Source organism: Lolium perenne, chromosome 4 (assembly GCF_019359855.2).
Source record: "Lolium perenne isolate Kyuss_39 chromosome 4, Kyuss_2.0, whole genome shotgun sequence".
Classification (NCBI taxonomy): Eukaryota; Viridiplantae; Streptophyta; class Magnoliopsida; order Poales; family Poaceae; genus Lolium; species Lolium perenne.
Genome location: NC_067247.2, coordinates 293,198,726 through 293,270,814, shown reverse-complemented (window position 1 = coordinate 293,270,814; position 72,089 = coordinate 293,198,726). Strand labels below are relative to the sequence as shown.

General features: G+C 43.2%; 1 protein-coding gene across 1 annotated transcript; it reads right to left on the bottom strand.

Annotated features, from left to right (window-relative positions):
* Positions 1 to 39,749: 39,749 nt before the first annotated feature.
* LOC127347724 (uncharacterized) lies at positions 39,750 to 44,532 on the bottom strand. Its single transcript, XM_071818192.1, has 8 exons — positions 44,419 to 44,532; positions 42,519 to 44,340; positions 42,331 to 42,438; positions 41,700 to 41,774; positions 41,276 to 41,614; positions 40,806 to 41,055; positions 40,614 to 40,726; positions 39,750 to 39,833 (listed from the first exon to the last, which is right to left on the bottom strand). The coding sequence occupies exons 1-8, from the start codon at positions 44,514 to 44,516 to the stop codon at positions 39,750 to 39,752; spliced, it is 2,889 nt and encodes a 962-aa protein (XP_071674293.1). The 5' UTR covers positions 44,517 to 44,532.
* Between the last annotated feature and the right edge of the window lie 27,557 nt (positions 44,533 to 72,089).

Genomic DNA, 72,089 nt, shown 5'->3' with positions numbered 1-72,089 from the left:
GCTACCTCCAGCGGTCCGATGCATTTTGGATATGCAACTGTGTTTTTTTTGTGCTACTTCTTTACAGTTTATCGTTGAATGATCAAGTTTTAAACGCGAAAAAGATGTACTCTGATGTCATGTTGGTCCAATCGAATAGATTATAGCCTAAACAATTAACCGGATACGTCAATCGACTAGATTCAAACATATTTAACATACAAATAAGAAGGAATTTAAAAACATATAAAGTAAAACTATTTTTTGGCCTTCTTGTTCCAAGGTTCTGCGTCGTCGTCGTCGTGGAAACTCCTCCGCCTCTTTCTTGTCACCTCGTCGTCGGAACTGGAGGACGACGCGCCCGTCGAGGACTTGAAACTGGAAGAAATGGCGTCTTCGTCATCGTCGTCGGTGAACGGACGACGACGCGCCGCCCGCGCCAGCGCCCTGGACTTCTTCCTTGCTGCCGCCTTGTCGTCCGCCTTGCTGTCGGAGTCCTCCTCCTCCTCCTGGCCCTCCTCCTCATCGTCCGCGTCGCTGGCAGCGCCGCCTCCGTCCTCCTCCTGGCCTTCGCTGCCATTGCCGCCTCCCTCCTCCTCGTCCTCACTCGGTGTGGAGGTAGGGTAGCTGGGCGTGGAGCCCGGATCGCTTGGCGTCGCCGGCGATTCCCACCAATGCAGGAATCCGGGCAACTTGCCCTCGCTCTCTGAGTCGGACGGCAGCGTGTAGTCGCTCATGACATGCCGGTGTTGAAGAAGACGAGAGGATGAAGAAGGAGACGGTTGAACTTGAATTACCGTAGACGCGGGGGTTATAATGTGCGCGGATTAACGGTGGCGCGTAAAACGAAGAGGCCGGCGGTTGCTCTTCCGCGGCGGTTCGGCGCTCCATTGCGGCGGTTGGTCGCCGGCGGTTGTGAATTGGAGGCCGATCGAACCTAGGTCGCTGCCATGAGGGCCCGCGGGGACGCGAGCGAACACTCGGAGCGACCGCCGAGCGTCCACGGAGACGCAAACCTGGCTCATATTTGGGCCAGGTTTGCGTCTCCGCGGACGGCCCGATCACTTTGCGTCGCCCCGCTGGAACAGGCTCCAGACGCATTTCCGGTCACGACGAACGAAAATGGTCGCTCAACGTCCGTTTACGTCGCGCCGCTGGAGATGCCCTAATATGAGAGCTTCTCCTTAATTACTCCATTTCAGGTCAGGCTACTTTCCGCTCGACACATGCAAGACAGGTTGGAATCACGCCGTGGGCGGGTTCGATCGATTGGCATCCACCACGAGTCGCCGCAACAACAATCGTGACAGGACTTGGAGGTCGCGACTGTCAACAAGCAGATGCAGGAAAGCACATTGCATGATAGTTTGTAAGTACCGACAAACGAATGAAAGAAGATTTGGTGCACATGGCACATGAGCCTCTCGGTTTTTAAAAAATCATCAAAATTATTCCCTGAATGCATACATATATCATGAATACTCGTGCGAAGTTTCGGTAAAATTTATGTTGTATTTTTAGCTACAGAAAAAAAACAAATTTATGGCTGTGTATAGAGACATTTTTTGTCAGAAATTTATCTTTTTTATATAGTTCATAATACAACATATTTTCTTCCGAAATTTTTACAGTACATTCAGAAGATTTCTATGTATGTGCAGGTTTAACCTCAAAAATTTTGGTATCTCGATAATATGTTTTTAAAAAACCGGAAGCACTAACGTTCATGTGCCAAATTCACTTTTCCCAAAAGAAGATGAACACACTGAAATATGTGAACTCGAGAACCCATATCTCTGTATATTTTTGTCGAAAGCGGGAGAATACCCGAGCCTCTGCATCATGCTGATGCGCACCGCCTGACAAGGTATCAACTTATCAATGCCTACGGGTTGTAGACTAGGGTTCAGTTAGAAGTAGAGGGCAAGTAGATCTCGAAGGTTTCAGCCGAAAAGTACTCGACGATATGAAAACTAGGGTTTGTGAGACAATGATTCGATGCTTTCTTTGTCCCTCGACTCCCCCTTATATAGGAGGTGGAGCCGAGGGATTCGTGATGTACAAGTTACAGAGTCCGGGAGGGTTTCCAACTCATCCCGCAAGATTACAAATATCATCTTCTAATACAACTCTAGCTTTCCTTAATAATAATTTGGGCTTCTGATTCTTCTTATTCTTCGAGACGTGGGCCTTCAGTAAACCCCGGGTACTATCTTCGGCAGGCCCATTGGGGATGCCTATGTCAGTAGCCCCCGAGATTTTGCTTGAATCGTAGAATCAGGGAAAATCTCCACTGTTATATTCACTCGATAGCTTTGAACTTCTCCATATTTATTTGCATATGAATTTCTATATTGTACAGGGATAATGGTAGTTGGGGCTAGTTCATCTGACGGATCAGGTACTAGTTAACTGCTCTAGTGGCAATCCGCAAAAACCTACTTCAAGATCATGTCCCTGGACATGATCTCGGGATACTGGTGTAAACTTCGACAGGTGTCGCTTAAGGTCTTACCATTCTGTCGAGTCCCAGTCATATTTATCGGGTACCTAACGCGTCCGTTAGGATTTTTCTTCGTATCTGTTGATACGGATAAAAGTAGCAAACCGACGTCAGAGACGGCGCCACGCCACATAGAACGGATCTGGGGTCTTACCTTCGCAAAGTTTTGCGGCATTCAGAAATTGTTCGCAACTTTGGCGTTCTGAGAATATATGGTCGAGTGCTTATTCGGCTGTTGGAATAGCACATTTTATTGAGTCAACAGATGACTTATACTGCTCTCCCAATGGGAGTATATGTAGAGTTACTTATAACTCGACATATACTCTCTTGTTCTTCTATCCTTCTTTTTTTCTTCTATCCTTCCTTTTTTATAATTTCATCGGGTACGCGAACAGCTTTCCCGATGGGAGTAGCCCCCGAGGCTACAGCCAAGGACTTGTGCTTGGGTGTAGGCTCCACGCCTTATATCGCTATTTTTTCTTTCTCGAAAAATTTCTCGGGTGCGCGAATAGCGCTCCCGATGGGAGTAGCCCCCGAGGCTATGAGCAAATATTTGTATTTGATCATAGGCTCACGCCGTTTCTATTTTGTCTTTTCTCGAATTTTTTCATTTTTCCAAAGTAGCCCCCGAGCATTTGATCAAAAACTTGTATTTGATCAAAGGCTCTCGAAATAATCAATATTCTTCTACTGTCGTCCTTATCACGAAGTTGCATAGTCGAGTTTTTCCTTTATTTAGATGACATCATTGCTGATGATAGCCACGACCAATTTTCTCTCTCTCTATCTTGCGGGCTCAGAAACTTCATCAGTTTGACACGTCGTGCAAGTGGGGGACACACGTTCTCCGCTTTTCCCGGCGCACGCACTGTAACGCTTGTATGCCGAAATTACTTTTTTACCCCTGCTCCACGTGTACACCATCTGCCTCACACTTTTTCCATCCAACGGTGCGCCGATTCGCCGCACCTCTATTTAAGGTCTTCATCTTCTTCCTTCCGCACTTTCACTCGCGCCGCTCCTCTGCTCTCCTTTGTGAAAATCTCCTCTTGTGCCCCATAGCTCCTTGAGCTCAACCACTCTCAAGCTGTACTCCTGCGCCATTGTTGATGCCACCGCGTAGATTGACCAGGCACAACACTCCTGAATCGAAGATGACTTCCGCAGATCTGGGGAGCGCTGAGTGGGAGAGATCCAAAATCTCTGCCAAAGACATTAACCTGCTGAAGAAACTGGGGATCAGCAAGAAACCAGACGCGCTACGCTTCCCCAGCGAAGAGAGCTACCCAACCCCTCCAATGGAGTATCGGGTTAGTTTTGTTGATCATCTCATCCGTGGCCTCTATGCCCCCATTCACAATTTTCTTCGGGGGTTGCTTTACGTTTACGGATTGCAAATGCATCATCTCACTCCCAACTCTTTCCTCCATATTTCCATCTTCATCACTCTTTGCGAATCCTTCCTCGGCGTCCAGCCTAACTGGGCGTTATGGAAACGCATCTTTTTGTGTCGCCGTAATGGCTCTGCCAATGTCGCCTATAACATAGGCGGCGTTGTTATCTGCGTTCGCCCTGATGTCGAATACTTCGATGTCAAATTCCCTGACTCAGTTCAAGGGTGGCGCAAAAAGTGGCTGTATATCCACGAAGAGAATCATGGGTCTGTCGAAGACAACATTCCTCCTTTTGATGGTGCCGAGAAAATCTATCGCCGTCGGTCCTGGGATGCAGAGGCTACCGACGAAGAAAAAACGGTGACGGAGGCACTGATGACTCGCATCCACGAGCTTCAAAGTACCCGCGGTAAAGAACTGTCGGGTATCCAAATCACGGCATATTTCCTTAGAATCAGAGTGCAGCCCCTGCAAGCTCGCAAAAATCCCCTCTGGAAGTATGCTGGCGACAATGATGTGGATCGCCTGTCGGTGGATTTGTCGGTCAAGGACTTAGAAAAACTTGTCCGGAAAATCTCTTCCCTCAGCAAGAAAGATGATGTCCCCTCTTCTTGTTGCGTAAAACCATATAGCGCCACCAATGCGCTCCCCAAGGTAACCTTTATCGACTTGCTCATTTTTGTTTGACATCCTTTGCATAACTCTTTTATTGACATCCCCCATTATTTTTTTATAGAACCATCCAGATCTTGTTTCTCTTCCTCCCCTTCCTGAAGGTGGAGAAGTCGAAGAACGAGCCGTTGTCACTGATGACAACTGATACGTCTCCGACGTATCGATAATTTCTTATGTTCCATGCCACATTATTGATGATATCTACATGTTTTATGCACACTTTATATCATATTTATGCATTTTCTGGAACTAACCTATTAACGAGATGCCGAAGAGCCAGTTGTTGTTTTCTGCTGTTTTTGGTTTCAGAAATCCTAGTAAGGAAATATTCTCGGAATTGGACGAAATCAACGCCCAGGGGCCTATTTTGCCACGAAGCTTCCAGAAGACCGAAGAGTCAACGAAGTGGGGCCACGAGGTGGCCAGGAGGTAGGGCGGCGCGGCCCCACCCTAGGCCGCGCCGACCTGTCTCCTGGGCCCCTCGCGACGCCCCCTGACCTACCCTTCCGCCTACAAATAGCCTTCGTCGCGAAACCCCCGATGCGAGAGCCACGATACGGAAAACCTTCCAGAGACGCCGCCGCCGCCAATCCCATCTCAGGGGATTCAGGAGATCGCCTCCGGCACCCTTCCGGAGAGGGGATTCATCTCCCGGAGGACTCTACGCCGCCATGGTCGCCTCCGGAGTGATGTGTGAGTAGTCTACCCCTGGACTATGGGTCCATAGCAGTAGCTAGATGGTTGTCTTCTCCCCATTGTGCTTAATTGTCGGGTCTTGTGAGCTGCCGAACATGATCAAGATCATCTATCTGTAATTCTATATGTTGTGTTTGTTGGGATCCGATGAATAGAGAATACCATGTTATGTTGATTATCAATTTATATCTATGTGTTGTTTATGATCTTGCATGCTCTCCGTTATTAGTAGATGCTCTGGCCAAGTTGATGCTAGTAACTCCAAGAGGGAGTATCTATGCTCGATAGTGGGTTCATGTCTCCGTGAATCTGGAGGAGTGACAAGAACCTCTAAGGTTATGGATGTGTTGTTGCCACTAGGGATAAAACATTGATGCTATGTCCGAGGATGTAGTTATTGATTACATTACGCGCAATACTTAATGCAATTGTCTGTTGTTAGCAACTTAATACTGGAAGGGGTTCGGATGATAACCTGAAGGTGGACTTTTTAGGCATAGATGCATGCTGGATAGCGGTCTATATACTTTGTCGTAATGCCCAATTAAATCTCACTATACTCATCATAATATGTATGTGCATGGTCATGCCCTCTCTATTTGTCAATTGCCCAACTGTAATTTGTTCACCCAACATGCTGTTTATCTTATGGGAGAGACACCTCTAGTGAACTGTGGACCCCGGTCCAATTCTCTATACTGAAATACAATCTACTGCAATACTGTTCTACTGTTTTCTGCAAACAATCATTATCCACACTATACATCTAATCCTTTGTTACAACAAGCCGGTGAGATTGACAACCTCACTGTTTCGTTGGGGCAAAGTATTTGGTTTGTGTTGTGCAGGTTCCACGTTGGCGCCGGAATCCCTGGTGTTGCGCCGCACTACATCTCGCCGCCATCAACCTTCAACGTGCTTCTTGGCTCCTACTGGTTCGATAAACCTTGGTTTCATACTGAGGGAAAACTTGCCGCTGTACGCATCACACCTTCCTCTTGGGGTTCCCAACGGACACGTGCTGTACACGTATCAAGCTCTTTTTCTGGCGCCGTTGCCGGGGAGATCAAGACACGCTGCAAGGGGAGTCTCCACATCCCAATCTCTTTACTTTGTTTTTGTCTTGCTTAGTTTTATTTACTACTTTGTTTGTTGCACTAAAACAAAACACAAAAAAATTAGTTGCTAGTTTTACTTTACTTGCTATCTTGTTTGCACTCTATATTAAAAACACAAAAAAATTAGTTACTTGCATTTACCTTATCTAGTTTGCTTTATTTACTATTGCTAAAATGGGTACTCCTGAAAATACTAAGTTGTGTGACTTCACAACCACAAATAATAATGATTTCTTATGCACACCTATTGCTCCACCTGCTACTACAGCAGAATTCTTTGAAATTAAACACCTTTCTTTGAATCTTGTTATGCGAGAGCAATTTTCTGGTGTTAGTTCTGATGATGCTGCTGCCCATCTTAATAATTTTGTTGAACTTTGTGAAATGCAAAAGTATAAAGATGTAGATGGTGACATAATAAAATTAAAATTGTTCCCTTTCTCATTAAGAGGAAGAGCTAAAGATTGGTTGCTATCTCTGCCTAAGAATAGTATTGATTCAATGACTAAATGCAAGGATGCTTTTATTGGTAGATATTATCCCCCTGCTAAAATTATATCTTTGAGGAGTAGCATAATAAATTTTAAACAATTGGATACTGAGCATGTTGCACAAGCATGGGAAAGAATGAAATCTTTGGTTAAAAATTGCCCAACCCATAGACTGACTACTTGGATGATCATCCAAACCTTTTATGCAGGACTGAATTTATCTTCACGGAACCTATTGGATTCAGCTGCTGGAGGTACCTTTATGTCCATCACTCTTGGTGAAGCAACAAAGATTCTTGATAATATGATGATTAATTACTCTGAATGGCACACGGAAAGAGCTCCACAAGGTAAGAAGGTAAATTCTGTCGAAGAAACCTCTTCCTTGAGTGATAAGATTGATGCTATTATGTCTATGCTTGTGAATGGTAGGCCTAATATTGATCCTAATAATGTTCCGTTAGCTTCATTGGTTGCTCAAGAAGAACATGTTGATGTAAACTTCATTAAAAATAATAATTTCAACAACAATGCTTACCGGAATAATTCTAGTAACAACTATAGGCCATATCCTTATAATAATGGCAACGGCTATGGTAATTCTTATGGGAATTCTTACAACAATAATAGGAACACACCCCCTGGACTTGAAGCCATGCTTAAAGAATTTATTAGTACACAAACTGCTTTTAACAAAGCTGTTGAAGAAAAGCTTGGGAAAATTGATATACTTGCTTCTAAAGTCGATAGTCTTGCTGCTGATGTTGATCTTTTGAAATCGAAAGTTATGCCTAATGAAAATCATAATAATAAAATTGTTACTACAGCAAATGCCATCCAAGTTAGAATTAATGAGAATATAAGATTGATGGCCGAATTGCGTGCTAGGTGGGAAAGAGAAGAAAATGAAAAAGAAGATAATATAGCTAAAGTTTGGACTATTACCACCACTAGTAATGCTAATGCTCCACATGTTTCTGCACCTCCTACTATTAATAATAAAAGAATTGGTGTTAGCAATGTTTCCACTTCTAATGCAAAGCGCGAAAAACTGCCTGAAACTGCTAAAACTGCTGAAACTGCCTGTGATAAAACTGCTGAAATTTTTTCCAACATTGGGGATGATGATCCCATTGCTTTAGATTATAATGGTTTGAATTTTGATGATTGCCACATCTCTGAAGTTATAAAGTTCTTACAAAAACTTGCTAAAAGTCCTAATGCTAGTGCTATAAATTTGGCTTTCACGAAACATATTACAAATGCTCTCATAAAAGCTAGAGAAGAGAAATTAGAATGCGAAGCTTCTATTCCTAGGAAGCTAGAGGATGGTTGGGAGCCCATCATTAAGATGAAGGTTAATGACTTTGATTGTAATGCTTTATGTGATCTTGGTGCAAGTATTTCTGTTATGCCTAAGAAAATCTATAATATGCTTGACTTGCCACCACTGAAAAATTGTTATTTGGATGTTAATCTTGCTGATCATTCTACAAAGAAACCTTTGGGGAAAGTTGATAATGTTCGCATTACCGTTAACAATAACCTTGTCCCCGTTGATTTTGTTGTCTTGGGTATGAATGCAATGCATCTTGTCCCATCATATTGGGAAGACCTTTTCTTCGAACTGTTGGTGCTATCATTGATATGAAGGAAGGTAATATTAAATATCAATTTCCTCTCAAGAAAGGTATGGAACACTTCCCTAGAAATAGAATGAAGTTACCTTTTGATTCTATTATTAGAACGAATTATGATGTTGACACTTTGTCTCTTGATAATACTTGATGCACACTTTCTGCGCCTAGCTGAAAGGCGTTAAAGAAAAGCGCTTATGGGAGACAACCCATGTTTTTACTACAGTACTTTGTCTTTATTTTGAGTCTTGGAAGTTGTTTACTACTGTAGCAACCTCTCCTTATCTTAGTTTAGTGTTTTGTTGTGCCAAGTAAAGTCGTTGATAGTAAGGTTCATACTAGATTTGGATTACTGCGCAAAAACAGATTTCTTTGCTGTCACGAATCTGGGCCAAATTCTCTGTAGGTAACTCAGAAAATTATACCAATTTACGTGAGTGATCCTCAGATATGGACGCAACTTTCATTCAATTTGAGAATTTTCATTTGAGCAAGTCTGGTGCCTCAATAAAATTCGTCTTTACGAACTGTTCTGTTTTGATAGATTCTGCCTTTTATTTCGCATTGCCTGTTTTGTCATGTTCGATGGATATTTCGATTCCATTGACTTTCAGTAGCTTTGTGCAATGTCCAGAAGTGTTAAGAATGATTATGTCACCTCTGAACATGTATATTTTGATTGTGCACTAACTCTCTAATGAGTTGTTTTGAGTTTGGTGTGGAGGAAGTTTTCAAGGATCAAGAGAGGGAGATGATACAACATGATCAAGGAGAGTGAAAGCTCTAAGCTTGGGGATGCCCCGGTGGTTCACCCCTGCATATATCAAGAAGACTCAAGCGTCTAAACTTGGGGATGCCCAAGGCATCCCCTTCTTCATCGACAACATTATCAGGTTCCTCCCCTGAAACTATATTTTTATTCCATCACATCTTATGTGCTTTGCTTGGAGCGTCGGTTTGTTTTTGTTTTTGTTTTGTTTGAATAAAATGGATCCTAGCATTCATTGTGTGGGAGAGAGACACGCTCCGCTGTTGCATATGGACAAGTATGTCCTTAGGCTTTACTCATAATGTTCATGGCTAAGTTTCTTCTTCGTTAAATTGTTATATGGTTGGAATTGGAAAATGATACATGTAGTAATTTGCTATAATGTCTTGGATAATGTGATACTTGGCAATTGTTGTGCTCATGTTTAAGCTCTTGCATCATATACTTTGCACCTATTAATGAAGAAATACATAGAGCATGCTAAAATTTGGTTTGCATATTTGGTCTCTCTAAGGTCTAGATAATTTCTAGTATTGAGTTTGAACAACAAGGAAGACGGTGTAGAGTCTTATAATGTTTACAATATGTCTTTTATGTGAGTTTTGCTGCACCGCTTCATCCTTGTGTTTGTTTCAAATAGCCTTGCTAGCCTAAACCCTGTATCGAGAGGGAATACTTCTCATGCATCCAAATACTTGAGCCAACCACTATGCCATTTGTGTCCACCATACCTACCTACTACATGGTATTTCTCCGCCATTCCAAAGTAAATTGCTTGAGTGCTACCTTTAAAATTTCTGACCTCTACCTTTACAATATATAGCTCATGGGACAAATAGCTTAAAAACTATTGTGGTATTGAATATGTACTTATGCATTTATCTCTTATTAAGTTGCTTGTTGTGCGATAACCATGTTCCTGGGGACGCCATCAACTACTTTTTGTTGAATATCATGTGAGTTGCTATGCATGTTCGTCTTGTCTGAAGTAAGGGCGATTTACCACCTAATGGTTAGAGCATGCATGTTGTTAGAGAAGAACATTGGGCCGCTAACTAAAGCCATGATCCATGGTGGAAGTTTCAGTTTTGGACATATATCCTCAATCTCATATGAGAAAATTAATTGTTGCTACATGCTTATGCATTAAAGAGGAGTCCATTATCTGTTGTCTATGTTGTCCCGGTATGGATGTCTAAGTTGAGAATAATCAATAGCGAGAAATCCAATGCGAGCTTTCTCCTTAGACCTTTGTACAGGCGGCATAGAGGTACCCCTTTGTGACACTTGGTTAAAACATGTGCATTGCGATAATCCCAGTAATCCAAGCTAATTAGGACAAGGTGCGGGCACTATTAGTATACTATGCATGAGGCTTGCAACTTGTAAGATATAATTTACATAACACATATGCTTTATTACTACCGTTGACAAAATTGTTTCTTGTTTTCAAAACCAAAGCTCTAGCACAAATATAGCAATCGATGCTTTCCTCTTTGAAGGACCTTTCTTTTACTTTTATTGTTGAGTCAGTTCACCTATCTCTCTCCACCTCAAGAAGCAAATACTTGTGTGAACTGTGCATTGATTCCTACATACTTGCATATTGCACTTATTATATTACTTTACATTGACAATATCCATGAGATCTACATGTTACAAGTTGAAAGCAACCGCTGAAACTTCATCTTCCTTTGTGTTGCTTCAATACCTCTACTTTGAATTATTGCTTTATGAGTTAACTCTTATGCAAGACTTATTGATGCTTGTCTTGAAAGTACTATTCATGAAAAGTCTTTGCTATATGATTCATTTGTTTACTCATGTCATTTACATTGTTTGGATCGCTGCATTCATTACATATGCTTACAATAGTATGATCAAGGTTATGATGGCATGTCACTCCAGAAATTATCTTTGTTTATCGTTTACCTGCTCGGGACGAGCAGAAACTAAGCTTGGGGATGCTGATACGTCTCCGACGTATCGATAATTTCTTATGTTCCATGCCACATTATTGATGATATCTACATGTTTTATGCACACTTTATATCATATTAATGCATTTTCTGGAACTAACCTATTAACGAGATGCCGAAGAGCCAGTTGCTGTTTTCTGCTGTTTTTTGGTTTCAGAAATCCTAGTAAGGAAATATTCTCGGAATTGGACGAAATCAACGCCCAGGGGCCTATTTTGCCACGAAGCTTCCAGAAGACCGAAGAGTCAACGAAGTGGGGCCATGAGGTGGCCAGGAGGTAGGGCGGCGCGGCCCCACCCTTGGCCGCGCTGACCTGTCTCCTGGGCCCCTCGCGACGCCCCCTGACCTACCCTTCCGCCTGCAAATAGCTTTCGTCGCGAAACCCCCAGTACCGAGAGCCACGATACGGAAAACCTTCCAGAGACGCCGTCGCCGCCAATCCCATCTCAGGGGATTCAGGAGATCGCCTCCGGCACCCTGCCAGAGAGGGGATTCATCTCCCGGAGGACTCTACGCCGCCATGGTCGCCTCCGGAGTGATGTGTGAGTAGTCTACCCCTGGACTATGGGTCCATAGCAGTAGCTAGATGGTTGTCTTCTCACCATTGTGCTTAATTGTCGGGTCTTGTGAGCTGCCGAACATGATCAAGATCATCTATCTGTAATTCTATATGTTGTGTTTGTTGGGATCCGATGAATAGAGAATACTATGTTATGTTGATTATCAATTTATATCTATGTGTTGTTTATGATCTTGCATGCTCTCCGTTATTAGTAGATGCTCTGGCCAAGTTGATGCTAGTAACTCCAAGAGGGAGTATTGATGCTCGATAGTGGGTTCATGTCTCCGTGAATCTAGAGGAGTGACAAGAACCTCTAAGGTTATGGATGTGCTGTTGCCACTAGGGATAAAACATTGATGCTATGTCCGAGGATGTAGTTATTGATTACATTACGCGCAATACTTAATGCAATTGTCTGTTGTTAGCAACTTAATACTGGAAGGGGTTCGGATGATAACCTGAAGGTGGACTTTTTAGGCATAGATGCATGCTGGATAGCGGTCTATGTACTTTGTCGTAATTCCCAATTAAATCTCACTATACTCATCATAATATGTATGTGCATGGTCATGCCCTCTCTATTTGTCAATTGCCCAACTGTAATTTGTTCACCCAACATGCTGTTTATCTTATGGGAGAGACACCTCTAGTGAACTGTGGACCCCGGTCCAATTCTCTATACTGAAATACAATCTCTTGCCAATCTTTTGTTCTCTTGTTTTCTGCAAACAATCATCATCCACACTATACATCTAATCCTTTGTTACAGCAAGCCGGTGAGATTGACAACCTCACTGTTTCGTTGGGGAAAAGTACTTGGTTTGTGTTGTGCAGGTTCCACGTTGGCGCCGGAATCCCTGGTGTTGCGCCGCACTACATCTCGCCGCCATCAACCTTGAATGTGCTTCTTGGCTCCTACTGGTTCGATAAACCTTGGTTTCATACTGAGGGAAAACTTGCCGCTGTACGCATCACACCTTCCTCTTGGGGTTCCCAACGGACGCGTGCTGTACGCGTATCAACAACCAGGGTGCTCCTTGCCTTGAGAGTGAACCCGCAGGTTCTCGAAAATCTGCGGTATCCTCTGAAAAGGAGGTTGGATCCGAGGCTACCGGATCGGCACACTCTCCTCCTCCCGCTGTTTCCCCAACGAACAAGAGGAAAATGGATGAGGTTGTCGACTCTGGCCCCTCCAAGACCAACACTCCTGCTGCAGAAGAAGTTGTTCCTACTGAAAAGAGGACAACTTTCGACCCTTACGCCGATGCTCTCATCAGCTCGTAAGTTCCTATCGCTGTTTTATTGCTCACCATTGATTACTTTGACTATATTTATTAATGTCCTGCCGCCTTTTTTGTAGTGATGACGAGGATGAAATTCAACCTGTTGACGCGACTGCTCGAACGAGTATGTCTCGTACTTTAGTTATTTCTGAAGCTCACCCTGATGGGGATGAATCTTCGCCTCCTCCTCAAGATGCAAAGCATCCAACACCAGTCGCAAGCCCCCATGCCTCTTCTCCGAAGAGGGCTAGGACAGAACCATCCACGGACCCTGTCCTGGTGGGCAATACATCCGCGACTCCTTCACTGGATGATGTAAGTATTTCTCTTCTTCCTTTTCGTCTCGACGTTTGTCAGCATTTGCCTCTGCCCTCTGTTCTATTTTAATTGCTGCCGAATTTTTTTCTTCTATATTGATTTCTTTTTTCCTTTGGTTTGCTCTCCAGCCCGTGATGTAGTCATTTATTCGCCTCGGTACCCAATTTATCGGGTACCGTGATCATGCGAATAAACTGGAAGGTATTGTTTTTTCCCTTGCCCTCTTTGCTGCATACTCCTTTAGTATGTTTGTCATGACGTTTTGCCGTTGTTTGTTTTCTCCATAAAATCTTGCCGAAGCCAACAAACGTGCTGACGCTCTTGCAATTAAATTAGAGCAAAGCGAATCAGCTCGTAAGAAGGCTGAAGCAGATGCTGCCTCTGTCGAAGACCTCTGAAAAAGGCTTCATGAGGCGGAAACTTCTTTGAGCGAGCATATAACCGAACAATCTGCTCCTGAAGAAGCAATTACTAAGCGCTTGGAATCGCAAAGCCGTCGCTTTGTCAGTAAGTGCCTGAGCTTTTTTGCATTCCTTGGACTTGCTTTTCTTTACTCATTTGTTGATCAATAAATTTTTGCCTCACCAGGGAAAACATCTCAAGAATATGAACTTGAAGATCCCGACAATGATCCCCTTCTTGACGCACTTTCTTTCCTTGAGTTTCACGGAGATGAAGCACGCGAAGGCATTGATGAGGCCAGGGAAGGATTGTCGCGGCTCTACCCTTACTTCTTCCCGAAGAAAAAGGAACCCGCAAATTTTCTTGCTCTTGCCAAGTGCTTCAATCCCCCAGAAGATCTTGGACTGAAGCTTCGCCAAGAAAATATGAAGGTTGCCGTTGAAAGCACTATTGCCCTGGTTGCTGACAGCCAGCAAAACGTCGACTGGACCAAAGTCGGCGACACACAGGAGATGGAGACCACGAAGTGGCAATCGCTGATCAGGGCTGCAAAGCCCAACTCAAAGAAGATCCTCGCCTATCTTGGATGCAAGTCGACTCCTGCTCCTAGCTCGTCGAAGCCGGAGGTCTAGTAGAATGCCCTATCTTCTTTTTTTTACTGTTTCTTTTGATGTTGTCGTCACAATAGCTTTGGCGACAACTGTCGTAGTAGTTCTTTTGAAGACTCCTTCTGTAATAGCCGTGTAAACTTTCCGAAGATCAATGGAATTCTATTTTGCGTGATCATTGATACTGAAGTTTTCTTTTCCAGTTGATATTTGATAACTACTCCGCAAATCTTCATCCTGCCGATACTTTTCCTGCTTCCTCCTTCTCGAAGAAAACACTTGTCGAGGATAACCTTATCGAAGGTTCTTCGAGTAAACACTCCTCGCGAGATTTGCAAGAACTTCACCAACAACTTCAATCCATGAAAAAGCAAACTCTTGCGATGATGGAGCAATCCCGCAAAGCATCCGAGAGAGAGAAAATTGCCCTTCAACAAGCTCAAGAAGCCATAACTGCCAAGGAAGTTGCTGTTTCTGAAGCTAAAAAAGCAGCCACTCGAGAAAATAGTATGCTCGAGCTAATGAATGAAGCTAGTGTGGATATGTCAGGTACGCTTTTTCAACCCAGAACTTCTTCTATCTTTTTGCTGTATCCCCTTTTTTTTATTTCTCGTTCTGTCCCTCAATAGGTTCTTTTCTCGACGCTGCTGCTGAAGATGAAAGGGTGAATATAAGGACAAAACTCCTCGTTAACCTTTCTCTTAACTACGGCTCTTTGTTATGGGCCACTCCAGAGCGGACCCGACAGATTGTCAGGTTTCAAGACCGTGCCTGTCAGGTTCGCGAATTCCTTGATTTCTGCACTAGAACCTTGACCCTTGTTTACAAGACTATGTTCCATCGAGATGAAGCTCCCGATACTCTTCTTGGCTTGATGGAAAAGTTTCGAGATGCCCCTCGTATTCATAACTTTGTGAGAGCTCAGTTAACTGCTGGAGCAAGATTCTGTTGGGATACGTAGCATAGAAAACAAAAAAAATTCCTACCGCGAGAACGCAATCCAAGCCAAGATGCAATCTAGAAGATGGGAGCAACGAGGGGATGAACGAGACTAACCCTTGATGATTTCCAAAGCCTATAAGAGTAGGCTCTTATTGCTGCGGTAGACGATCACTTGCCGCTTGCAAAAGCGCGTAGAAGATCTTGATCACGGTGCCACGATCGGGCAGCACCTCCGTACTCGGTCACACGTTCGATGTTGATGAAGACGACGTCCTTCTCCCCGTTCCAGCGGGCAGCGGAAGTAGTAGATCCTCCTTGGAATCCCGACAGCACGACGGCGTGGTGGCGGTGTCGATGGAGATCTCCGGCGGAGCTTCGCTAAGCATATACAGGAGAGGTGGTGGAGGAGAGGTAGCTAGGGTTTGGGGAGAGGGGGCTTGGGCGCCGGCCCTCAAAGGGGTGCGGCCAAGGCTATGGCTCTATGGTGGCCGGCCCCCTCCCCTATGCCCCTCATTATATAGGTGGAAGCCCCAAGAGTTGTATTCCAAGTCTTCGAATAAGACCCCAACACCAAAACTTCCCAAAGGTGGGAAACCTACTCAAGGGGGGAGTCCTACCCAAGGTGGGACACCCACCTTTTCCTTAGGTGGGGTGGCCGGCCACCATGGGTGGAATCCACCTGGGATTCCTTCCCCTTAGGGCTGGCCGGCCATGCTAGTGGAGTCCCTCCGGGACTCCACCTTCCATAGTGCCATTCTTGTGGACTTTTCTAGAACTTTCTAGAACCTGCCATAAATGCACCGGATCATTTCCAAACTTGGAATATGACTTCCTATATATGAATCTTATTCTCCGGACCATTCCGGAACTCCTCGTGATGTCCGGGATCCCATCCGGGACTTCGAACAAAACTTCGAACTCCATTCCATATTCAAGTTCTGCCATTTCAACATCAAACCTTAAGTGTGTCACCCTACGGTTCGCGAACTATGTGGACATGGTTGAGTACTCTCTCCAACCAATAACCAATAGCGGGATCTGGAGATCCATAATGGCTCCCACATATTCAACGATGACTTCAGTGATCGAATGAACCATTCACATACGATACCAATTCCCTTTGTCACGCGATATTTTACTTGTCCGAGGTTTGATCATCGGTATCACTCTATACCTTGTTCAACCTCGTCTCTTGACAAGTACTCTTTACTCGTACCGTGGTATGTGGTCTCTTATGAACTTATTCATATGCTTGCAAGACATTAGACGACATTCCACCGAGAGGGCCCAGAGTATATCTATCCGTCATTTGGATGGACAAATCCCACTGTTGATCCATATGCCTCAACTCATACTTTCCGGATACTTAATCCCACCTTTATGACCACCCGTTTACGCAGTGGCGTTTGATGTAATCAAAGTACCTTTCCGGTATAAGTGATTTACATGATCTCATGGTCATAAGGACTAGGTAACTATGTATCGAAAGCTAATAGCAAATAACTTAATGACGTGATCTTATGCTACGCTTAATTGGGTGTGTCCATTACATCATTCATATAATGATATAACCTTGTTATTAATAACATCCAATGTTCATGATTATGAAACTAATCATCCATTAATCAACAAGCTAGTTAAGAGGCATACTAGGGACTCTTTGTTGTTTACATATCACACATGTATCAATGTTTCGGTTAATACAATTATAGCATGATATATAAACATTTATCATAAACATAAAGATATATAATAACCATTTTTATTATTGCCTCTTGGGCATATCTCCTTCAGTCTCCCACTTGCAGTAGAGTCAATAGTCTAGTTTACATTTGTAAAGATATAACACCTTGGCCTTCTGGTGCTTTATCATGTTTTGCTCACGGGAGAGGTTTTAGTCAACGGATCTGACATGCTCAGAAACGTATGTATTTTGTAATTCATTTGTGTCTCAATGCATCACTCATTTCCAAATGAGTCAGCATTAAATATGTTTGGTCTTTCTGGTGGAACCTTAATTCCGCGGTCTGAAATATGTCACTAATATTGTCACACACAATATAGCTTCAAAGTTCTGACTCTGTCGGAACTACACCAAGTTCTCAAAAACCTCTTGACTTTAACATCCTTTGTCATTGTCAAAACAATGACATACTCTACCTTATTTTGTAGAAGCCGTCATAATATTTAGAACTCTTCTAAATCTAGCATAGACAACTTCTAGCTTATTTGTGCTATCTTTTAAACAATACTTAGTCTAATTTGAGATTGAAAATTTTATTTTCATATGTGACAAAACAAATATCGGTGCAACACTTTACAGTGATTTGTTTGTCATTTCTTCATACAAAAACTATATATATATATCCTTGGTTCTTCTTAAGTACTCAAGAATATTCTTACTGTTTTTCAAAGATCATCACATGAATCATTCTAGTACATGCTCATAACATTTTTAAGAGCACATGACATCTGATTGTGTACATATTATTTGTGATCTATAATCACTCATGTGTTTTTACTCATTGAGTGTCAGATACACTCAAGTCTTGTTAAACCTTCACATGACAAGAACATTTTCTTAATATTTCTATATTGAACTACTTCAATATCCATTCGATGTACTTTGACTAAACTTATTATGTGTTTCAATCTATCTTCATAGATATTGACACTAAATATGTTTCAGTCCATATCCTTTCATTGAAGTTAATTTTCAATGAAACCTTTTAATCAAGTATTACATCATTTATAACTAACTATATGTCATCTACATAAAGTATTATAAATATGTCTTAGCGCTCCCACTTAATTTCTTGCAAATGCAAGCCTCTTCATCGTTTCTGATGAAATCAAAAACTCGTTGACTATTTCATCTGGTGAAGATTCCAACTCCGTGATACTCACTTCATCCAATTGAAGTTCTTATACCTATTTAGTATTCTACGGACTAGCAAAACAATTGGTTGTATCTTGTATACACCTTTAATACATACTTCTGTTAAGTAGTGTATTTTGCCATCCTACTAGCATATCTCATAAAAGAAATATGTAGTGATTACTAGAATAATCCACATAGACTATAAGCATTGCTACGGAAGATCTAATCTTATCGTAGTCAACTCTTTAAACTTTGTCGTAAAGAACTTTTCAACAAGTTGCGCTTCTTCAAGGATATTTCATCCAAGTCCATCAATTTCATAGATCCATTTACTTTCAAAAATTATTCATCTACCTTGGATTTCATGGCGTATAGCCATTTTAACGGAGTTAGGGCCCATCATAACTTCTTTGTTTGTAGTTGGTTTATCATTGTTCAAAAACAATCCTTTGTCCACAAATCATTTATTTGATCACAAAGTAAACCATACCTACAAGGTTCAATATGTACTTTGATCTCCATGGCTAAAACACTTTGTAGTCATGGGAGCCATGATCGTCGTGGCCGCTTCCGAAACAAATTTCCGATGCTGCGCTACTCTGATCATTATGCTCAGGTTCATAAACCTTATCAAATTATATTGTCCTCCCACTCAAAAATTTCACTAGAAACAATTTCTCGGAAATAAGAAACATTGACAAACACTTTTGTCTTTGTCTCGTGGGAAGAATTCCCAATTAAATCTCTGGGATAACCAACAAAGACATTCATCCGATTTTGGTTATAAACTCTTAGACCAAAATTTAAAGAAAAGACTATTAGGGTTTATACCCATACCATAACTTGTATGGTGTCATTTCAACGGATCATGATGATGCTCTATTCAGTGTAAAAGCGGTAGTCACTAAAGCATAATCCACAAAAATATAATGGCGTCATAATATTTTATCTCATCATTAATCCAACAAGGTTTGGATACATCTCTCGGATACTATATTATCATTATGATACTCCAAGAAATGTGAGTTGCAGAACAATTTCATGACTCTCTTAGATGTTCGCCAAAACACGTAATTCAAATATTTTCACCATGATCCAATCATAGATATTTGATTTTTCTATTACGGTGATTTCCACTTCATGCTGAAATTTATTTGAATCCATTCAAATGTTTCAAACTTCTTCCTTATTGAATATATCCACATATATACTCAATTCATTGTTGAAAGTTTTCATGAAGTAGAAGAATCTCCCGCACACACCTATGCCCAGTGAACCACATATATAATTATGTATGTTTTCACTAAGTTAGTTGCCCGTTCAACTCTCGGCCTATGAATGGTATTTCAGTCATTACCTTTTAGAAAAGATTTTGCAAGCGCCAAACGATTCAACAAATCAAATGACTCCAAAAATCCATTTGCATGGATTTCCTTCATGCGTTCCTTTCTAACATGACCTAAATGGCGGTTCCAAAAATAAGTGGAATTCAAATCATTTGCCTTATGGCATTTTAGCGTCAGTGTTATGTATGTGTGTTTCACCATTAAGATTTATAATAACTTATCCATCGTACATGGAGTAATGTCATAATTTGAACAACTCATTGTTTTCATTTGACCAGATCAAAATAACAATTATTAAGTTCTTTATTATAAATTCTAAGGGCTAGATAGAATGCTTAACGACGAACATAATAACACTTTATTTTGTTCCAGTCGTGCATTCCTATCATATTCCTTGTCAGTCACTTAGGCCATTGTATTCTTGTATTGCGTTGTTTTGTATTACACTTCATACCAACCAATATGGTACAAATACCCAAGAATTTCATTGTGTGACCTAACTAAGAATATAACCATAACATGTATATCATTTATATACACCTGAGCTAGACATTCTAGTCTTTTCTTTCTTTCTGCCAATAATCTTTTGTAGTTTCTCTTTTAGCTTTCCTCATTATTCAGAAAAACACATCAACTTCTATAACTTCTTGGTTTGTTGGTCAAATACCAATAACCTTGAGGTTCTTACTTTGAAGTTGATCATCATATGTCAAGTGTTCCGGATTTCACTATTAGTAACCTTGTAATATGATGAACAATTTCACTCATAATTTTATCCATTGTATCATGATGACTTTCTGAGACCATGACTGTACATGCTAGGCTCATAAAGTTTTAACCTTGGTATTCGCATGTGCAAATCTGGCTTGCACCCGTTGTATGCACACATAGAATCTATAACACCCGATCATCACGTGATGCTTCGAAACGACGAGTCTTAGCAACGGTGCATACTAAGGACGATTACTTCATGGATATGCGAATATTGTTAGTGCCCCAATAGTTGGAGGATTGGGACGCCTTGCGTCTTCAACCTTCGTACATTCCCATAAAACTTATGAGTTTATGTAGTCTCACCAAATTATATTCTATCATCTTGTAATAAGGTCTTAGATATCACATATATCTCATACCTTGATTATTTCTGAAAACTAAATTTTCAGCTCCTTACTTTTCAAATAGATTTGAACTTCAAGTTTCACGGAGACAAGATGACTTTAGTTACTAATTGAAACCATAGTTCATTGAATCAACAATATGAGGTTTACTAAAAAATTGCAATAGGACTTAATCAATTCTTGATTCTTTAACAATACGGTACCAATCCGTAAAGTTTCTTATTAGATTTTAACAGTATTTCTATCTCAATTACAAGACTAGCACATAGAAGTAAACGGATGCCAATACTACAAAATTAATTCAAAATACTACTCAGACTATGTTTATGATAATCAGTTCATGTTTTAATCCAATTACTAATGAACTCCCACTTAATACAACATCCCTCATAGTTGTTAAGTGGTACACGATCCAAATCCACTACACCAAAACCGATCATCACGTGAGATGATGTAGCTTCAATGGTGAACATCAACATGTTGATCATATCATCCATATGACTCGTGTTCAACCTTTCGGTTTCCGTTGTCCCGAGGCCATGTCTGTACATGCTAGGCTCGTCAAGCAAACCCAAGTATTCCGCGTGTGCAACATGGCTTACAACCGTTGTATATGAACGTTGAATCTATCACATCCGATCATCACGAGATGCTTCGAAACGACGAACTGTACAACGGTGCATACGAGGGGAGAACACTTTATTATCTTGATATTAATGTGAGGGATCATCTTATAATGCTACCGTCGCGATCTAAGCAAAATAAGATGCATAAAGGATTAACATCACATGCAGTTCATATGTGATATGATATGGCCCTTTTGTCTTTGCGCCTATGATCTTCATCCTCAAAGGACGGACATGATCTCCATCATCTTCGGGCATGATCTCCATCATCGTCGGCGTAGCGTCAAGGTTCATGGCGCCGTCTTCATGGTTGTTCACCTCATGTAGCAACTATTACAACTACTTTGAAATACTACTCAACATGAAATTTAAAGACAACCATAAGGCTCCTGCCGGTTGCCACAATACAATAATGATCATCTCATACATATTCATCATCACATTATGGCCATATCACATCACAAAACCCTGCAAAAACAAGTTAGACGTCTCTAATTTGGTTTGCATATTTTACGTGGTTTAGGGTTTTCGAGTAAGATCTAATCTACCTACGAACATGAACCACAACGGTGATACTAGTGTTATCAATAGAAGAGTAAATTGAATCTTCACTATAGTAGGAGAGACAGACACCCGCAAAGCCTCTTATGCAATACAAGTTGCATGTCGAACGAGGAACAAGTCTCATGAACGCGGTCATGTAAAGTTAGTCCGGGCCGCTTCATCCCACTATGCCACAAAGATGCAAAGTACTCAAACTAAAGACAACAAGAGCATCAACGCCCACAAAACCATTGTGTTCTACTCGTGCAACCATCTATGCATAGACACGGCTCTGATACCACTGTTGGGATACGTTGCATAGAAAACAAAAAAAATTCCTACCGCGAGAACGCAATCCAAGCCAAGATGCAATCTAGAAGATGGGAGCAACGAGGGGATGAACGAGACTAACCCTTGAAGATTACCAAAGCCTATAAGAGTAGGCTCTTATTGCTGCGGTAGACGATCACTTGCCGCTTGCAAAAGCGCGTAGAAGATCTTGATCACGGTGCCACGATCGGGCAGCACCTCCGTACTCGGTCACACGTTCGGTGTTGATGAAGACGACGTCCTTCTCCCCGTTCCAGCGGGCAGCGGAAGTAGTAGATCCTCCTTGGAATCCCGACAGCACGACGACGTGGTGGCGGTGTCGATGGAGATCTCCGGCGGAGCTTCGCTAAGCATATGCGGGAGAGGTGGTGGAGGAGAGGTAGCTAGAGTTTGGGGAGAGGGGGCTTCGGCGCCGGCCCTCAAAGGGGTGCGGCCAAGGCTATGGCTCTATGGTGGCCGGCCCCCTCCCCTATGCCCCTCATTATATAGGTGGAAGCCCCAAGAGTTGTAGTCCAAGTCTTCGAATAAGACCCCAACACCAAAACTTCCCAAAGGTGGGAAACCTACTCAAGGGGGGAGTCCTACCCAAGGTGGGACTCCCACCTTTTCCTTAGGTGGGGTGGCCGGCCACCATGGGTGGAATCCACCTTGGATTCCTTCCCCTTAGGGCTGGCCGTCCATGCTAGTGGAGTCCCTCCGGGACTCCACCTTCCATAGTGCCATTCTTCTGGACTTTTCTAGAACTTTCTAGAACCTGCCATAAATGCACCGGATCATTTCCAAACTTGGAATATGACTTCCTATATATGAATCTTATTCTCCGGACCATTCCGGAACTCCTCGTGATGTCCGGGATCCCATCCGGGACTTCGAACAAAACTTCGAACTCCATTCCATATTCAAGTTCTACCATTTCAACATCAAACCTTAAGTGTGTCACCCTACGGTTCGCGAACTATGTGGACATGGTTGAGTACTCTCTCCAACCAATAACCAATAGCGGGATCTGGAGATCCATAATGGCTCCCACATATTCAACGCTGACTTCAGTGATCGAATGAACCATTCACATACGATACCAATTCCCTTTGTCACGCGATATTTTACTTGTCTGAGGTTTGATCATCGGTATCACTCTATACCTTGTTCAACCTCGTCTCTTGACAAGTACTCTTTACTCGTACCGTGGTATGTGGTCTCTTATGAACTTATTCATATGCTTGCAAGACATTAGACGACATTCCACCGAGAGGGCCCAGAGTATATCTATCCGTCATTTGGATGGACAAATCCCACTGTTGATCCATATGCCTCAACTCATACTTTCCGGATACTTAATGCCACCTTCATGACCACCCATTTACGCAGTGGCGTTTGATGTAATCAAAGTACCTTTCCGGTATAAGTGATTTACATGATCTCATGGTCATAAGGACTAGGTAACTATGTATCGAAAGCTTATAGCAAATAACTTAATGACGTGATCTTATGCTACGCTTAATTGGGTGTGTACATTACATCATTCATATAATGATATAACCTTGTTATTAATAACATCCAATGTTCATGATTATGAAACTAATCATCCATTAATCAACAAGCTAGTTAAGAGGCATACTAGGGACTCTTTGTTGTTTACATATCACACATGTATCAATGTTTCGGTTAATAAAATTATAGCATGATATATAAACATTTATCATAAACATAAAGATATATAATAACCATTTTTATTATTGCCTCTTGGGCATATCTCCTTCAGATTCGCCATGATCATGATACATATCTGCCATCCAAAATTAGATCTGATGAAGATTGTCTCCGAGTGCCTGGCCAAGAAATCGAAATGAAAGAATAACATCGACGAAATCAATGACATGGTGACTCATGTAGCCGAAGAAATGATGGATGAACTTCTTCAGATGGATTCTGAATTCTTTGTCAAGGGGAGCTATGCTGATCATAAGACGACTGCTGCAAGTAACAAAGGTTTATCCATAGATAGTATATTAGGCATTGACTGAGTTGTACTATATTGCGAAAATTTATGTCTATATTTTTCGTTGAATTCTTTGTATTTGATGAAGTTGTCTATATTGTGAAGTGTAATCTATATTGCGAAACCCCCGAGCCTTTGGCTGGAGCTTATTCTATTTTTTCGTCTCGAAGAATTTACTGTTTTGCGAGAATATGTTTATTTTGCTGTCGTGGGTTATGAGCCCCCGAGCTTGTTCGAAGAAAAAGATGTATATCATCACTATCTTTTACTATATTGCAGCACCGCGAGCCCGCCTCATTAAAAACCTTTTCAGCCCCACTCGCCCTGAAAAGGAAAAGAGTGCGTCTGAAAACTCGCGGGCATTTCAGTACATTGTATATTTACAAAGGAGGACTATATTTCGACTCTAAGCGTAGAACCGCCTGAGTTGCGCCACGTTCCAGGGATTTTTCTCTGGAACCCCTGTCTTCTTATCCTTGATCCTGTATGCTCCTCCTTCGATTACTTCTGTAACGATATAAGGGCCCAGCCATGGCGACTCGAGTTTTTCAGTACTTTGCTGATTGAGCCGTAGGACTAAATCTCCGACTTGAAAAGATCTTGGCCGCAATCGTCGACTGTGGTAGTTTTTCAGGTCTTGCTGGTACTTTGTGACCCGTGAAATTACTTCATCTCGAGCTTCGTCGAGTGCATCTACATCATCCTCCAAAGCTCTTCTTGAAGTTTCTTCATCATACTCTGCGACTCTTGGGGAGTCACGCTCTATTTCAATTGGTAGTACTGCCTCAGCTCCATGGATTAAGAAGAACGGAGTTTCTTGTGTCGCCGTGTTTGGTGTTGTTCGAATACTCCACAAGAAACTTGGCAATTCTTCTGGCCAGGTATGTCGAGCCTTTTCAAGCGGTCCTAGCAGGCGCTTTTTAATACTATTGCAGATGATACCATTTGCTTTCTCCACTTGACCATTGGTTTGCGGGTGCCCAACTGACGCGAAGTGCAATTTGATGCCTACTTCTGCACAGTACGCCTTGAATTCCTTGGATGTGAAGTTGCTACCATTGTCTGTGACGATGCTGTGAGGTACTCCAAATCGAAAAATGATGCTCTTCACGAATTTTATTGCTGATGCTGCATCTGGTGAATTTATCGGCTTTGCTTCTATCCACTTGGTGAATTTATCGACATCAACCAGCATGTACTTGTATCCTCCTGGCGAGGCCTTGTGTAATTTTCCCACCATATCGAGACCCCATTGGGCAAAGGGCCAAGACAATGGTATTGGCATCAGTTCTGCTGCTGGAGAGTGGGGTTTGGCAGCGAATCTCTGGCACGCGTCGCAGGTTCGTACTATCTCTTTTGCATCCTCGATTGCTGTCAGCCAGTAAAATCCAGCCCGAAAAACCTTGGCCGCAATAGCTCGACTACTCGCGTGGTGACCACATACTCCCTCGTGTACATCCTTTAAGATTATCCTTCCTTCTTCGGGTGTAACGCACCTTTGTAGCACGCCCGAGATACTGCACTTGTATAACTCCCCTTTGACCACTGTAAAGGCTTTGGATCGTCGAATAACTCGTCTTGCTTCAACTGGATCGTCGGGTATTTCTTTCCTTAAGATATACGATATGTACGCTTGCATCCATGGGACTTCCACCATCATCACCAGTTTCTGGCCCTCTTCTTCTTCTGGTGCTTCTTTAAGAGCCGTCGAAGTTTTTTCCTCCTTCTCCTTCTTCTGCGCCTTCTTCGGTTTGCTGGACCTCTCAGTTATCTCTTCCCAAAACACACCTGGCGGAATTGCAAGGCACTGCGACCCGATGTTTGCGAGAACATCGGCTTCATCGTTGCTTAACCTGCTAATATGATTTACTTCGCATCCATCAAATAGCTTCTCAAGCTCATTGTACACTTCCTTGTATGACACCATGCTGTCATTGACTGCATCACATTGGTTCATAACCTGCTGAGCTACCAATTGTGAGTCGCCAAAGATTTTTAATCGGGTTGCACCACAAGCTTTCGCCATCTTCATCCCGTGTATGAGAGTTTCGTATTCTGCTTCATTGTTAGATGCGTTTGGGAATGTCATCCGTAGGACATACTTCAGTTTGTTGCCTTCAGGTGATATAAGTATCACGCCTGCACCAGCTCCTTCTACCCTTTTGGACCCGTCAAAATTCATGGTCCAAGTTCTCGATAAATCTGGAGGTCCTGTATTTTGCAGCTCCATCCACTCTGCGATGAAGTCTGGCAGAATTTGCGACTTGATTGCTTTTCTTTTTTCATACGTGATGTCCCGAGGAGAAAGTTCTATTCCCCAAAGGGAGACACGCCCTGTAGCTTCTGGATTGTTCAGTATATTTGATATAGGTGCTTCATTGACCACTATTATCGGGTGTGCCGAAAAATAGTGGCGCAATTTTCTTGCTGTTGTGAATACTCCATATGCTAACTTCTGGTACTGCGGGTACCGCTGTTTAGAAGGCGATAAAACTTCACTAATGAAATATACCGGCCTTTGTACTCCATGGAGTTTTCCTTCTTCTTCTCTTTCGACTACTAGCGCCGTGCTGACCACCTGGGGCGTAGCTGCAATGTATAACAGGAGAGTTTCCTTTTCTTTTGGCGCCACCAAGATTGGTGGTGTCGAAATTGTGCGCTTTAGATCCTCGAAGGCTCTATCTGCCTCTTCGTTCCACTGGAATTTCTCTCCTTGCTTGATTAAAGCGTAGAACGGTAAATCTTTTTCTCCCAGCCTGGCGACAAATCTGCTTAAAGCTGCGACTCGCCCAGTTAGCTGCTGTATTTCCTTTAACTTTGTTGGCTTCCTCATTGTGACGATAGCTTGGATTTTTTCGGGATTTGCTTCAATCCCTCTTGCTGATACTAGAAACCCAAGATGAAGTTCTCCTGCAGGGACACCAAAGGAACACTTCGTCGGGTTCAACTTGAGGCAAAACTTGTCGAGATTATCGAAAGTTTCCTTCAGATCCTCGATTAGTGTTGTCCCTTTTTTGATATTATGACGACATTGTCAATGTACACTTGTACGTTTTTCCCAATCTGTGTTGCTAAGCACTTCTGCATCATCCTCTGGTATGTTGCTCCCGTGTTTTTCAGACCAAAAGGCATTGTTCTATAACAAAACACGCCATATGGTGTGATGAACGCTGTTTTGACCTCGTCTTCTTCTTTCAATCTGATCTGGTTATAACCAGAATATGCGTCCAGGAAGGAAAGACGTTCACATCCTGCCGTGGAGTCGATAATTTGGTCGATCCTCGGGAGGGGAAAGTGATCCTTTGGACAATGTTTATTGAGACACGTGAAGTCGACGCACATGCGAAGGACTTTAGTATTTTTCTTCGGCACCAATACTGGGTTCGCTACCCATGTGGCCTCTGTATGTAGCTCCTTGATAAAACCAGCTTCTCTCAGTCGATCGATTTCTGACAGCATAGCTTTGCGGTTTGGCTCCGAAAAACGCCGCAAAGGTTATTTTATTGGTCTCGCTAATGGATCCAAATTTAGGTGGTGCTCGGCAAGTTCCCTGGGTACTCCTGGCATGTCAGCTGGACACCATGCGAAGATTTTCCAGTGCTCACAGAGGAACTCGATGAGCGCGCTTTCCTATGCGAGGTCCATGTCTGTCGCAATGGACGTCGTCTTTTTCGGGTCTGTCGGGTGAATCTGCACCTCCTTAGAATTTTTCTCAGTGTTAAAGGTTGATTCTTTGTTGGGCCTTCCTACATCTGGCAGCACATCATAATCAGTCGTGAGCCTTGACGCCATGTACTCTGCTTGCATCCCGAAGGTTTCTGATAGTCAATGAAAATCCTTATCACACTTATCGGCTAGCGCAAAGCTTCCTTTGACTGTGATTGGTCCCTTAGGTCCAGGCATCCTCCACAACAGGTATGTGTAATGTGGCACCGCCATAAACCTGGCATATGCTGGTCGTCCCAACAAAGCGTGGTATTGTGATGGGAAATCCACAACTTCAAATTCCAGCCTCTCTATTCTATAGTTTTCTCGGGTCCCAAACTGAAAATCGAGATTAATCTTCCCCAGCGGATAACTTGGCTTCTCTGGTGTGATGCCATGGAATCGCGTGTCGGTTGGTTTCAGGTTTGCTAGGGATATGTTCATCTTCCTTAGTGTATCTGCATACATAAGGTTTAAACTGCTGCCGCCATCTATGAACACTCGAGATACATCGAATCCTGCGATTACTGCTGGTAAGATAAGTGCTGACTGCCCTGGTCGAGGAACTTGCTGTGGATGATCCGCTATTGTGAAGCCAATGTCTTGCCCTGACCAGTCAAGGTATTCAACCGTTGGTGGGGGCATCTTCTCTGCCATGAACACCTGTCGCGAGATTACTTTCTGAGCTCTGTTGGATGGCCTGCCTTTCTGAATCATCGAGACCGCTCCGTTGGAGTTGGGATCAACATAAGGTGGAGGTGCAGGTGCTGCCGCTATTCTGAGCTGATGTCGATGTTCATCCGTAATTGCGGGAGGAGGTGGCAAGTGGATCTCACTCCTGGGTCCTTGCGGATTTCTGTGTGCTGCCTGGGCATTGGCGTGCCCTGCCCATCTTAACATTGCTTGGAAATTTCGGCAATCCTTTTGCAAGTGTCCTGACTGTCTCTTTCCGTTGTTGTCGAGATAAAAATGCATCTGACACGGCCCGTTCATCATCTCCTCGGGGGACACGAAAGGTCTTTGGAACCTTGGCTCAGTATTCTGCCTGTTGTTTCGAGGGTCATCTCTATTGTCGCCTCGCTGCTCGTTGCTCCTCTGATAATCATCTCTATTGTTTCCTCCGGTGCTTGCTCGAAAACCAGCCGAAATTTGTCCAGGAGCATCATAGCTCAAGTACTGCCGAGGAAATCGTCGCCTGTTTTGATAATTTCGACAGCGGTCCTCCTCTGGTGACCTATCCATTTGTTGTGAACGGCATCTTCTCCATCTGCCCATCTGTTTGCTATCTCCATTAATGCGGATACTGTCTTTTGGTTGGTTCTCCCCAAGTCCTCGACAAAATCTCCCCGCCTGATTCCTGCGACAAACGCATCTATCGCTCTCTCGTCAGATATATTCTCTGCCGAGTTTTTAATGATATTCCACCTTTGGATGTACTTCCTCATTGATTCGTCTGGCTTTTGTCGACACGCCCTCAATTCCTCTAGCGACGCAGGTTTTTTGCAAGTGGACCGGAAATTCTTGACGAACACGTCCTCGAAGCTATCCCAGTTGTCGATGGATCCTGGAGGAAGCTTTTTTATGCAAGATCGCGCGGCTCCACTTAAATGCACCTGGATGCTTTGCATAGCTGTTGCTCTGGTTCCTCCTGTGAGTTTCACCGTCTCGAGGTAATCAACTAGCCAATCCTCTGGGTCTTGCAGACCGTCGAATTTTTTGAAGTTATCAGGCAGCTTAAACCCCGAAGGGACTCGAGTTTTTCGGACCCTCCTTGTGAAGCATGGCAACCCACACATATCCTCGTCGTTTAGTTCTGGGGAATGCCGATGTTCTCTTCTATTTTGTCGTGCTTTGTCCACCCTTGCTTGCGCTGCTGTGTCTCTTGCACCACTTGTTCCTTCGGGAACTGTTGCTGCTGCCGCAGGTCGTGGACTATTTTGCCTTGATGTTCCTTCGGGAGGCGTTGACACAAACGCCGTTCCCATGGTTCCGACTCCTTCCATCGCCATATTATACAATGCTTCCCTTGGATCTCCTGGGGGTGGCCTAGACGCAAGGATAAAGGCCTGTGTCGCCATATACCTGTAGGATAACGTTGCATAGAAAACAAAAATTTTCCTACGGCGAACACGCAATCCAAGCCAAGATGCAATCTAGAAGACGGTAGCAACGAGGGGGTATCGAGTCTCACCCTTGAAGAGATTCCAAAGCCTACAAGATGAGGCTCTTGTTGCTGCGGTAGACGATCACTTGCCGCTTGCAAAAGCGCGTAGAAGATCTTGATCACGATCGGTTCCGGCGCCACGAACGGGCAGCACCTGCGTACTCGGTCACACGTTCGGTTGTTGATGAAGACGACGTCCACCTCCCCGTTCCAGCGGGCAGCGGAAGTAGTAGCTCCTCTTGAATCCGACAGCACGACGGCGTGGTGTCGGTGGCGGTGTAGAAGTCCGGCGGAGCTTCGCTAAGCAATGCGGGCAATATGGAGTGGAGGAGCTTGGCTAGGGTTTGGGAGGGGGTGGCCGGCCACTCTATGGGGGGCGGCCAGCTTATGGTCTTGGGGTTGGCCGGCCCCCTCCCTTGGCCCCTCATTATATAGGTGGATCCCAAGTGTTGGTGTCCAAGTCTTCGAATAAGACCCGAAACCAAAACCTTCCATAGGAGGGGGAAACCTAGCCCAACTAGGACTCCCACCCAACGGCGGGATTCCCACCTCCCATGTGGGGGTGGCCGGCCCCCTATGGTGGAGTCCACTTGGGACTCCACCCCATCTAGGGCTGGCCGGCCATGGAGGTGGAGTCCCTTGTGGACTCCACCTTCCTTGGTGGTTTCTTCCGGACTTTTCTAGAACCTTCTAGAACCTTCCATAGAACCTTCCGCGACATTTTATTTCACATAAAATGACATCCTATATATGAATCTTATTCTCCGGACCATTCTGGAACTCCTCGTGATGTCCGGGATCTCATCCGGGACTCCGAACAAATATTCGAACTCCATTCCATAATTCAAGTGCTACCATTTCAACATCCAACTTTAAGTGTGTCACCCTACGGTTCGAGAACTATGCGGACATGGTTGAGTACTCACTCCGACCAATAACCAATAGCGTGATCTGGAGATCCATAATGGCTCCCACATATTCAACGATGACTTTAGTGATCGATTGAACCATACACATATATTACCAATTCCCTTTGTCTCGCGATATTTTACTTGTCCGAGGTTTGATCTTCGGTATCACTCTATACCTTGTTCAACCTCGTCTCCTGACAAGTACTCTTTACTCGTACCGTGGTATGTGGTCTCTTATGAACTCATTCATATGCTTGCAAGACATTAGACGACATTCCACCGAGAGGGCCCAGAGTATATCTATCCGTCATCGGGATGGACAAATCCCACTGTTGATCCATATGCCTCAACTCATACTTTCCGGATACTTAATCCCACCTTTATAGCCACCCATTTACGCAGTGGTGTTTGGTGTAATCAAAGTACCTTTCCGGTATAAGTGATTTACATGATCTCATGGTCATAAGGACTAGGTAACTATGTATCGAAAGCTTATAGCAAATAACTTAATGACGAGATCTTATGCTACGCTTAATTGGGTGTGTCCATTATATCATTCACACAATGACATAACCTTGTTATTAATAACATCCAATGTTCATGATTATGAAACTAATCATCCATTAATCAACAAGCTAGTTTAAGAGGCATACTAGGGACTTCTTGTTTGTCTACATATCACACATGTACTAATGTTTCGGTTAATACAATTCTAGCATGATATATAAACATTTATCATAAACATAAAGATATAAATAATAACCACTTTATTATTGCCTCTAGGGCATATCTCCTTCAATACCCAGCTTCTGGTGTCTTGGGGATAATGTTCCCTCTCGTGTCTATCGACATAAAAGACATGTCGAGGTTTTGAACCAAGTGCTCTCTTTCTCCTTCAGGTATGTTTTGCAGCCTTGATCTCGCTCTGTTCCGAGCTTCCCTGTGGCTATCTCCCGAAGTTCCTATTTGTCGACTTAACTCCGCCCTTCATCGGCTTGATGCGGAGGCTGCCTCCCTTCTCCTGTTCAGACCAGCTGTCTGTTTTTCCAATTCCCTTGCAGCTCGCGCGAGCCTATATTGATATGCTTGCAATTCTTCTGGCGTGGCTGTTGTGGCCATTGGTTCTGAGCCATCCATAGCTCTTGCGGCTCTATCCCATGCTGCTTGTGGGAGTTGAACCCTAACACGTGGTGTAGGTCCGACATATTTGCTGCCTAAACCTCATCGTAAATCGGAGGGATCGACGTATGGATTTCCCAAATCGTCGAAAGCCTCAGATGTTTCCTCTTGATCGCGGCTTGGCTCTTCGATGGCATAAATCTGATGATATTTTGAATTCAGATCTTTGCTGGGTTTTGTGACACCATCATAAAGATTGGTGAAGACCTTGCCCACAGTAATGGATTTGTCGATGAAGTTGAAGCTGTCGACGCTGCTCGAGTCATCGCTTATATAGGAGTCCGCAGATGACTCGAAGGACATGTCGCTGAAGATCTTGGCGAGCTTTTCGCTTGCCCTGGTGCCGATGAAGCATGGTGACGAAGTCTCCTCTTCGCCTGACTCGACTGTCGATGCTGAGTTTGAAAAATCGGAATCGACCGTCGATAATTCCGGCGAGATCGGAATTTCGAGACGATACGCTCCCTCCTTTTCGACGCGAAAGTGGAACCTTCCGAACGTCATCTCCATGAGCTCCTCCAGATACGCATATGCATCCAAACGGGAGGGCGGGTGAGGAACAAAATCGACATGACCAGTTGCGATCTGTTTACCTCGATCCATTGCGTTGCTTGCTGTTGATGAAGTCGACGATCTTGAGCGTGCCATCGAGATCAGATCCTTGACGCCTCTAATTCCCACAGACGGCGCCAATTGACAAGGTATCAACTTATCAATGCCTACGGGTTGTAGACTAGGGTTCGGTTAGAAGTAGAGGGCAAGTAGATCTCAAAGGTTTCAGCCGAAAAGTACTCGACGATATGAAAACTAGGGTTTGTGAGACAATGATTCGATGCTTTCTTTGTCCCTCGACTCCCCCTTATATAGGAGGTGGAGCCTTTATTAATAAGTCTCAAAGCATAATAATACTTAATACAAGAGTCACAAATCACTCATAGTCGATACATATATCAACCAACGAAATATAAAAACTCAAAAACAAAGCCAACTAAGCATCCTGTAGTCGACTAATGTGACACCATTCAGCATGGGACAACATATCATGAGCAACAGTCTAGAGATGGTTGCATCCAGTATCCATAATATCCCGCTGGTCCTGAGTTAAAAGTAAACCCCGGAGCTGCACCCAATGGACCACCATATGAATAACCTGCAAAATATTAAAAGAAGTTGATTTGTTAAAAACAAAATTATTTCGGAACCTCCATATTGACCAGCACAAGGCGGACACAACAATGCGTATCCGATACTTTGTTTTTTTGTCAACTCCATTCAACCAATTACCAAACATATTAGTAATATAAGTTGGAGGTGGAAGATCAAAAGCGAAGTAAACCATGCGCCACAGTAATTTTGCAAAAGGACAAGCTAAAAAAAGATGTTCAATAGATTCTTGTGCACCACAAAAACAACACTTCCTACACCCTTTTCAATTTCTTTTTGCAAGATTATCTTTGGTTACCAACACTTTGTTATTGAGAAACCACATAAATTTTTTTTTATCTTGAGTGGGATTTTTAGCTTCCATAAATATTTTCTCAGAAAAGGAGTGTAGTCATTCATCAAGTCTTCATACATAGACTTAATAGTGAATATAACTCAGGTTGTAAGATTCCAAACAAAATTTGCTGGTTCATCACCAAGATTAAAAGTCATTAGGCGTCTACATAAATGCAGCCAGGCCGTCCATTTGTTCCCATTTAACGCTCTTCTAAACTGAATATTCAGATGCATGAGCTAACATATCTCTGTATATACCTTGCCTTCTTTTTTGGTTGTGTTGTAGTGATTTTTCTCAACTGGCAGAGTGTCATGTATGACTCTTGATATTTCAACACTTTATCAAGCGACTTTTGATACGGGGCGAAAGTGTACAAATCCTTTTGCCTCCCATTGATGACATATATTGTATTTCCTATTGTGTCTTTGTTGTTTTCACCTACTTGCCATTACTTTTGCCCAACAGCTATGTCTAATCACATACTTGAAATTATATATTGACTTTATTCCTGCAAAGTGAAACATACGATGCTCTTGTCTGTCTTAGTCCTGTCAACAACTTTTCCTATACTTGTTATTCCATGCACGTTGACTTCATGGAAATCGAATAATTCATTTCATTTTAAGTTTTAACATATTTGTAAGTTTTAGATTCATTTAGTTTGTAAATCAAACCAATCATTTTCGTATTTTCTAGATTTTAGCCTAGTGAGTTAGAGGTACATATGAATATAAACTTTGATGGTTCATTATTGTGCTAACGTAGATTATAATATTTATATGCATAATGAAAACTGATTGTATTTAATGTTGTAGATATGTGGAAGTAAAATCCATCAAATGCTAACCTAATTCATGATCCAAGCCAAACAAATAAAAATGGACACAAATATATCATTTTTTTGTTTGCTGATATTAGTGATGATGCCAACACATGCAATGCAACATTCAAGGTCTTGTGTACTTATGGCTCGGGCCGTGCAGGACTAGTGATCCATTCTGGTTGGTATGATACACACTAACGACATTGCCTATCCTGCTCGCCTTTTTCTTTTATGATGGAGTGAAAACCATTAGGCTTTTTTCATGAATTTTTAAAAATTAATTATGTTTTCCATATGCATCATCATAATCGTGGTAAATAGTTCACAAGACAAACACTTATCCCCCTTTAAACTGAAAAGCTAAAAATAAATTCATTGTCGTTTAAAGGATTGATAAAGTTCTCACAGATGTTCACCTACCGAGGACATAACTCATAACCAAATGATTCCTAGGTATAGACCTACCGAAGGACCAACGACTTCATGTCATGTCCTACTACCTAAGTCCTATATAAGGAGTAGGATTCCTTAAGAAATGGATGAATTGCTTGTTTTTCATTTTACTTGTGTCTTGGAAGTATCCATTCCATGGCATGAATTATTTGTTGTCTCTCTGCAAATTAGGTTTATGAGTTTGATATATATAGGCATAGAAGGCGCCAGAAATTACCGATAGATCGCTAGAATTAAGACATTCATGTTGGTGCTCCGCTTGGCTTATAGTTTCTAATTTCTTGCCTACAACAATGGACAACGAAGTGAGAGAAGGAGAAGGCAAGAGACGTGGATTGATGATCATGTTACTTCAATCCTCCATATTTGCTTTTTTTTAGCCCCACATGTAGGATGAAAATATACGAACGTCGTTAATCGACCTTTAATCTCAAGCGTTGCAATCGCATTTGGATATTGTAACAAAATGGGTTAATGTGTTGTATCGGCCTAAGCGACATTGATGATGTAAACTACACGTATCAGATACACACTAAGCGACATTGCCTATACTTTGCTCGCCTTTTATTTTATGATGGAGTGAAAATCATTAGGCTTTTTCATGAACTTTGTAATAACTAATTGTGTTGTTCATATGCATCATCATAATATTGGTATATAGTTCACAAGATCAACATTTCTCCCCTTTAAACTGAAAAGATAAAAATAAATTCATCATCATTTAAAGGATTGATAAATCTTTACTATTAATGTAAAACATGCAATGCCACACTTCTTGCGATGTCACACTTCTCACAAATTAACTGTTAAATGCCACGGCACGGGACAAAAACCAGTCTCTCCGCTTTTTTGGCGTGTGACGGCTGTAGCATCAAATTCCATATTCTCTGTAGCCGAACACAACGAATATTATCCATCTCCCCTACCGGCCCGATGCTGCAATCTCGCTAGCGAATCAATTTAATATATTAAAGGGCATCCAACATATTTTTTCCATAATTTTGAAGTTCTTTCTGAATTAACCTCATGCTGACACGTATTCCATTTGATAGTCAGCTTTTCGCTGATTTTTTCTGGTGTGCGATTCCGGGGGCCCGTGCGATTTCTATGTTCCTGCTCTCCTTTCTTCCCTTTTGTTTTCTAGGATGTATTTGTTTGTTGGCCGGGTGACTTTAGCTGAAATAGTGCACGACTTTGACTAAATTTAATCCATTCCCGAGCATCATGTATCTCTGGAACAGTCTCCTTCGTGCTTTTCTCTCTCCAACATGCTATTCTCTATCTAATCACTTTGTCTCGCATTCCATCAGTGTCCGGCATCGAGGATACAGAGACACACACGGAGGAGCAGCCGCGACCGGCGCATCCTCGGCTCCGCGGTGGCCTGCGCCCCCTCCGCTCCCGACAGCCGACGCCTCCTCGGCTCCCTCGCGGCCAGTGCGTCCTCTGATGTGCGGCGGCAAAAGGAAATACTACTATGTGCTTGCTCTGCTTGCACTATCCAAAACCCAGAAAACTTGCTCTACTTGCACTATCAGAAATCCAAAAAAATGAGTAAAATTGTGAAGACCCTGGCAGTGGGAGAAATCACAAAAAGTAGGCGTTACCTATGACAAATCCAATGGTTCCTTCACTCTAGATTTTACAACTTTGGTTTTAGTTTTCCGTACACCTGAAACTGGTAACCAGTCATACAACCAAAATGAGTTGCATAGGGCATTTCATACATTTGACGCTCTAATACTAATGGAATTTCCATAAATTTTTCTTCTTACAATTGAGTCTTTTAGTTCCATACATATGATTTTCGACCAACTGGATAAATTTGTTGAGCCGTGGCGAAGCACGTGAATTTAACTAGTTTCTCATATATGCTGACCTACCGAGGAGACAACTGATAACCAAGGGACTCCTAGGTATCTACCTACCGAAGGACCCACGACTTCATGTCGTGTCCTACTACCTAAGTCATTTATAAGGAGTAGGATTCCTTAAGCAAATGGGATGAATTGCTTGTTTCTCATTTTAGTTTTGTCTTGGAAGTATCCATTCGATCGCATGAACTATTTGGTGTCTCTCTACAAATTAGGTTTTTAAGTTTGATATATGTGGGCATAGAAGGCGCCAGGAATTACCGATAGATCCCCAGAATTAAGATATTCATGCGGGTTCATTGTTTGGCTTATATTTTCCAATTTCTTGGCTACAACAAAGGGCAATGAAGCGAGAGGGAGAATGCAAGAAGTGTGGTTTGATGATCGTGTTACTTCAAACCTCCATATTTGCTTTGTTTTAGCCCCACATGTAGAATGAAAATATGCGTACACCGTAAGTTGACCTTTAATCTCAAGCGTTGCAATCGCATTTGCATATTGTCAAAAAATGGTCAACATGTTGTATCAGTCTAGTTTACCAGATCTTATGTGAAGTGCTACGAGACAACTCTAAGGAGAAAGCCATTATGCATCACGAGTCGTTTGCTCACTTTTTTGTGAGATTGTATGTTCTCCGTAGGCACGGTTCAACAATGAAACAACCTTCCACCGGGGGCGGATGCAGCATGTAAGCCAAGGGGGGCAGCTTCCCCCACTCAATTTTCACTTTCTTTGTAATATGCCATGCTAAATAGTGATTTGCCCCCACTTAGAAAACAATATTTCTCCAATTAGCACATCTTCGCCCCCTCTAAAATTATTTCCTGGCTCCGCCCCTGCCTTCCACTAGTGACCATCATTTGTGCAAAGAATGGGCACCCTGATGACATCAGTACTGTACACACATTGAACTTGAATCGGGACAGTACACCACAAATTGTATATTAGTTTTTGCATTTTAGTCGATCAATACAATTGACTTTGCAAAATTGACTCTGCATGCATTGTATTTATGAATAGGGACTTTGCATGCATCGTACCTACTACGATCCTCCGCTCCGTGACGTATAGATTTACTCAAAAGTTAATTTTCTCTAAGTTTGACCAATATTATTATAGATAAAAAAATAAACATTTACAATACCAAATTAATATTACTACCCCTGTTCATAAATAGATGTCTTAAATTTATCTGCTAAATATTTTCACAATATACTTGTTTCATGTTGTAGATGTTAATATTTTCTTATTTATATTCAGTCAAACATTGTAAGCTTTAATTTTTAAATAAATTTATAGTCCTTATTCAGTGGAAGCAAGATATATAGTGCAGTTGTTAGCCTACTATAGCGGCATTTTTCTTACCCAATTCTGTAAGCACACAGCTCTGTTAACACTAGGTGCTTGACCGTACGCGCATGTCGGGCACAAAAACATGACTTAAAACTTGTCGGGTCGATGATAAATAGATAGATCCTCTTTAGCCCTTGTTCGATTTCCTTGGGAATAGGAATTGAACAGGATTGACATGCATGGGATTAAATCTTATCCTCAATGTTAAAATTCTCGCTAATCCTCTGTAATTCACTTGGCAAATGGATTAACCGAGCAAGCCTTATGCTATCGGCAGCACAATATTTTAGCAGTGTCTCACATCACACATGTCCAAACAGCTCGCAACCAGTTCCATTTGGAAAAAAAGGGCAGCAATACGAGATGTCGTCGTTAATTACTCAATCCATTTTCTCAAGGTTACTTTTCGGTCGGCACATGGCAGACATGTTCAAGTCACGACTTGGGATGGATCGATCGGCATCCGCCGCGAGTCGCCGCAACCTGGCGCGGCGGTTGTCAACACGTTGGCTCCATCGGCGGCGCTCGGCCACGCAAGGACGGCGACGCATGTGGAGTTACGGGTGAAGGGCCATGTGAGGCTGCCCGGCCGGCCGATCAGTACCAGTGTGTACAGTACTCAACGGGCTAGTCTAATATAATCTAATCATAGGGATGACTTGATGGATCCGCTCGTCGATCTTCTCGGTAGAATTATCAAACGGTGTCGTCCGTACGGTCCGGCATCCGAGGGCCACATGCGTAAGCCGACGCGGTGGTTGACCAAGATCGTGCGACCCAGCCAGCAGATTTTTTTTTTTTTGATAAAGAGAATATATCTATACCTAATACTCCCTCCGTCACGAATTAGATGTCGGAATGCCATTTTTACGAAAACACCCCCGTCGTTCTCCCGACCAGTTTCCGGCCCATCTGCCCCGCACCCTCCTCCTCTTCCTGGCGACGACATCGTCGCTGCCGTCGACGGCGCCTCTCCCTCCTCCGCCCCACGCCCTTTTCCTTGCGCGCGACGTCGCCGCCCTCTCCTTCTCTCTCTCCGCGGGCGCTCTCTCCTTCTATCGCATCGGCGCGTCCACATCCCCCCGTGCCCACCGAGGAGGTCCTAAAAATTGGGATTTTGCTCCCGGTGGCGGTGGCGACGGACTGGCACGGCGGTGGCGACGGCACGGCGGAGATCAAGTGGTGCTAGTGTCTGGCGGAGATCCTATTGCGGTGGCGATGCTCCAATCGGGTGATGGTGCTGCATCCCCCCGAGCTTGAGCTCAAAATGGGGATTTTGCTCGGTGGTGGAGGCACGGCGGAGATCCAGTCGAGGTTGTTGGTGGAGGAGCTCCAATCACCAGCAGTGATGGTGCTTCTTGTGGCGGCGGCGGAGCTCCAATGGCGTGGCAGCGGAGGAGCTCCAATTGGAGGTTCGGTTCTTCAGGTGCGTCTTGTGGCTCTGAGTGTTTTTTGCTTGTGGCTGTAGCGTTCCCTCAAATTGATGGTTTCCATCGATGAACTGTTGCCATACTCACAAGCATGCATACTCATCAGCTTGTAGCTTGCACTATTGTCTGCTCCCTGGGTGTTTTGGAGAACTCATCAGCTGTATGTAACTCTAGCTAAGCAGATCAGACTGTCCTTGCACTCTGCCCACAATTCACTAGCAGCAGCATGGTTGATCTCCTAAAAGTAGAACCAAAATACTGTACTCCTTGTAAGATTACTGATGTTGAGGTTATAGCTCTGGAACTCAACCTTGAAATATGATGCAAACTAGGACTACTGTATGTGTTTATTTTAATCTCTGTTTATCTCTGTTAAACTAGGAGTACTTGTGAAGTGTTGACTCTCTTATAAACTACTCCCTAGTTTACAGTACTCCAACAAGAGCAATGCAGTTAATTCATTGATGTTGAAGGACTATTTTCAGTTAACTAATGCAGTTAATTTAACCAAGAAACTGAAATAAACTACTCCAACAAAAGTACTCCAAGAAAGCACTATTAATTCACTTAGACTATTTTCTGAATCTTGGAACTATACCAAGAAAGCACTATTCTGTCATCTAGGTAAAATCTTGGAGTATTTGTTGTGCTTTGAACTTGTGTCCACCAAGGAAATCAATCTTGTCCAAAAACTCATTGCAAAGATAAATGACTGAACAGCAGGTTAATGGGGCCGCTTTGTTTTTAACCGTGTACAGCCTGAGTACCAACGGCAGGTTAATGGGCTCGGAGGACATGGTGCGGTGGGAAACTGAAATCTAGTGCTAACACCATCCTACCGTGCTACTGTAAATAGCCAATCATAGTATGCTGTCCTCAAACATCAATGCTTCTCTGTAGTCTATCTAATAAGAGTACAAGGTCTAGTAGTCTGTCTATGAACCGTGATGCAGCCTTTGTTTCAACAAAGCACCACATTTGGTGAATCTAATCTTTTGAGACCACATTTTCTTTTTACAGACGTCATGCCCGTCGGTAGCCGTGATGCATTCTGATCCAGGGAAGAGCTTTCGGAAGATGTAGACAAATATGCACCCTTTTGCTTCTTCATATTCGTTTGATGTTCAGTCACTGCAGAAAGGTATTGATTAGTTACTGCAAATGTACTCCTCTTGGTTTCAAGCAGATTATAATTGGAAATAAACCTTACCCAAGTTCTCAAAGGCAAACACATTATGGTCATTAACAGGGTACATCCTCTTGGTAGCACTAGGGACACCACTATTAGCTTCCTGTAACAAACTTGAGAACCATGGAAACATGCCCTGCCTAATATAGAAGAGTAGATATGCTTCTTGGTTTAGTGCACTTGTCTCAGTAATTGAATCAACCTGCAAGTGAAAATATATGTTATAAGGTGAAAATATCCGTGCCATGAAAAAAGAAAGAACAATTAAGTACTAGCACTTACAAGTGAGTCATTCATCAAGTGCCAACTAGTTGGTGAACAACGAATGGTGCACATGTAGTGGCCAAAGTTAGGCAAGCCAGAATGCTTAACAACGCCATACAAATCATATTTTTGGCCCTGATGCATGTTAAAATACAAGAAAAACATCAAAATATGCTTCATCGATAAACCAAGAATGGTGCACATCGAATGGTGCACATGTAGCTCACCTCTTTGTTTGGGTTAGTGTGGAATAGCTGCAAATCAAGTTGTGATGGGTATGCCACATGTTTGTCAATTTTCTCAATGTAACCATCAAGGGTAACTGTGAAGCGCTTTAGTTGAAATGCTACCACATCTGGTGTTGTATCAAGCACAAGCTGTTTGTCCTTACACACTTGGCCATTACAACTTTCACATTTTAGCTTGTTCTCAGCATCACCTAATTGTTCCACCTTAGTAAAAGACTCCAATGCAGCAACAAGGTCATGAACCTGATCGATCTCCAAGCTGATATCAAGAAAGGGCTCAAATGTCTCTGAACAGTGACCGCAATCATGGCATGTCAACTACAGTATATGAAGAGAATTGTATTACTCCAAATAAGCCATAGTAGTTTGAACACAACTAAGCAATAAGAAGTACGGTACATACCAGGCTTTTCAGTCTACCTCCAAACACCTGCTCGACAATACTTTCCCCATCAATTGATTTGGCATCAAGGGTACACTTATACAAATTTTCCAGCAAGCAACTTAATAACTCATGTGCATCCTCTTGTTGTCCTGGTATAAAAGCTGGAGATAATTCTTGTAAATCTTGTTAAGGAATTGACAGTATGTAAAAAATTCACCAAACTTAAATAAAGCAGAGGAAACATATCGTCAATCCAAAGGATACTGCTTAAATTATTTTTGAACCTTGCTGGCACTAAAACAGACCCAGGGCTTTGAATTGATTCTTCCATTTGTGCTTTTAGGGCGCATAAAGAACAGAACCCAATTTCATCATCTACATGGTAAGAGTAGAACATATCATGCAAAGCAAAGCCATTAGGAGAAATCATGCCGTTAGGAGAAACAATACATACATGAGCATGGACTGGAGTGGTCAGTGCAACGAATTTTCTGAAATAGTGGGACAGTATGAGTCATGCATTGAAGAATTGCATTTAGAAAGCACGTGTTGCCCATATTCCGAAGACCAGCTCCCTGCACAAAGGAGTGTTACAAAGTAATAACAAATGAACACTAACATATTACACTAGGAGTACTATGTTACATACCACTAAATGGGGTTTCCTCAATGAAATGGAAACTTCCTTATTTTCCTTTTTATGGGAGTTTCGCTGCTTAATTTTAGGAATGGGCGCTGATTGTTGCTTAGCTTGCACCTGCATTAATTTCGAAAAACAAATTGTATGAGCAACACTAGTTAGATTTGAAATTCAAATTAGTCTATCTGAATCTTTACCTCTGCTGCTTTGATAAGGTCTTTAGTTTTTACAAGTAGCTCCGCCGAGATAGTTAGAGGGATTCCTAGACTACGTTCTGCCTGGAGGCGGTTCTTATTCATGTGAGAGATTTCATAGTCTATCCCTCCTCCATTTTCCATCACCCCAATCATACATGATTGGAGTGTCACGAAGGTTCGAGAGAGTTTGTCGACCTCGTAGTTATTATATTCTTCCTCCACACCTTCTATCAACTCTCGAATATTGTTTGGTGCTCTTGTATCGGTGTGAGACTCCAGAGACCTAAAGAAGCCTAGATCTAGAGCATTTAGGTCCGGACTGTTTGGAGGTTGCTGCAACAACTTGATGTCCAAATCAGTCTGTGCTACGGCCTGTCGGAAACCCTCATCATTAGGGAGGACATGAGGTTTGGCATTGTCCTGCTGGATGAAGATTGTTCTTCCTACATCCTCATCAGGCCACTTGTCCTGGATGGCAGGAATCACTAGCTCGCAGAGATAGTTCCTCATGACATCTCGGGTAACTTTTATGGGTTTTACCTCGATTGTCCCCTTTTCTCTGTTCTTACTTTTTTTAGCAGCTGGAATTTCCTTTACAAATGCCCAAGTTCCAATCTTGCCATCAAACGTGACTATGTCACCTTCACCATACCTCGGCCTAGCAACCGCAGTTAAGAACATCACTTTGGCGATGTTGTTCTTGTTCTTCACTGTGCGCAAGGGTTTAGGTTCTTTGGGGAGCAGGTAGTATGTGTTCTTCACCCTACTCAGAATGAACCATTTCTCATCTATGTGGACCATGTCGTCCATAACCTTGAATGTTGGCTCGGGAGATGGCAAAGAGTTCTCATTGAGCATAGCGAGGCAGAATTTCATTCTCTGGACCTTGTTTGCTTCTGTCAACAACGGCTTCAGGGTGTTAGTGTGTCGATTCAGCTCACCCCACTTAAACCTTCGGTGTAAGGTTGTGCGGTTAACACCTAGGTCCTTCGCTAAAGATCGGATCGTCCTCCTTTTATTAAGTGGGATTGTCGGTACCCTCGAGAGGCCCAAATCTATTCTCTTACGGCCAACATGACCCTTCTTTTGGTTCGAAACATCAACTCTTCGTTTCCCTTCTGCAATCTGATTCTTGCCTAAGTTCCACACCCTTTCGACTGTTCGTATACTTGTGTTGAGCATTTCTGCTATGAGTTGCTTATCCTCTTTCGTAAAACCTCCATCTCTTCTTCTGATTACTTCTAAGGCAAAATAAAGACCATATCTTTCCTCATCTCTCAGTTCTTTGCCTCTGTCCTTCTCCAGCATCATCTCATCACCCTTGCCTCTGTCCTGCTCTAGCATCGTCTCATCACCCTTGCCTCTGTCCTGCTCTAGCATCGTCTCATCACCCTTGCCTCTGTCCTGCTCTAGCATCGTCTCATCACCTTTGCCTCTGTCCTTCACTTGCATCTGTTGTGACGGGCTCAAATTGAGATCAATGACAACATCCTTGCCTCTCTCGTGCACTTGCATCTGATGTGATGGGCTCAAATTGAGATCAATGACAACATTGTGCACTCTATGCTGCTCTAGCATCTGATGTGATGGGCTCAAATTGAGATCAATGATAGCATCCTTGCCTCTTTGTTGCTCTTGCATCTTATCACAATGTACTCTCATCCGAGGGAATCCCAGTCTCATATGGATCAAAGGTTTGGAGAAGATGTCCTCTTGGCGCATTCTGCTGTATCTCCACACATCTTTTGCACTAAGAGGTGCTTTCTTCCTCTTGGAAACAAGCATATATAGTTTGCCGCCGTCAATTTGTTCATTCATATAGCTGTGCAGAGAGAAGATTAAATTTAGTCCACATGAGCATCGAACTCCTTCAAAAATCACAAAAAGAATTGGAACTTACTCATTGGAGAGAATTAATGGATCATCATATTGGAGTCTCGTCTTGTTGTTTATTCTCTTTCTCTTGTTATCTTGTACCCCTCTTGTTCCCTTGACCATATCCTACAAAAATATTCATGCTATAAAGAATACTCCAAAACAAATGCAACAATGCTATAAATAAAATGATTATGCCAAAAAAAGAAAGCATGATCTTGTTTTACTTTTTGGAGCCACAGTATATGAATTTCTGAATTTGTTAAGTGATAGTTACAGTATATGAATTTCTGAATTTGTTAAGTGATAGTTACAGTATATGAATTTCTGAATTTCTGAATTTGTTAAGTGATAGTTACAGTATATGAATTTCTGAATTTGTTAAGTGATAGTTACAGTAAAAGATTTCTGAATTTGCTATCATAGGATCAAGAAAAGGCATTATAAATCTGTAGCAGTATATGATCTTGTTTGCATTTGCTTTTCTATTCCAAACAGGAGTACCAATGTCGGCTGGACATAACCTGGAAGCTATCACATCTGGTGAATACTGAAAATGAAACCATCTCAATCCAATAGGTGAAGATGAAAAGAACTGAAGTGAAATATTGGTGTGGTGTTCTGCAGATTGCCGCGCGTCTTCTGCGGCAGTTACCAATTTTTCATGCAAGGACCAAGGAGCCATCTCCTGGAGCGTTGGCCTGCAGCGCCTTGGCCTCATCTCTGAATCTCTGACCGATCTGGCAGTATGGGTATAGGTAACCAACTGCATTGTTTATTTGCTCTTTCTGATCACATCCGGCCGTCAGGGAGCTTCTCCGCCACTTCCAATTGATTTTCAGATAATATTCTCCTTCAGGGGCTATTCAGCCCTGATTGTTCATTGCCTGGAAGGGCTGCAATCCTACAGAGCTGATTTCAGGAAGCTGGGTGACAGCATTATCACAAGGAGAACTGCTTTCTCTCTTGCAATTTCAGGTGGAGTTTGCAGCATTACCACTTTCAGAAAATGGTGTGCATTTTTGCTGACAAAGTAATGTGTACTTTCAGATAATACAGTAAGGAGTACTTTCAGATAATGGTGTTCATTTCATTGTTGCTGAAACATATGATGAGTACACGGTTATTACAGTATCTCCGGATCTACTAGGATGAAACTCCAAGTTGAGCTCCAACAACTTCAGGATTATGCCAAGAATGTGGTACCTGCACGAGAAGGTGCTGGTCTTCCACATCCACGGCCGCAAGATCGCCCGCCTTCACTCCACCAGCTTCGGGATCTTCCACCTCCACTCCTCGAGCTCCAGTGGCGTCCGTCTGCGAGAGGTCGCCGGCGCGAAGGGTGGGAGGTCGCCAGCCCGCCGGCGTGAGCCTATGAGCTCCACCGGGTGGCCCGCCGGCTCCAGCCAGCGAGGCGTGCGAGACTCCGCCGGCACCAGGCAGCGAGGGGCGAGGGACTCCGCCGGCACCAGGCTGCGAGGGGCGCGGGACTCCGCCGGCACCAAGGTGCGCGGCGCGTGAAGCTCCGGCGGCGGCGCGGAATTTCGGCAGCATCAGGCTGCACGGGGCGGCGTCGGGCGGCGCGATCCGCCGGCGGGAGCCTGCGGCATCGACCGCGGGACTCCGCCGGCACCAAGGTGCGCGGCGCGTGAAGCTCCGGCGGCGGCGCGGAATTTCGGCGGCATCAGGCTGCACGGGGCGGCGTCAGGCGGCGCGATCCGCCGGCGGGAGCTCTGCGGCATCGACCGCGGGAGTCCCCCGCTGCCAGGCTGCACGGGGCGCGGAACTCCGGCGTCGTCACGGGCGTGCGATCCGCCGGCGGGAGCCCGCGCACGCGATCTTGGGAGATACGATTTGGGATTGGATGGTGATGTTTTCGAAATACTAAGGGTTCAATTGCAAAAACTGTTTTACACTAGCCCTGCGACACCTATTACGTGACGGAGGGAGTAATAAAGAAAATAAGGTTTCTTGTTGGTCCGTCTTTTACTACCCTAAATTTTCGTCCAAATTACACTACCTGCCACCGCTAAGTCAAAAAAACGTTTCGTGTCAGCGGTTCATCTATTTCCCGACCTGCACGCCGGCGTCCTCTCGCCCGTACCTATCTCACCTCCCATCATGTAGGGTGTGTTTGGTAGCCTGGGTGAGGTGAGAATCTCTCTTCTCAGCCGAGATTTGCAATCGATCCGGTGTTTGTTAGACCGGTTCTTCACATCCCCACCTTCTCAGCAGATACAGAAAACGCCCCAGAGCCTGGTTGAGGAGCGAAGCCCAAATCGAGCTTCGCTCCTCATCCCGGGCGAGCTCATCCCGCGAGTTACTGTGCACGGGCCCGTGTACCCCCGAGACCCCAGCCCCGCTCGCTCATTTCCCCCGTTTTCTCCTCTCGCTCCCGTCTCCAACCACCTCGCGCCGCCCGTCGACCTCGCGCTGCAGCCCGAGCGCCGCCCGTCGACTGCCCCGCGCCGCCCGTCGATCGCCCCGCGCCGCCCGTCGCCCTCCGCCGTCGCATGGACCGGCGCCGTCTCCAACCTACCTCGCGCCGCCCGTCGACCTCGCGCTGCAGCCTCCCGTCGACCAGCAGCGGCCGTGGCCACGGGACTCCGCCTCCAGCGACGGAACGGCGACTCCCGGCGCCGGCAACGGCGACTCCGCGCCTCCTAGCGCCGGCAGCGCCGGCTTCTCGCGCCGGCAGCGACTCCGGCGACCTCTAGGACTTGATTGCTTTTTTTTCCATCTATCTAGGGAGCCGATTGCTTTTTTATTTTCTGTACAAGGACCTCTTTGTAAAAATAACGTGGGAGAAACTCTCTGTCCAGATTGTTGCACCAAACAACATCTGAGCACAACTTGGTTCATCACATCCGGACTAACAAACAAAGGCTAAAATCTACACTGAGCTTGTATGAGGGCAACATGTATGAGTGGAGAGAGTGATTCTCTGATGCCCCAGTCTACCAAACACGCCCGTAGTCTCCGGCTCCCGCAGAGCCCCGACCTGCCCTGCTTGCCGCCTACGTCCTTTACAGATCCCTGGATTGCGCCACCCACTTCTAAGCCTTCGTCCAGGACAAGATCCCCTCACCACGCCTGCTCGGATCTGGGAGTCGTTAATTCCAATGAAAACCGTCGTGGATTCTGCCGATTCTTCCGCCCCGAGCAGTCATGGTCACTCCCAAACTGTCCGTCCCCAATCTGCTGGCCAGCCACAACAACGTGGTCCCTGCCCTGGAGGAAGGCGCCGGCGATGTGCGGCCGTGGCGCTTGATACCCGTGTGCCCCCACTTGACATGCGCGCACGACATGAGGTCCGTGGCGAAATTCTTCCGGCCCACTCCTCCGTACCTTCTTATCAGTTCCTGGTCGACCCTAGTTCCTTAGCCCGTGGCCAATCTCCGATGCTGCCTGTTGTCACCAACGTTTAGCTGGTCTTTTTTTCTTTGAACCGGTTTGTTATTAGGATGAAGAAAAGAAGCAAAGGATAGAGAGAAACGTGTGTGGTGACAGGATTACAAACAGGTGGTGCTGAACTGAATGAATAAGAAACCACCCAGGCTCATGTTAGTGCTATTTTTTTCTGATAAGCAATGTGTAGCTGGGAAAAAAAACGTTTCATCAAGTGATCGAGGAATTAGCTTTTAAAATTGTGCTTAGAGTCTGCTTTCAAAGTAGTTCATGTGTATGCGAAATAATTAATAAAAAATATTAAATAGAGATCTCACCACCCTTCTAATGCGCGACGGGGGACACGGTCCCGAGTTGAACGACATGAGGTCAAGGGCACTGACAAGTGACAACCTCAATCGAGGGCCCGAGTTGTGGCAACACAAAGAAGAAGATTGGCGGTGTTCCAAGCTCAGGCAGTATGTGTAGTAGGCCGATGGCATGCCATAGGGAGGACGAAAACCTTCTAATGCGCGATGGGGGACACAGTCCCGAGTTGAACGGCGTGAGGTCAAGGGCAATGATGAGTGACAACCTCAATCGAGGGCCTGAGTTGTGGCAACACACAGAAGAACGTCGACGGTGTTCCAAGCCCAGACAATATGTGTTGTAGGCCAACGGCATGCCATAGGGAGGACGAACATATTTAATGAAAATTAACTGATAGACAATAAATCATTTAACTCTCCACTACATGTTAATTGAAAGACACTAGATCCTTTAACTCTCCACTGCGATGGGCTGGACAAAAATATTAATCCGTATGCACGGGTTGTATTGTCTAATGTCTAATAAGATGGACATTAAGATTTATGCTTATTTAAAAATGCTTCATGAACTTACTCAGCATGCAACTACATTTATCCAACATTTGATTCTTCTCAAGGAATATAATATTGAGATCTGTCAAACATAAATTGCATTGTTGGATTCATATTTTTTAATGAAACTTAATAGCAGTGTCAACCATCATTGCAAGTTTGAGGTACTACGGCTCGGTGGAGCGAGTTTCTCGCAATCTAATATTCATAAGATTAATTATGTTTGACAAAGAAACGTGATCACCGTTGTCGATTATGACAAAGAGGAGAAGTGTCAAGATAGTGTTTGAGTATTATTTTTTCCGGTGCAACGCACGGGCATTTTTACTAGTAAATATTAAAAGATATCAGTTACATCCAGCTTCTGCAACAACACAACACCCTAATAATAGTACGGATGCACACAGCTAAAATATAGGCAAAAAAAACTAAGAAACAAAAATCCCGTTATAGCATCCTAAGCTTAGCAACAACAATACAACCACCACCAAGACAACAATCTTCAAAAACTACGTCTCCAAGAAGGAAACGGTGCACCAGAGCCGTTGTCGCCCGACCAAAGATCTTAGGTTTTCACCCAGAAGATAGTTTCCGCTCTCAAAACAATGCCTCCAACAAGGTCATTGTCAGGCACAACCAGCTAAGGCAAACCTTGGGTTTTCACCCTGAAAGGTAGGACTCTAAACTTCACCTGTGTTGTCGCCCCCACTTCCATACGACTGCTGCGGAGCCCGGGTGTTAAGGGGTGGTCCGATCTTCTCAGCAAGCAACGGTGGAGATGATGATCACGGGATGAACACAGCGGAGAATCACGGATGATGAAGTGGATGATAACTTGTATGACGCAACGAGATCTCTCGATTGGTCCATGTCGCCAATGCAACAGTTCTCAACCCTGCAAGATATTCGCAACTCCACACACTTGCGCACGTAGCCACCGACCACGAAGCGGTAAGTTGCAACCTTCTAATTCCCAATGGAACAGCAGATTACACAAGACTTTCAGATCTACAACAATATCAAGCAATATGGTGTAGGAAATTCAATAGTTTTGCAGAGCAAACAACTAAGAACTAGGGTTTATCTTAAACATGGTCTAAAGCAACTTTGGGGGCGTCCTGGGCACTTATATAGGCGTCTGGGACGACCTCAGGTCGAAAAAGTACAAAAATAACCGACCCGGAATAGATCTGGTCGAGACAGACTAGGACACGGCCGGTCTGGGGGTCGACCGGGCCTGGGACCGGGCTGGCCGGTTCAAACCGGGCCAGGGACCGGGTGGCAACCGTAGGCGGGCAGTGTCGCGCAGTAACCCGTCCGGTTGGCATCAGCGGGACGCCCGGTTGGCGCCGGGGTGGATCCGGCGAACCGCCCGGTTGGACCGGGCCAGGGACCGGGCGCGCCGGCGTGGCGGCCAGTCTGACCGGGTGCTGGGCCGGCCTGGACCTTGGCTTCTCCTCTCACGCATGCCTCCCGCTCCTCCCTCGCGCGTCCATGGAATATCTTCATGTCCAGCTCCATGTCCAGCTTCACGTCCATCTTCACGTCCAGCTGCTCCTCTCCTCCTCGTGCGATGCTTGTCTCCTCTTCATACCTGATTATACATAAATAACAGGACTTAGGCAGTATAAAGTTCTCATCAATCACAGTATCGTTTAGGAACAAGTTCACCTGTTGTTTAAGTAGCTTCGCACGAGCCCTTATAATAGGTCCAATGCGAACTTCATTGGACTTGAGCTTCACAACAGCTTCAGCTTCATTTGGTAATGACGGAGGTAGTAGTGTGGTAGGGATGTCCTCATCCTCTCCCCCCCCCCTTCAAAAGGCGTCGACCTCGACGCTCCAAGGTCTTCTCCGTCATATGGTGTCAAATCAGCAACATTGAAAGAATTATTGACATCAAACTCATCAAGTGGAAGATCTATCGAGTATGCATTATCGTTTATCTTGGCAAGCACTTTGTAAGGACCAACACCACGAGGAAGGAACTTGGACTTCCGCAGCTTCGGGAACCTATCCTTGCGAAAATGTACGCAGACCATATCACCAGGCTTGAACAACATCTCCTTGCGCTTCTTGTTCATCCTTGCAGCATTTCTCTTGCCTTTCTTTTCTATCAACTCTTTAATTTTCACATGGATCTTTCGCACAAAATCTGCCCTCTTGGATGCCTCCATATAAAATCTCTCATGTATGGGCAAAGGCAACAAGTCAAGTGGAGTAACGGGTTTGAAACCATACACCACGTCAAAATGACACAGCTCCGTGGTAGAATATACCGCCCTGTTGTAAGCAAACTCCACATGCGGCAAACAATCTTCCCACTCCTTCATGTTCTTCTTTATCATGGAACTCAATAGTTGTGACAAGGTTCTATTCATCACCACAGTTTGACCACCAGTTTGGGGATGACAAGTACTATTGAAAAGTAGCTTTGTCCCCAGCTTTCCCCAAAGTGTCTTCCAGAAGTAGCTCATGAACTTCACATCACGATCAGAAACAATAGTCTTCGGGACTCCATGTAGTCGTACAATATCCCTGAAAAACAGTTTAGCAATATGCGACGCATCGTCGCTCTTGTGGCAGGCAATAAAATGTGACATTTTAGAAAATCTATCAACGACCACAAATATAGAATCATGGCCGCTTTTAGTACGCGGCAAACCCAACACAAAATCCATAATAATATCCTCCCAAGGTGTAGTAGGTGTCGGTAACGGAGTATACAAACCGTGAGGCTTCAGCTTGGACTTGGACTTGTTGCAAGTAATGCACCTCTTCACATACCTGTCCACATCCCGCCTCATCTTTGGCCAATAAAAATGGTCAGCTAGCATGAGTAGCGTCTTCTCACGTCCAAAGTGACCCATCAAACCTCCAGCATGTGATTCCTGCAATAAGAGCAAACGCATAGACGATTCTGGAACACATAGTTTGTTATCTAAACAAGAACCCATCATGTATGTGATATTTCTCCCATGCTTTACCAATAGCACACAAGCGATATGGTTCAGCAAAATCATGATCAGTGGCATACAAATCACATAGTACTTCTAATCCAGGAATTTTAACATCAAGTTGAGTTAATAGCATATTCTTCCTAGATAGAGCATCAGCAACAATATTACCTTTTCCCTTCTTATGCTTAATAATGTATGGAAAAGACTCAATGAATTCAACCCACTTAGCAAGACGCTTATGCAAAGTAGACTGAGCTTTCAGGTATTTTAAAGCTTCATGATCAGAATGTATGATAAATTCTTTTGGCCACAAGTAATGTTGCCAAACCTCAAGAACTCTAATTAAAGCATGCAATTCTTTATCATATATAGGATAGTTCAACTTAGCACCAGAAAGTTTCTCAGAAAAATATGCAATTGGGCGACCCTCTTGCATCAACACACCACCAATTCCAATACCACTAGCATCACATTCAATCTCAAATTGCTTATTGAAATCAGGAAGTGCAAGCAACGGTGCAGAAATTAACAATCTCTTAAGTTCATCAAAAGCATGATCTTGGGCTACGCCCCACTCAAATATAACACCCTTTTTAGTCAAATCATTCAAAGGTGCAGCAATAGTACTAAAGTTGGGCACAAATCTTCTATAAAACCGAGCTAGACCATGAAAACTTCTTACTTGACTCACATTCATGGGAGTAGGCCAATTTTTAATAGCTTTAATTTTAGACACATCTACTTCTACTCCATGTTGAGAGACAACATAACCCAGAAATATGACCTTATCTTTGCAAAATGTGCACTTCTCAAGATTACCATAGAGTTTATTATCACGCAACACTTGCAAAACATGTCGAATATGTATAGTATGATCAGATTCATTACGGCTGTAGATTAATATGTCATCAAAATACACAACCACAAACTTGCCAATAAAATTACGCAAAACATGGTTCATCAGTCTCATGAAAGTGCTAGGTGCATTAGTTAAACCAAAAGGCATTACTAACCACTCATATAAACCAAATTTTGTTTTAAAGGTTGTTTTCCATTCATCCCCTTCTTTCATCATAATTTGATGATAAACACTACGCAAATCAATTTTAGAGAAAACAACAGCACCACTCAATTCATCTAGCATATCCTCTAAACGGGGAATAGGATGAAGATATCGGATAGTAATGTTGTTTATCGCTCTACAATCTACGCACATGCACCAAGTACCATCTTTCTTTGGAACTAGAATAACAGGAACATCACAAGCACTAAGGCTTATGCGGATATAACCTTTGTCGAGTAGCGCTTGTACTTGCTTCTGTATCTCCTTCGTTTCTTTGGGGTTCGTTCTATATGGTGCCCTATTGGGCAGCGAAGCTCCGGGGATCAAGTCGATTTGATGCTCAATACCTCGCAATGGTGGTAGTCCTGTGGGTACCTCCTCCGGAAACACGTCGCCAAATTCCTGTAAAACATTAGAAACACCAAGAGGAAGAGGGGTCATGTCGTTAGAAACCAAAACCGTACCCCTGTACAAGAGCACAAGAGGCATGGTCGTAGGATCCTCACTAAATTCTCTCATGTCTTCTTTGGTGGCTAATGAGACTAACGAATTCACTCTCTCACTTTTTGTTATATCACTCACGACATTACAATTCTCTCGCCTATCTGAAGAAGCATCCTCCAAGTTTAATTCAACTTTCTGACGAGATTCATTGACAATTTGCTGTGGTGACTGATACGTCTCCGACGTATCGATAATTTCTTATGTTCCATGCCACATTATTGATGATATCTACATGTTTTATGCATACTTTATGTCATATTTATGCGTTTTCCGGAACTAACCTATTGACGAGATGCCGAAGGGCCAGTTGTTGTTTTCTGCTGTTTTTGGTTTTAGAAATCCTAGTAAGGAAATATTCTCGGAATCGAACGAAATCAACGCCCAGCATCTTAGAATCCCCGGAAGCATCCAGAACACCCGAGAGTCGCCAGAGTGGACCCACAGGGGGCCCAGGAGGTAGGCCGGCGCGGCCCAGGCCCTGGCCGCGCCGCCTTATGGTGACACCGCCTCTTCGACCCTCTGACGCCGCCTCTTCGCCTATTTAAGCCCCCTCGACCTAAAACCTCGAGACGGAAAAGCCACGGTACGAGAAACCTTCCAGAGCCGCCGCCATCGCGAAGCCAAGATCTGGGGGACAGGAGTCTCTGTTCCGGCACGCCGCCGGGCGAGGAAGTGCCCCCGGAAGGCTCCTTCATCGACACCACCGCCATCTTCATCAACGCTGCTGTCTCCCATGAGGAGGGAGTAGTTCTCCATCGAGGCTCGGGGCTGTACCGGTAGTTATGTGGTTCATCTCTCTCCTATGTACTTCAATACAATAATCTCATGAGCTGCCTTACATGATTGAGATTCATATGATGATGCTTGTAATCTAGATGTCATTATGCTAGTCAAGTGGATTTTACTTATGTGATCTCCGGAGACTCCTTGTCCCACGTGTGTAAAGGTGACAGTGTGTGCACCGTGTGGGTCTCTTAGACTATATTTCACAGAATACTTATTCACTGTTATGAATGGCATAGTGAAGTGCTTATTTATATCTCTTTATGATTGCAATGTGTTTTGTATCACTATTCATCTGTGTGCTACTCTAGTGATGTTATTAAAGTAGTTTATTCCTCCTGCACGGTGTAAAGGTGACAGTGTGTGCATCGTGTAGTACTTGGCGTAGGCTATGATTGTGATCTCTTGTAGATTATGAAGTTAACTATTGCTATGATGGTATTGATGTGATCTATGCCTCCTTTCGTAGCGTGAAGGTGACAGTGTGCATGCTATGTTAGTACTTGGTTTGGTTGTGTTGATCTGTCATGCACTCTAAGGTTATTTAAATATGAACATCGAATATTGTGGAGCTTGTTAACTCCGGCATTGAGGGTTCGTGTAATCCTACACAGTTAGTGGTGTTCATCATCCAACAAGAGGGTGTAGAGTCTAGCATCTATCTATTTATTCTGTTATGTGATCAATGTTGAGAGTGTCCACTAGTGAAAGTATGATCCCTAGGCCTTGTTCGCAAATACTGCTATCGCTGCTTGTTTACTGTTTTACTGTATCTGTACTGCCTGCCATATTACCACCATCCATCACACGCCAGCAAGCATTTTTCTGGTGCCGTTACTACTGCTCATACTTATTCATACCACCTGTATTTCACTATCTCTTCGCCGAACTAGTGCACCTATTAGGTGTGTTGGGGACACAAGAGACTTCTTGCTTTGTGGTTGCAGGGTTGCATGAGAGGGATATCTTTGACCTCTTCCTCCCTGAGTTCGATAAACCTTGGGTGATCCACTTAAGGGAAACTTGCTGCTGTTCTACAAACCTCTGCTCTTGGAGGCCCAACACTGTCTACAAGAATAGAAGCACCCGTAGACATCAAGCACTTTTCTGGCGCCGTTGCCGGGGAGGAAAGGTAAAAGGCACTCATACTCCGGTTCCAGTGTAACGATTTTTCTGGCGCCATTGTGTTTGTGCTCGAAGCTATTTCCTTTAGATCCTACAATTGCATCTTTTTGTTTCTTGTTTACACTAGTTAGGCATAATGGAAAACAACAAAAATATGAGAGATCTTTATGAACTTTATCTTGAATTAGGACATGATGTGTTTGAAGAGAGAATTAAAAAACCCATGGAACTTTATATGCATGCTAATGGGAATGTTATTAATATGAATGCTTTGAACACTATTGTTGCTAATGCTATGGAAAATTCTAAGCTTGGGGAAGCTGGTTTTGATGAGTACGATATTTTTAGTCCCCCAAGCATTGAGGAGAAAATTTACTTTGATGATACTTTACCTCCTATTTATGATGATTATAATGATAGTAGTCTTTTGTTGCCGCCTGTTATGGAGGATAAAATTGATTATGATTACAATATGCCTGCTATATTTGATGATGAGAATAATAATGATAGCTACTTTGTTGAATTTGCTCCCACTACAACTAATAAAATTGATTATGCTTATGTGGAGAGTAATAATTTTATGCATGAGACTCATGTTAAGAATGCTTTATGTGATAGTTATATTGTTGAGTTTGCTCATGTTGCTACTGAAAGTTATTATGAGAGAGGAAAATATGGTTGTAGAAATTTTCATGTTACTAAAACACCTCTCTATGTGCTGAAATTTTTGAAACTACACTTGTTTTATCTTCCTGATCTTGTCACTTTGCTTTTCATGAATTTATTTGTGTACAAGATTCCTTTTCATAGGAAGCATGTTAGACTTAAATTTGTTTTGAATTTGCCTCTTGATGCTCTCTTTTGCTTCATATACTATTTCTTGCGAGTGCATCATTAAAACTGCTGAGCCCATCTTAATGGCTAAAAAGAAAGAACTTCTTGGGAGATAACCCATGTGTTTATTTTGCTACAGTATTTTTGTTTTATATTTGAGTCTTGGAAGTTGTTACTACTGTAGCAACCTCTCCTTATCTTAGTTTTGTTGCATTATTGTGCCAAGTAAAGTCGTTGATAGCAAGGTTGATACTAGATTTGGATTACTGCGCAGAAACAGATTTCTTCTGTAACGAATCTGGGCCTAATTCTCTGTAGGTAAATCAGAAAATTATGCCAATTTACGTGAGTGATCCTCAGATATGTACGCAACTTTCATTCAATTTGAGCATTTTCATTTGAGCAAGTCTGTTGCCTCAATAAAATTCGTCTTTACGGACTGTTCTGTTTTAACAGATTCTGCCTTTTATTTCGCATTGCTTCTTTTGCTATGTGGGATGGATTTCTTTGTTCCATTGACTTCCAGTAGCTTTGAGCAATGTCCAGAAGTGTTAAGAATGATTGTGTCACCTCTGAACATGTTAGTTTTTGATTATGCACTAACCCTCTAATGAGTTTGTTTCGAGTTTGGTGTGGAGGAAGTTTTCAAGGATCAAGAGAGGAGGATGATATACTACGATCAAGAAGAGTGAAAAGTCTAAGCTTGGGGATGCCCCGGTGGTTCATCCCTGCATATTTCAAGAAGACTCAAGCATCTAAGCTTGGGGATGCCCAAGGCATCCCCTTCTTCATCGACAAATTATCAGGTTCCTTCTCTTGAAACTATATTTTTATTCGGTCACATCTTATGTACTTTACTTGGAGCGTCTGTATGTTTCTTGTTTTTGTTTTTGTTTGAATAAATGCTTGTGTGGGAGAGAGACACGCTCCGCTGGTTCGTATGAACACATGTGTTCTTAGCTTTTAATTTTCATGGCGAAGGTTGAAACTGCTTCGTTAAATTGTTATATGGTTGGAATCAGGAAATGCTACATGTAGTAATTGCTAAAATGTCTTGGATAATGTGATACTTGGCAATTGTTGTGCTCATGTTTAAGATCTTGCATCATATACTTTGCACCCATTAATGAAGAAATACATAGAGCTTGCTAAAATTTGGTTTGCATAATTGGTCCCTCTAAGGTCTAGATAATTTCTAGTATTGAGTTTGAACAACAAGGAAGACGGTGTAGAGTCTTATAATGTTTACAATATGTCTTTTATGTGAGTTTTGCTGCACCGGTTCATCCTTGTGTTTGTTTCAAATAACCTTGCTAGCCTAAACCTTGTATCGAGAGGGAATACTTCTCATGCATCCAAAATCCTTGAGCCAACCACTATGCCATTTGTGTCCACCATATCTACCTACTACATGGTATTTCTCCGCCATTCCAAAGTAAATTGCTTGAGTGCTACCTTTAAACAATTCAAAATTTATTACCTCTGATTTGTGTCAATGTTTTATAGCTCATGAGGAAGTATGTGGTGTTTATCTTTCAATCTTGTTGGGCAACTTTCACCAATGGACTAGTGGCTTCATCCGCTTATCCAATAATTTTGCAAAAAGAGCTGGCAACGGGATTCCCAGTCCCAAATTAATTAACCTTAATAGACACTCCTCCATGGTATGTGATTGTTGGACGGCACCCGAGGATTCGGTTAGCCATGGCTTGAGAAAGCAAAGGTGGGGAGGAGTGTCATCATAATAAAACTAAAATAAAAAGGCACTCCTTCATGGTATGAGATTGTTGGCAGGCACCGGAGGATTCGGTTAGCCATGGTTTGTGAAAGTAAAGGTTGGAAGGAGTGCCACCCAAAAATAAAAATAATTTATGGGAGCCGCTCTTTGAAGGTTTGTCTGGCAAGGGGGGTTAGAGTGCCCACTACCATTCGTTGACAACAACAAACACCTCGCAAAACTTTACTTTTATGCTCTCTTTATGTTTTCAAAACCAAAGCTCTAGCACAAATATAGCAATCAATGCTTCCCTCCGCGAAGGGCCTTTCTTTTACTTTTATGTTGAGTCAGTTCACCTATTTCTCTCCACCTCAAGAAGCAAACACTTGAGTGAACTGTGCATTGATTCCTACATACTTGCATATTGCACTTGTTTTATTACTTTTCATTGACAATATCCAGGAGATATACATGTTATAAGTCGAAAGCAACTGCTGAAACTTAATCTTCCTTTGTGTTGCTTCAATGCCTTTACTTTGAATTATTGCTTTATGAGTTAACTCTTATGCAAGACTTATTGATGCTTGACTTGAAGTACTATTCATGAAAAGTCTTTGCTTTATGATTCATTTGTTTACTCATGTCATTACCATTGTTTTGATCGCTGCATTCATTACATGTGCTTACAATAGTATGATCAAGGTTATGATGGCATGTCACTCCAGAAATTATCTTTGTTTATCGTTTACCTGCTCGGGACGAGCAGAAACTAAGCTTGGGGATGCTGATACGCCTCCGACGTATCGATAATTTCTTATGTTCCATGCAACATTATTGATGATATCTACATGTTTTATGCATACTTTATGTCATATTTATGCGTTTTCCGAAACTAACCTATTGACGAGATGCCGAAGGGCCAGTTGCTGTTTTCTGCTGTTTTTGGTTTCAGAAATCCTAGTAAGGAAATATTCTCGGAATCGGACGAAATCAACGCCCAGCATCTTAGAATCCCCGGAAGCATCCAGAACACCCGAGAGTCGCCAGAGTGGACCCACAGGGGGCCCAGGAGGTAGGCTGGCGCGGCCCAGGCCCTGGCCGCGCCGCCTTATGGTGACACCGCCTCTTCGACCCTCTGACGCCGCCTCTTCGCCTATTTAAGCCCCCTCGACCTAAAACCTCGAGACGGAAAAGCCACGGTACGAGAAACCTTCCAGAGCCGCCGCCATCGCGAAGCCAAGATCTGGGGGACAGGAGTCTCTGTTCTGGCACGCCGCCGGGACGGGGAAGTGCCCCCGGAAGGCTCCTCCATCGACACCACCGCCATCTTCATCAACGCTGCTGTCTCCCATGAGGAGGGAGTAGTTCTCCATCGAGGCTCGGGGCTGTACCGGTAGCTATGTGGTTCATCTCTCTCCTATGTACTTCAATACAATAATCTCATGAGCTGCCTTACATGATTGAGATTCATATGATGATGCTTGTAATCTAGATGTCATTATGCTAGTCAAGTGGATTGTACTTATGTGATCTCCGGAGACTCCTTGTCCCACGTGTGTAAAAGTGACAGTGTGTGCACCGTGTGGGTCTCTTAGACTATATTTCACAGAATACTTATTCACTGTTATGAATGGCATAGTGAAGTGCTTATTTATATCTCTTTATGATTGCAATGTGTTTTGTATCACTATTCATCTGTGTGCTACTCTAGTGATGTTATTAAAGTAGTTTATTCCTCCTGCACGGTGTAAAGGTGACAGTGTTTGCATCGTGTAGTACTTGGCGTAGGCTATGATTGTGATCTCTTGTAGATTATGAAGTTAACTATTGCTATGATGGTATTGATGTGATCTATGCCTCCTTTCGTAGCGTGAAGGTGACAGTGTGCATGCTATGTTAGTACTTGGTTTGGTTGTGTTGATCTGTCATGCACTCTAAGGTTATTTAAATATGAACATCGAATATTGTGGAGCTTGTTAACTCCGGCATTGAGGGTTCGTGTAATCCTACACAGTTAGTGGTGTTCATCATCCAACAAGAGGGTGTAGAGTCTAGCATCTATCTATTTATTCTGTTATGTGATCAATGTTGAGAGTGTCCACTAGTGAAAGTATGATCCCTAGGCCTTGTTCGCAAATACTACTATCGCTGCTTGTTTACTGTTTTACTGTATCTGTACTGCCTGCCATATTACCACCATCCATCACACGCCAGCAAGCATTTTTCTGGTGCCGTTACTAATGCTCATATTTATTCATACCACATGTATTTCACTATCTCTTCGCCGAACTAGTGCACCTATTAGGTGTGTTGGGGACACAAGAGACTTCTTGCTTTGTGGTTGCAGGGTTGCATGAGAGGGATATCTTTGACCTCTTCCTCCCTGAGTTCGATAAACCTTGGGTGATCCACTTAAGGGAAACTTGTTGCTGTTCTACAAACCTCTGCTCTTGGAGGCCCAACACTGTCTACAAGAATAGAAGCACCCGTAGACATCAGTGACATAGGCTGTAAGTTAATTTTCTTGCCCTTGAACTCCAAGTGATATGTATTGGCACGGCCATTGTGTTGCACAGAACGGTCATAGAGCCAAGGCCGACCCAATAGTAGGTGACACACCGTCATAGGAACCACATCAAAATCAATGGAATCCTTATACGGTCCAATCGCAAACTCAACACGCACCATATGGTTTACCTTCATCTCACCATTGTCGCTCAACCACTGAATATAGTATGGATGCGGGTGCGGTAGATACTTCAACTTTAGCTTGGCACACAACTCCTTGCTTGCTAAATTGCGGCAACTCCCGCCATCAACGATGACCTTGCAAGCCTTGTCAGGGTCAACTAAAGCATTTGTTTGGAACAAATTGCAGCGCTGAGTAGATGAACTAGGCAACACATTAAGAGCACGCTGAGACACAACTATAATGCGAACTTTAGACGGATAAGCATCTACACCATCACTGTCATAATCACCATCTTCTGGAGCATTTGGATCAACATCATCTCCAGTCTCATACTCATTGTCCTCATTAATAATCATGACCTTGCGGTTAAGACAATCCCTCTGAAAGTGACCCTTGCCACCTGATGCACGTGGTTGACGTATTGTCTTTCCGTTCGACACGCGTCCGTTGGGAACCCCAAGAGGAAGGTGTGATGTGCACAGCGGCAAGTTTCCCTCAGTAAGAAACCAAGGTTTATCGAACCAGTAGGAGTCAAGAAGCACGTTGAAGGTTGATGGCGGCGAGATGTAGTGCGGCACAACACCAGGGATTCCGGCGCCAACGTGGAACCTGCACAACACAACCAAAGTACTTTGCCCCAACGAAGCAGCGAGGTTGTCAATCTCACTGGCTTGCTGTAACAAAGGATTAGATGTATAGTGTGGAAGATGATTGTTTGCAGAGAACAGTAGAACAAGTATTGCAGTAGATTGTATTTCAGTATAGAGAATTGGACCGGGGTCCACAGTTCACTAGAGGTGTCTCTCCCATAAGATAAATAGCATGTTGGGTGAACAAATTACAGTTGGGCAATTGACAAATAGAGAGGGCATGACCATGCACATACATATTATGATGAGTATAGTGAGATTTAATTGGGCATTACGACAAGGTACATAGACCGCTATCCAGCATGCATCTATGCCTAAAAAGTCCACCTTCAGGTTATCATCCGAACCCCTTCCAGTATTAAGTTGCTAACAATAGACAATTGCATTAAGTATTGCGCGTAATGTAATCAATAACTACATCCTCGGACATAGCATCAATGTTTTATCCCTAGTGGCAACAGCACATCCATAACCTTAGGGGTTCTTGTCACTCCCCCAGATTCACGGAGACATGAACCCACTATCGAGCATAAATACTCCCTCTTGGAGTTACAAGCATCAACTTGGCCAGAGCATCTACTAGTAACGGAAAGCATGCAAGATCATAAACAACACATAGATATAAATTGATAATCAACATAACATGGTATTCTCTATTCATCGGATCCCAACAAACACAACATATAGCATTACAGATAGATGATCTTGATCATGTTCGGCAGCTCACAAGACCCGACAATTAAGCACAATGAGGAGAAGACAACCATCTAGCTACTGCTATGGACCCATAGTCCAGGGGTAGACTACTCACTCATCACTCCGGAGGCGACCATGGCGGTGTAGAGTCCTCCGGGAGATGATTCCCCTCTCCGGCAGGGTACCGGAGGCGATCTCCTGAATCCCCCGAGATGGGATTGGCGGCGGCGGCGTCTTTGGAAGGTTTTCCGTATCGAGGCTCTCGGTACTGGGGGTTTCGCGACGAAGGCTATTTGTAGGCGGAAGGGTAGGTCAGGGGGCGTCACGAGGGGCCCAGGAGACAGGTCGGCGCGGCCAAGGGTGGGGCCGCGCCGCCCTACCTCCTGGCCACCTCGTGGCCCCACTTCGTTGACTCTTCGGTCTTCTGGAAGCTTCGTGTGAAAATAGGCCCCTGGGCGTTGATTTCGTCCAATTCCGAGAATATTTCCTTACTAGGATTTCTGAAACCAAAAACAGCATAAAACAGCAACTGGCTTTTCGGCATCTTGTTAATAGGTTAGTTCCAGAAAATGCATAAATATGACATAAAGTATGCATAAAACATGTAGATATCATCAATAATGTGGCATGGAACATAAGAAATTATCGATACGTCGGAGACGTATCAGCATCCCCAAGCTTAGTTTCTGCTCGTCCCGAGCAGGTAAATGATAAACAAAGATAATTTCTGGAGTGACATGCCATCATAACCTTGATCATACTATTGTAAAGCATATGAGCTGAGATCAAATCATTCAAAGCAAGTATCTATATTGATATAAGAGATGATAATGCAAGAGTTAGACAAGCTAGAAGTTTTCATGAACTATTGCTTTAAAGACATGCAACCGTACAAAGTTCATTAAAGATGTATTAAGTATTCAGCATAGAAGTTCTATCCTTCATTCCAAGCATCAAGTAAATTTTCACAACATAAGAAGGATTCAGTCAAGTAAACATAAACATGAACGTCATGAATCAACTGTTTCGAAGTCTACTCAACCGGTGAGCGCAAGCATTTGGTATTAGCACCAGGATGTTATGGCATAAAGAACGTTAATGGGGGTTTGGAAGGCCAAATGGAAGAAAGGCTTGCAAAGCTGTAAATGACCATTAGACAAGAGGAAGCCTTATGATCGAAGCTATGCAAGGAGTAGTGATTGCCATGGAACGGATGCACATAGAGCTATATGTGTATGAAAGCTCTCCAATGGAACTAGTGGGGGTGCATCCAATTTGGTTGCTCACGAAGACCTAGAGCACTTTTGAGGAGGCTCATCATTGGAATATACAACCCAAGTTCTATAGTGTAAATTCCCCACATAGTTATACTAGTAAAACATGAAAACTCTCTCATATGAATGTAGGTGCTAAACATGAGCATAAATGATGACTATGAATAATGTGGGTGCTAAAACATGAGCACAAGTGTGGATAAAAGATAGTAATGCTGCCCCCTTTTTCTTTATTCTCTTTTTTTCTTTTTTTTCTTTTTTTTCTTTTCCTCTTTTTTTTCTTTCTTTTCATTTTTTTTCTTTCCCTTTTTTCTTTTTGATGGCCTCCACGGCTCTTTTCATTTTTAGGGGCAACATCCTAATATGACAACACACTTTTTGGTACAAATAACTCATAATGAATGAAACATGATGTATGAAACTGTATGCCTCTGCCAGTGTAGCAGGATGTGCAATGATCTAGCGTAACATGGGTAAACCACACATCAGCTGTATATGATCATGCAAAGCAATATATAAATAATAAATGACAACATGGCATGTAATGTAAAAATGGATGTTGCATGGCAATATATCTCGGAACAGCTATGAAAATGCTGTGGTAGGTAGGTATGGTGGCTGTTTTGAGAAGATGTATGGGCTTATGTGTAGGAGAACAAGAGAAAGTCCTCCCACGGGTTTGGATGTACCAGCGAAGTATGCACAATTCTCAATGTGAGCAAAAGGCAATGCACAGTACCGAAGAGGCTAGCAGATTTGGATGGTGGAAGTGCCAAAAACCGTAGCTTAACATTAGTCAGAAAGAACTCACAAGCTTATTGCAAACAACTAGCAGGTTCATCATTAAGAGCATGATTAAAATTTACTCCAAGGAGGGCCGTTCACGGTGGCACAAGTACCCCGCTAGCTCCCTCGACCTTCAGCACAACTTAGTTATTACGATGAACTCTCAGACATGGAAAGCTATCAAGTCCAACTACGCCTTCAACTATTTAAATAGAGTTTGTAGTACGGCACAAGCTTAAAGACAACAATCCACTACTAATTTTAACTTATTTATCCAGCAAGCCTTACCATCTAAATACCTCAAAACATTTGCAAAGAATCAAGTTATCAAAGCTCAATGTTCTACAAGTATTTTATTATACACTACCACATGCAACATTTCCCGTTTCCAACCATACAACAATTTAACGAAGAAGAAACTTTCGCCATGAATATTATGAGTAGAGCCTAAGGACATATTTGTCCATATGGAACAGCGGAGCGTGTCTCTCTCCCACACAAAGAATGCTAGGATCCATTTTATTCAAACAAAACAAAAACAAAAACAAACCGACGCTCCAAGCAAAGCACATAAGATGTGATGGAATAAAAATATAGTTTCAGGGGAGGAACCTGATAATGTTGCCGATGAAGAACGGGATGCCTTGGGAATCCCCAAGTTTAGACGCTTGAGTCTTCTTGATATATGCAGGGGTGAACCACCGGGGCATCCCCAAGCTTAGAGCTTTCACTCTCCTTGATCATGTTGTATCATCTCCCTCTCTTGATCCTTGAAAACTTCCTCCACACCAAACTCAAAACAACTCATTAGAGAGTTAATGCACAATCAAAATATACATGTTCAGAGGTGACATAATCATTCTTAACACTTCTGGACATTACACAAAGCTACTGAAAGTCAATGGAATCGAAAAATCCATCAAGCATATCAAAACAGGCAATGCGAAATAAAAGGCAGAATCTGTCAAAACAGAACAGTTCGTAATGACGAATTTTATTGAGGCACCAGACTTGCTCAAATGAAAATGCTCAAATTGAATGAAAGTTGCGCACATATCTGAGGATCACTCACGTAAATTGGCTTAATTTTCTGAGTTACCTACAGAGAATTAGGCCCAGATTCGTGACAGCAAAGAAATCTGTTTCTGCGCAGTAATCCAAATCTAGTATGAACCTTACTATCAACGACTTTACTTGGCACAACAAAACACTAAACTAAGATAAGAAGAGGTTGCTACAGTAGTAAACAACTTCCAAGACTCAAATATAAAACAAAATTACTGTAGTAAAAACATGGGTTGTCTCCCATAAGCGCTTTTCTTTAACGCCTTTCAGCTAGGCGCAGAAAGTGTGTATCAAGTGTTATCAAGAGACGAAGTGTCAACATCATAATTTTTTCTAATAATAGAATCATAAGGTAACTTCATTCTCTTTCTAGGGAAGTGTTCCATACCTTTCTTGAGAGGAAATTGATATTTAATATTACCTTCCTTCATATCAATGATAGCACCAACAAATAAGAAAAGGTCTTCCCAATATAATGGGACAAGATGCATTGCATTCAATATCCAAGACAACAAAATCAACGGGGACAAGGTTATTGTTAACGGTAATGCGAACATTATCAACTTTCCCCAAAGGTTTCTTTATAGAATGATCAGCAAGATTAACATCCAAATAACAATTTTTCAATGGTGGCAAGTCAAGCATATTATAAATTTTCTTAGGCATAACAGAAATACTTGCACCAAGATCACATAAAGCATTACAATCAAAGTCATTGACCTTCATCTTAATGATGGGCTCCCAACCATCCTCTAGCTTCCTAGGAATAGAAGCTTCGCGTTCTAATTTCTCTTCTCTAGCTTTTATGAGAGCATTTGTAATATGTTTCGTGAAAGCCAAATTTATAGCACTAGCATTAGGACTCTTAGCAAGTTTTTGTAAGAACTTTATAACTTCAGATATGTGGCAATCATCAAAATTAAAACCATTATAATCTAAAGCAATGGGATCATCATCCCCAATGTTGGAAAAAATTTCAGCAGTTTTATCACAAGCAGTTTCAGCAGTTTTAGCAGTTTCAGGCAGTTTTTCGCGCTTTGCATTAGAAGTGGAAACATTGCTAACACCAATTCTTTTATTAGTAATAGTAGGAGGTGCAGCAACTTTTGGAGCATTAGCATTGCTAGTGGTGGTAATAGTCCAAACTTTAGCTATATTATCTTCTTTTTCATTTTCTTCTCTTTCCCACCTAGCACGCAATTCGGCCATCAATCTTATATTCTCATTAATTCTAACTTGGATGGCATTTGCTGTAGTAACAATTTTATTATTGAGATTTTCATTAGGCATAACTTTTGATTTCAAAAGATCAACATCAGCAGCAAGACTATCGACTTTAGAAGCAAGTATATCAATTTTCCCAAGCTTTTCTTCAACAGATTTGTTAAAAGCAGTTTGTGTACTAATAAATTCTTTATGCATGGCTTCAAGTCCAGGGGGTGTGTTCCTATTATTGTTGTAAGATTTCCCATAAGAATTACCATAGCCGTTGCCATTATTATAAGGATATGGCCTATAGTTGTTACTAGAATTGTTCCAGTAAGCATTGTTGTTGAAATTATTATTTTTAATGAAGTTTACATCAACATGTTCTTCTTGAGCAACCAATGAAGCTAACGGAACATTATTAGGATCAACATTAGTCCTATCATTTACAAGCATAGACATAATAGCATCAATCTTATCACTCAAGGAAGAGGTTTCTTCGACAGAATTTACCTTCTTACCTTGTGGAGCTCTTTCCGTGTGCCATTCAGAGTAATTGATCATCATATTATCAAGAAGCTTTGTTGCTTCACCAAGAGTGATGGACATAAAGGTACCTCCAGCAGCTGAATCCAATAGGTTCCGCGAAGAAAAATTCAGTCCTGCATAAAAGGTTTGGATGATCATCCAAGTAGTCAGTCCATGGGTTGGGCAATTTTTAACCAGAGATTTCATTCTTTCCCATGCTTGTGCAACATGCTCAGTATCCAATTGTTTAAAATTCATTATGCTACTCCTCAAAGATATAATTTTAGCAGGGGGATAGTATCTACCAATAAAAGCATCCTTGCATTTAGTCCATGAATCAATACTATTCTTAGGCAGAGATAGCAACCAATCTTTAGCTCTTCCTCTTAATGAGAAAGGGAACAATTTTAATTTTATAATGTCACCATCTACATCTTTATACTTTTGCATTTCACAAAGTTCAACAAAATTATTGAGATGGGCAGCAGCATCATCAGAACTAACACCAGAAAATTGCTCTCGCATAACAAGATTCAGTAAAGAAGGTTTAATTTCAAAGAATTCTGCTGTAGTAGCAGGTGGAGCAATAGGTGTGCATAAGAAATCATTATTATTTGTGGTTGTGAAGTCACACAACTTAGTATTTTCAGGAGTACCCATTTTAGCAGTAGTAAATAAAGCAAACTAGATAAAGTAAATGCAAGTAACTAATTTTTTTGTGTTTTTGATATAGAGTGCAAGACAATAAATAAAGTAAAACTAACAACTAATTTTTTGGTATTTTGATTTAGTGCAGCAAACAAAGTAGTAAACAAAATAAAAGCAAGACAAAAACAAAGTAAAGAGTTTGCGATGTAGAGACTCCCCTTGCAGCGTGTCTTGATCTCCCCGGCAACGGCGCCAGAAATTTGCTTGATGCGCGTGGTTGACGTATTGTCTTTCCGTTCTACACGCGTCCGTTGGGAACCCCAAGAGGAAGGTGTGATGCGCACAGCGGCAAGTTTCCCTCAGTAAGAAACCAAGGTTTATCGAACCAGTAGGAGTCAAGAAGCACGTTGAAGGTTGATGGCGGCGAGATGTAGTGCGGCGCAACACCAGGGATTCTGGCGCCAACGTGGAACCTGCACAACACAACCAAAGTACTTTGCCCCAACGAAACAGCGAGGTTGTCAATCTCACCGGCTTGCTGTAACAAAGGATTAGATGTATAGTGTGGAAGATGATTGTTTGCAGAGAACAGTAGAACAAGTATTGCAGTAGATTGTATTTCAGTATAGAGAATTGGACCGAGGTCCACAGTTCACTAGAGGTGTCTCTCCCATAAGATAAATAGCATGTTGGGTGAACAAATTACAGTTGGGCAATTTACAAATAGAGAGGGCATGACCATGCACATACATATTATGATGAGTATAGTGAGATTTAATTGGGCATTACGACAAGGTACATAGACCGCTATCCAGCATGCATCTATGCCTAAAAAGTCCACCTTCAGGTTATCATCCGAACCCCTTCCAGTATTAAGTTGCTAACAACAGACAATTGCATTAAGTATTGCGCGTAATGTAATCAATAACTACATCCTCGGACATAGCATCAATGTTTTATCCCTAGTGGCAACAGCACATCCATAACCTTAGGGGTTCTTGTCACTCCCAGCATTCACGGAGACATGAACCCACTATCGAGCATAAATACTCCCTCTTGGAGTTACAAGCATCAACTTGGCCAGAGCATCTACTAGTAACGGAGAGCATGCAAGATCATAAACAACACATAGATATAAATTGATAATCAACATAACATGGTATTCTCTATTCATCGGATCCCAACAAACACAACATATAGCATTACAGATAGATGATCTTGATCATGTTCGGCAGCTCACAAGACCCGACAATTAAGCACAATGAGGAGAAGACAACCATCTAGCTACTGCTATGGACCCATAGTCCAGGGGTAGACTACTCACTCATCACTCCGGAGGCGACCATGGCGGTGTAGAGTCCTCCGGGAGATGATTCCCCTCTCCGGCAGGGTGCCGGAGGCGATCTCCTGAATCCCCCGAGATGGGATTGGCGGCGGCGGCGTCTCTGGAAGGTTTTCCGTATCGTGGCTCTCGCATCGGGGGTTTCGCGACGAAGGCTATTTGTAGGCGGAAGGGTAGGTCAGGGGGCGTCACGAGGGGCCCAGGAGACAGGTCGGCGCGGCCAAGGGTGGGGCCGCGCCGCCCTACCTCCTGGCCACCTCGTGGCCCCACTTCGTTGACTCTTCGGTCTTCTGGAAGCTTCGTGTGAAAATAGGCCCCTGGGCGTTGATTTCGTCCAATTCCGAGAATATTTCCTTACTAGGATTTCTGAAACAAAAAACAGCAGAAAACAGCAACCGGCTCTTCGGCATCTTGTTAATAGGTTAGTTCCAGAAAATGCATAAATATGACATAAAGTATGCATAAAACATGTAGATATCATCAATAATGAGGCATGGAACATAAGAAATTATCGATACGTCGGAGACGTATCACCACCACATGTATGACAATTCATATCGCGGTTGCGCGCAGTAGACATGCTAGAACCACTTGTACTTGCAGCAGATTCAGACTTCTTTGTGTTGGACACATTGGAGACCGGTTTGCTTGGCGGAGTAGAATAAGGTGCGGAGCGCGTAGATGGCGCCGGCGCCGTTGATGGGGGCGCCCGAGGCGTGAAGCGCCCAGCTCCCGTAGTACGGCCTTTAACCTTAGCTTCGTCAGCCAACTGTGATTCAGCTTCTCTTGCATGATGTAGCAACTCATTCATAGTGGTGTAACTGTAATGACGAACAATGCTTTTGATATCATACTTCAAACCATTGAGAAAACGAGTCATTGTCATCTCAAGGGATTCTTTGACACGGCCACGCTGAATTAGCATCTCCATCTCCATGTAATATTCATCAACTGTCTGCACACCTTGTCTCAATAGGGTCAACTTATCAAATATATTGCGCAAATAATTAGTGGGCACAAAACACTCGTTCATTGCCGCCTTCATAGCACGCCATGTGATAATAGGCGGTTCACCATCTTCTTCACGAGCACTAACAAATCGATCCCACCAACGCAATGCATAGCCATCAAATTCAGAATAAGCAAACTTGATCTTCCTATCTTCAGTGTAATTATGTAAGTGCCACAACTTCTCAATCCTCAGCTCCCAAGTGAGGTATTCTGAATTTGATGGCTACCTATATGTGGGTATAAGAACAAATCACATGGCAAAGCAGGATATATGTGGGGCTGTAGGTAGGCTACCTATTTGCACCAATAACAAGCTCTAGTGCTGACCGTAGACAACCAATGATACTCACACAAGGCGATAAATGTGGCAATGCAACTATATGTAGGAAAGGTTGCAATGCACTCGAGAGACGCTAGCAAAGCTCAACGAGACATGCACAAGTTCAACGAAACCAACACCGCGGTGACCACGTCCAGCACCACGACCAATGCCAGGTGCTTCATCCTGAAGATCAGGTTCTTCGTCTTCTTCTTGTTGTTGTTGTGTCAGATTTTCAACAGCCAGTTGCAAAGTTTGGAGACTGCGTTGGATATCCGTCATTTGATCTTTCATTGTAGTGACGGTCTCACTAGTAGCATCCAGCTTCTGGGAGATCCCTTGGACCGTCCCCCTAAGCTCATTATCCTGAGTGCGGAATTCACGTCGCATCTCATTACGAAGAGCTTCATATTCCCTCCATGTCATTATATCCGCGGAATTCTTGTTTTCCTGGTTAACAATTTTGGCATCACTAGCAGACATGGTTAGTAGGTTAGTGCAGTAAATCAAAAATATATGGTGGTACTCTGACAACTCACTCAAAACTGATAAGAAAAAGAAATCTTACCGCTCCAAAGTGAATTAGTATTGCTTACCACTTGTAGGGAGAACTAGTGCACGGATGTAGCGAAACGAATATCAAGGGTATAAGAACAAATCACACGGCAAAGCAGGATATATGTGGGGCTGTAGGTAGGCTACCTATTTGCACCAATAACAAGCTCTAGCGCTGACCGTAGACAACCAATGATACTCACACAAGGCGAAAAATGTTGCAATGCAACTATATGTAGGAAAGGTTGCAATGCACTCGAGAGACGCTAGCAAAGCTCAACGAGAAAGGCACAAGATTACTCAACTACAGGTGCAGTAAAGTAAACTTTAGGCCTTCACTTGATTCTTCTAGCACTTCACTTTTCTTTTTGGATTTTTGTAGCACACGCAGCTATATATCTCTTTTTTTGCTTCTTTGCTATTTTCTTTTTTTTGTATGACACAACTCCTTGATAACACGGCCAACAGATAATGCAAAAGTACCAAAACCCTAATGAGCCTGTCGAGCGGTAAAAACTAGTCACTTCTGGGGAAGTTCCTAGTCACGTATATCGATAGGCTGTGGCTATGGTTTGGACAAACACACTGTATGCTATGTGGACTCGGGGTAACAAAAACTGAAACTAGATGATAGTAGAGACTCAAACCCTAACAACTAGATGGAAGAAAAAGATACGGAAAAACAACTACGAAAAGCAACTAAAACTCAAAATTAGTGCAATCTAAGGCTATGGCAAACCCTAACCCAAACTTTTTTTGGCTTTTTCTGGATAGGAAACACTCACAACTCAACTATGGGGTGGATTGTGGATGGCTTACCGAGGAAACGCTAAAATCTGATACCAAGATGATAAGGGGTGGCCCGATCTTCTCAGTAAGCAACAGTGGTGATGATGATCACGGGATGAACACAACGGAGAATCACAGATGATGAAGTGGATGATAACGTGTATGACGCAACGACATCTCTCGATTGGTCCCTGTCGCCAATGCAACAGTTCTCAACCCTGCAAGATATTCACAACTCCACACACTTGCGCACGTAGCCGCCGACCACGAAGCGTTAAGTTGCAACCTTCTAATTCCCAATGGAACAGCAGATTACACAAGACTTTCAGATCTACAACAATATCAAGCAATATGGTGTAGGAAATTCAATAGTTTTGCAGAGCAAACAACTAAGAACTAGGGTTTATCTTAAACGTGGTCTAAAGCAACTTTGGGGGCATCCTGGGCACTTATATAGGCGTCCGAGATGACCTCAGGTCAAAAAAGTACGAAAATAACCGACCTAGAATAGATCTGATCGAGACAGACTCGGACACGGCCGGTCTGGGGGGCGGTCGACCGGGCCTGGGACCGGGCTGGCCGGTTCAAACCGGGCCAGGGACCGGGTGGCAACCGGAGGCGGGCAGTGTCGGGCAGTAACCCGTCTGGTTGGCAGCAGCGGGACGCCCGGTTGGCGCCGGGGTGGATCCGGCGGACCGCCCGGTTGGACCGGGCCAGGGACCGGGCGCGCCCACGTGGCGGCCGGTCTAACCGGGTGCTGGGCCGGCCTGGACTTTGGCTTCTCCTCTCGCGCATGCCTCCCGCTCCTCCCTCGCGCGTCCATGGAATACCTTCATGTCCAGCTCCATGTCTAGCTTCACGTCCAGCTGCTCCTCTCCTCC

What these genes read in the sequence shown, in the direction of transcription:
- LOC127347724 (XM_071818192.1), bottom strand. Translation starts at nt 44,516, where the DNA reads ATGGTCAAGGGAACAAGAGGGGTACAAGATAACAAGAGAAAGAGAATA. An exon ending in ACCTTATCAAAGCAGCAGAG is followed by an intron (nt 42,439 to 42,518) that starts GTAAAGATTCAG and finishes AAATTAATGCAG; the next exon opens with GTGCAAGCTAAGCAACAATC. An exon ending in TACCGACGGGCATGACGTCT is followed by an intron (nt 39,834 to 40,613) that starts GTAAAAAGAAAA and finishes TTCTACTTTTAG; the next exon opens with GAGATCAACCATGCTGCTGC.